Raw genomic sequence first — 72,089 nt, forward strand, 5'->3', positions numbered from 1 at the left:
GTCTCTGAATTCCACGTATGACTGGCGACCACACAAATAGTTGATGACCCAGCGTTTCAGACAAGGCCGGAGGGTAGTATTCCCGATATCCTCGAACAGCCTAGCATGGCTGACCGTATCAAACGCTTTGGTTAGATCCAATGCTACCATCACTGTTCTGTGACATGGTTTGTCCTGGTTGAGTCCTCTTCCAATATATGTGGAAATGGCGTGCAGTGCTATTGTGGTACTGTGCTGCTTCCGGAACCCGTGTTGATGATCTGTAACTGGATAACACGTTCTGATGCTGGGGAGGAGTAATGCCTCGAGTATCTTTGCTACTGGTGATAGAAGTGAAATCGGCCTGTACGACTCACCTTTACTGGCATCTTTGCCATGTTTCAGCAGCGGGACCACCCTGCCCATCTTCCAGGCATCGGGAACTATTAGGGTGGCTAGCGATAGGTTGAGGACCTTACTTAAATACTCGACTCCTGGGTCATCCAGCTGTTTTAGCATCACCATAGAAATTCCGTCAGGTCCAAGCGCTTTGGATGACTTTGCGCCCGGATAACTCTGCAACATCATCCATCGTAAATTGTTGCGCTTCTTCTTCGGCTGGAAGAGATCGCAAACGACGCAAAACACTTTTCTTCGCCCGGTCGCTATCGGGGTGCTCGATAAATTGTCGGCAGAAATAACCAGCGCACCTCTTCGGATCTGTCACAGCCACGCCGTTAAACGTGACAGATGTCCGATCGTCTCTCCTACCAGGGTTCGATAGCGCCTTAACCGTTGTCCACAATTTATTACAGCCGGCTCCAATGTTGCAGCACTTCAGATGTTCTAGCCACTTTTCCGCTTGTGTTCACTGACTAATCTATTAACTTCCATTGTCAGTTCCCTGACTCGGGGGTCGTTAGGGTTCGTACGGCGAACCTCATCACGCTCATTAGCTAATCCCGTCGCCTCCGCTGGGAAATTGGGTCATATTTCAGGTATTCGACCAGCAAGGATAAAGCGAGCGGTTGCAGCAGTGATGATGTCTCGGAACTTCCTCTCTGCTACCCGAACATCAGAGGGACTGGGCAGTTCTCTGAAGCGTTGATTAGTGAACTCTCTGAAACCTTGCCAATCCGCTTTTCCATGATTAATGAAAGTGCGGCGTTCAGAGGTTATGAAGTCTGGTGGTCTGTTTATGGAGATGAGGATTGGGAGATGGTCCGACCCAAGGGAAATGACGGGTTGCCATGTCACGTCATTCGTCAGACCAGGTGACACGATGGATATATCAGGCGAACTGTGGCAGTCTCTTCTAATCCTGGTGGGTGCGTCCTCGTTCGCAGTGCAGAATGTGAAGCTACCTATTTGCTCAGCCAGATCTGTACCTCTCTGGTAATTCCTTAGAGCTGAATGCCATAACTCGTGATGTGCATTAAAATCCCCTAGGACCAGCCGGTTATCGCAACAGAGGCCTGATGTTAGGCAAATAACGCGGGGCACAGCTATTGACCGGCGGGATATACACATTCAGCAGTTCTATCTCGGCGGATCGACACCTTACCGCTACCCCCATACACTCCAAGTATGGGTCCCTAGAGTCTAGCTCAGGCGAGATAGGTCTGTACTGGACAGACTGGTGCAGTAGGAATGCAAGCCCTCCACTTCTCGTACGATCCTGGCGAAGAACGTTGTATCCATCACAACTCCGAAGACTGCTGTTGTTGCTCAGCTTCGTTTCCTGGATCGCCGCGACCATAATATTTCTCCGACTCATAAAGTCCACGATCTCATTGATCTTGGTTCGAAGACCATCGCAGTTAAACTGCAAGAATGTTACATCCTCAGGAACTGGGACAGCAATACGCGGTGTTAATGGCTGCCGCTGATACTGCTGTCTGGGAGATTGCGGGGGAGTTTCATAATCCTATGATGTTGATGATGAAGACTCACTGGGGTTCATATTGGCGCAGCACGAGGCAACATAAACCCTGTCGTAATACTCCCTCAGGTAGGTAAGGCATGGACAATTCCTGAAATGCACTCATCCTTGGCACCCGTTGCATCTCATTGACACCGACCTATGGTGGATGAGACGTTGACAAACGGTGCAGAACCATGGCCCGGGGTTACTCTCAATCCCGGCACGGACCAAAGGAATCCGGAGCAGGCATTCCGGGACATGCCGCTCCCAAAATAAAAATAAAGACGAACACGTCCAAGTAGTTGCTGAGGTGACGGCCCCTGGCCGAGAAGATGGGTCCTCGGGTCAATCCGGTACATAGGACCGGCCGTCGTTGGGATTGAACATTTGTGGGGGAGGTTCCTGTAGGAAAGGACCGATATGGTATATATTCGAACTTAAACTAAGTTTAGACAAAACCGAATCGACAGATCCGTTCGAGAGTTATCTTGCGCCCCAACAACTACACAAGGTGTCATAGGGGTTTTTTTGCACGTTTCAGGCTAATTGGTCAGGAAGTATGGGCTTGCCCCTGATGAAACTTGTACCGTCGTATGGGGGTTGTGACAACAAAAATTAAACCGATTCGTGAGCTGGTCCTAAACTGAACTTTTCCAAAATTTTGTGTGGGAGATACCCGAAGGTGTGGACCATTTGAGTCCATATTGAAACCTCATCTAAGTCTGGTAGAAATTTGCCGATCTCCAAAGTATGGACTAAATCGGTTACTTCCTCTTCAAGAGTTATCGTGCGAACTTTTGTGGGCTGGTACTCGAAGGAGTGGACCGATATGGCCCATCTTCGAACTTAAACTAAGTTTAGGCAAAATTTTACGATACCCAAAATTTGGTTCGAATCGGTTGATCCGTCCGAGAGTTATCGTGAGCACTAGTCAGTCTTCTGGTAGAAGATCAGTAGGTCTTCTCTGTAAAGAATCAGGAGACAGGTGAGTGGGGTTAGCTGGGCAGCAAACAAATGCATGTTGTATTGTCCCAATCCACATTCATGGCATGTGCCATTAATTCGGGTTCAAGATGAAGTGAGGCGCCTGTATCATCCGGATCTTGACGGGGCTAAAACCATTCGTGTTTGCCTTGGCAGTTGGCGTTCTTCTGCTGCAATGGGATTGCGTAGGCAATTCTGCTATTCAAGCCTGTCTGATAGGCTCGTTGATCTAGAGGTTCTTGTTTTTACCCTTGGACCTCTCTCTCCAGATTATGAAGATGTTTCCTGACGTGTCTGCGTGGGGAAAGCCTGTCCCCCTATATCGTGGCAGCGATGCTTACGACGGTAACACACAAGCAGGTATTGCATCGACAACATCTTGTTGTGTTGATATATCGGTAAAATCATCATTTCCAAATGAAGATGGTCCACTAGTGTCAAGAGGTGCCACCCTCTTGCAGTCCTCACGCCGGCATTCTGGTGATTTGGCGTAGCTCTAATATTTGTATACCACATTTGTATACCTGGCGCCTCATAGCTTACCACAAACCGGTCTATTGCTGGATAAGAGGTAACAAAGTCTCTTTGTCAGCACCCCTGCCAGCTAATTGAGAAACTTGTTTTTACTTTTGATCTTTTTGCATATAGCTGAGGCTTGTGCGGACGACTTAAACATGCTGCCGATCGATACACCTAATATCTTGGGGTAGTTGATGGTCGCAAACAGGGCAACATCAATCAATATATTTCAGCCCTTCAGGTGGTGGAGAGTGTGGCAATGGAGTTAGCTACGGATATTTTCATATTCCTCAGATGGGAGAACTGTACTAAGTCAGCTATGTAGATATTTAATCTATCACATATTTCATCGACGATAGGACCCGACGACAAGATTGTACAATCATCCGCACACATTACGATCTCTGTACCGGCTGGAGGAAATAGCATCTCAAAAAGGTAGGGGTTAAACAGTTCCGGAAATATCACCTCGCCTTGGGGAACTCCATGTATCATTCTACGGATTTTGGACTTTTTATTTCTGAATTCTACAAATGACTGGGGGTCCACAGGGCTAGAGGAAGGTCTTCTGTATATCCTCGAAAAGTTTTACATGGTTAACGGTATCAAAAAACTTCAATATGTCAAAAGCCACCGTAACTATCTAGTCGCATGTCTTGTTCTGGTTCAGTCCTCGACTGATATGTATGGATATGTGGTGTAATGTTGTTGTGGTGCAGCGCATTTTACGGAATTCATGCTGATATTGGGCAAAACGAAAGTAGTGCCTCTAGAATCATCTGTTTTACTGGCGACAAGAGGGAAATCGGCCTAAGCGATTCATATTTGTTGGCATCCTTGGCTTCGGTAGCATGACCACCCTGCTAGCGATAGATTGAGGATATTTGTTAAATACTCAAGCCCGGGTTCATCCTGATGCTTAAGCATTACCATTGAGATTCCGTGTGTGCCCATCGCTTTGGATAATTTCGCGTTTTGGGTGACGTCTGCACCATCGTAAATTGTGGTGGAACCTTCACGGCTGGGAGGGCGTAACACACTACTCTTCGATTTATCACTCTCGGGCTGATCTATAAACTGCAGGTTAAAATATCAGCGCACCTTTTTGGGTCAGTTGCTGTCATGCCGTTGAACGTTACATCCGTTCTATCATCCTTCCTCCTCGGATTAGAGAGTGATATAACCATTGCCCACAATTTATTTAATCCTGTACCAATGATGCATTGCTTCAGATGGTTCAGCCACTTTCCCCCTTATGTACGCCCACTAGTCTGGTGACTTCAAGTGTAAGTTCCTCAACTCTTGGGTCTTCGCGATACGTGCGATGAAGCTCATCGCGCTCATTTGCTAGTTCCGTCATCTCAGCTGGGAAATTTGGGCTGATTTCGAGTGTTCGGCTAGCAGGTATGTAGCGAGCTTGTGCAGCTGTGATGATGCCCTGGAAAATTCTCTCAGGTACCTGAACTCTTGGGCCTTCGCGATACGTGCGACGAAGCTCATCACGCTCATTTGCTAGTCCCGTCATCCCAGCTGGGAAATTTGGTCTGATTTCGGGTACTCGGCCAGCAGGTATGTAGCGAGCTGGTGCAGCTGTGATGATGCCCTGGAAAATTCTCTCAGATACCCGAGGATCGGTGGGAGTGCACAGCTATTTGAAGCGGTGATTGGTAAATTCTATGAACCTTTGTTGTTGTTGTTGGCAGGGTATCGTTTTCCGACGACGACGAAGAATCGGACGACAAAGTTGAAGGCACATGCAGAGCATTCTCGGAATTGCACCCATTCTCAACATCGATTACATCTCACCATCGTTGAAATGTGGTGGATGCGGAACTGGCAAACGGAACAGATCCTTTCTGGCCTGGGGTTCATCTCTATCCCGGAACGGACCAAAAGTGCTCGGAGCAGGTATTACGGGATAAATTGCCGTTCCATTAAAATAGATGGACACAAACACATACTTGATGATGGGCCGGCCCCTAGTCGAAGATTCCTCCAAGTCAATTCGGTGCATTTACCATGGGATTGTGTACAGACCTGGGTCTACATTATAGCATTACGGTTTCTTATATTTCAACAAGATCAGAAAACTCTACTCCTAGAAATCCATCAGGTTTTCTCATAGAAGTCCAGTAGGAGATTCCTCAGAAGACCAATATGTCTTCTCATAGAGAACCAATGGATCTTCTCGCAGAAAACAAGTAGGTCTTCCAACAGAAGAGCAGTAGGTCTTCTCATAAAAGACCAATGTGTCTTCTCATAGAAGACATATAGGAGGGAATTAGATCTACTCATAGAAGACAAGGGAGACCTACTGGTCTCCTAGTACGAGACCAGTAGGTCATCTTGTGGTAGACCAGTAGGTCTTCTTGTACAATAAACAGGTCTACTTAGGTTACCAGGAGGACTTTTTGTAGCAGAGCAGGAGGTCTTCTTGTAGGAGACCAGTGGGTCTTCTCATAGAAGACCAGTAGGTCTCCTTGCAGGACTTTTCAGAGAAGACCAGTAGGACTTCTTGTAGGGAACCAAAAGGTCTTCTCATAGAAGACCAGTAGGTCTCCTTGTATGAGACCAGTAGGTTCTCTAGCCTCCTAGTCTAGTAAGTATTATAGAATACCGGTAGGTCTACTCGTTGGAGACCTGTAGGTTCTCTTGTAGAAGGCTAGTAAGTCTTCTTATAGAATACCAGTAAGTCTTCTTGTAGGAGACCGATATGTCTTTTTGCAGGAGACTAGCGGGTCTTTTCATAGAAGAGTATTAGTTCTTCCTGTAGGAGACTAGTAGGTCTTATCATAGAAGACCAGCAGGTTTTATTGTGGGTGACAAGTAGGCCTTCGTACAGGAGACCAGTAGGTGTTCTTGCAGGAAACTAGTAACTCTTTTCATAGATGAGCAGTAGGTCTTCTTGATGGAAACCTGTAGGTCTTCTCATAGAAGACTAATATGTCTTCTTGTGGGAGACCAGTAGGTCTTCCAATGGGTCTTCTTGCAGGAGTCTAGAAGACCAGTAGGTAATTTTGCACGACACCAGTAGGTCTTCTTATAGAAGACCCGTAAGGTTTTTCGTAGAAGACAGATAGGTCTCCTCCTCCCATAGAAGACCCGTAGGTATTTTAATAGAAGACCAGTAGGTCTTCTTGTAAGAGACTAGTATGTTCTCTTGTAGGAGGTTAGTAAGTCTTCTTATAGAATACCAGTAGGTCCTCTTGTAGGAGACTAGTAGGTCTTCTCATAGAAGACCAGTAGGCCTCTTTGCAGGAGACTAGTAGTTTTTCATAGAAGAGCATTAGTTTTTCTTGTCGGATACTAGTAGGTCTTCCAATAGAAGACCCGTAAGGTTTCTCGTATAGAAGACTAGTAGGTCTTCTTGTAGAAGACTAGTATGTTCTCTTGTAGGAGGTTAGTAAGTCTTCTTATAGAATACCAGTAGGAGACCAGTAGGTCTTCTTGCAGAAGTGTAGTAGGTATTCTTGCAAGAGACCAGTAGGTCTTCTCATAGAAGACCAGTTGGCCTCTTTGCAGGAGACTGGTAGATCTTTTCATAGAAGAGCGTTAGTTTTTCTTATCGGAGACTAATAGGTCTTCTTATAAAAGACCCGTAAGGTTTCTTGTAGAAGACCGGTAGGTCTTCTCATGGGAACCACTATGTCTTCCCATAGAAGACCCGTAGATATTCTTATAGGAGACCAATAGGTTATCATGTAGGAGGCCGGTGTCTCTTCTAGCAGGGTACCATTAGGTCTTCTCATTGAAGACCACTAGGTCTTCTGCTAGGAGAACAGTAGGTTTTCAGCTAGGACACCAGTAGGTATTTTGGTAGGAGACTAGTAGGTATTTTTGTAGGCAACTAATAGGTTTTCTTGTAGGAAGCCAGTTGGGCTTCTTGAAGGAGACCAGTAAGTCTTCTCATTGAGACCATTTGGTCTTCGTTTAGGAGACTATAAGGTATTCTGGTAGCAGACCAGTAGGTCTTTTTGTAGGAGACCAGTAGGTCATCCTGAATAGCCCTGTTGGTCTTCCCATAGAGATCAGTAGGCCTTTCGGAAGAGACCAAAAGGTTTTTCTGTAGGAAACCAGTAATTCTTCTCAGTATGACTTCTCATAGAAGACCTATGATTCTCCTCATATAAGACCAGTAGTTCTGTGTTTAGAATAACATCTGGTCTCATCTCATAGTGTCTACACAGGAGACCAGTATGTCTTCTCATAGAAGACCCCTGAGACTTCTCATGTTAGGCCATTTGGTCTTTTCTTAGACGGCTAGAGGTCCTAGAAGAGGTCCTCTCATAGAAGAAATATCTTCTCATAGACGTCTGGAAACGTATGTTTCTCATTGGCCTAGAAACTATTTCAAAGTAGTTAACCGCAAAGTTACAGCAAAAGTTTTGTGCGACTGTTTGTGCGTGTGTGTGTGTGAGCTTAGAAAATACAATTTTACAATTTTGTTTCGAGAGCGCATTGTAGTTGTTGTAGGTTTTCAAATGTTTCTATTCAAATGAATAAGCCTGCCATTGCTGTAGCAGGCTGCAACACAAATTTTAGCCATTTTGTGGATTCTAGTTTTGGTGGGAAAGAGGTGATCGGAAGAAATGAAATAAATAAGATGCACACATGCCTGCACAATAATAGAAATGTAGAGGCTAGGAGGGTAGGCAATAGCACCAATAACAACAAATTCATATATGTATGTATGTAAGTTAAGCAGAAAGTCTAAAAACAACAACATGAACAAGGGTTTTTTTGGGGGGGCTGGTAAGCCAAAACCAGGACAAAGTGGGTCCAGGTCAACATTTTAGAATAAGAGGAAATATGTTTTCTGGGTACTTCGGAAGATGAGGCAATGCCAAGAAGAACTATCGGATGCTCATCTTTATGAAGAAAGTAGTAGTTCTGAATTAAAAAGGCCACATACTTTGCTTTTATGAAAATACCAGTTAGGCCTCTATAGGACAACATATTGACCTTCCATAGGTTGTCATATTCGCATTTTAAAGAAGATTTTTATGGCTTCTATAGGAAGACATACTTGGCTTCTACGGAACGTTGCATTGGTCTTCTGTATTAAGGTCTAAATGGCTTCTACAACAAGGCCTACTTGACTTTATAATGACTCTATAATTGACTCTTCTGCTAGGAGACCAGTAGGCATTTTGATAGGACACTTGTAGGTATTTTTGTACGAAACTAATAGGTCTTCTTGCCAGTTGGGCTTCTTGTAGGAGGCCAGTTGGGCTTATTGAAGACCATTTGGTCTTTTCATAGAGGGCTTCCTAGAATAGGTCCTCTCATAGAAGATAGGAAGTATATATTCTCATAGAAGTCTGGATATAAGAACAGTAGTTCTGTGTTTAGAATAACAGTTGGTCTCATCTCGTAGGGTCTACACAGGAGACCAGTATGTCTTCTCATAGACGACCTGTGAAACTTCTCATGGAAGGCCATTTGGTCTTTTCCTAGACGGCTAGAGGTCCTAGAATAAGTCCTCTCATAGAAAATGAGAAGTATATCTTATCATAGAAGTTTGTAAACGTTTGTTTCTCGTTCGCCTAGAAACTATTTCAAAGTAGTTAACCACAAAGTTAGAGCAAAAGTTTTGTGCGACTGTTTTTGTGTGTGTGAGCTTAGAAAATACAATTTTACAATTTTGTTTCGAGAGCGCATTGTAGTTGTTGTAGGTTTTCAAATGTTTCTATTCAAATGAAAAAGCCTGCCATTGCTGTAGCTGGCTGCAACAAAAATGTTAACAATTTTGTGGATTCTAGATTTGGTGGGAGGAGAGGTGATCGGAAAAAATGAAATAAATAAGATGCACACATGCCTGCACAGTAATAGAAATGTAGAGGCTTGGAGGGTAGGCAATAGCACCAATAACAACAAATTCATATATGTATGTATGTAAGTTAAGCAGAAAGTCTAAAAACAACAATACAAACAAGAGTTTTTTGGGGGGTGGTAAGCCAAAACCAGAACAAAGTGGGTCCAGGTCAACATTTTAGAATAAGAGGAAATATGTTTTGTGTGTACTTTGGAAGATGAGGCAATGCCAAAAAGAACTACCGGATGCTGATCTTTATGAATTAAAAAGGTCACATACTTTGCTTTTATGAAAATACCAGTTGGGCCTCTATAGGACAATATATAGGCTTTCTATAGGTTGTCATATTTGCCTTTTTTAAGAAGATCTACACGGCTTCTATAAGAAGACATACTTGGCTTCTAAGGGACGTTGCATTGGTCTTCTATTTTAAAGTCTTAATGGCTTCTACACAAGGCCTACTTGACTTTATAATGAGACGTACTCTGCCTCCTTAAAAAGGCTTCTGCTCTTCTATATGAAAGCCAACTTATCTTCTGTAAGAAGGCTTACTTGTCCTTTATAAAGAGACGTACTGGTCGACTTAAATAATGTGACAAATTGATGAGTCCGAGGAACAAAAATACAAACACCAATTTTTAATGTGTAGAGGAATGAAAGTTTATTAAGAGACTAACAACAAAATGTGTGTACAATATTTTCTTCAATACACATAAATCAAGACCTACTATGCTAGAAATGTAAACAATGAAAATACAATAGAAATGTATAAAGTATTATTTTGCCATTTACAACACTTCCCCTCAAAAAATACTTAATACATTTAATTATCAATAGTAACTAATCCTAATTTATCAATACATTTATTGTGATTCGGCTTTGCCAAACTTTTGGTTAAAACATCGGCAGGCATCTCTTCAGTAGGTAGATATTTCACTTCAATAACATTCTCCATAACATTCTGCCTAACAAAGTGATGTCTGACGTCCATATGTTTAGTTCTGTTATGAAATACAGGATTCTTGCTTAACATTCCGACACCTTGATTGCCATTGAAAATTATTGTCGTTTGTTGTTCACCAAATACTTCAGTTAAAAATCTTCGAATATGAATGACTTCTTTAGTACAATCTGAGAGAGACATGTATTCTGCCTCAGTGCTTGACATCGCAACAGTTCTTTGCTTTCTTGAGTCCCAACTCACAGCGGAATTAGCCAATTTAAAAGCATAACCCGTATATGATCTTCGGTCATCGATATTTGACCCCCAGTCTGCGTCTGCATATCCTAATAACGACTCATTTGTTCTTTTAAATTTTAATCCGTAATTCTCAGTTCCTTTTAGGTAGCGTAGAACTCGTTTTCCTGCAATCCAATGTTCTTTTCCATAATTTGTGTTATATTGACTGAGAACGCTAACTGCATGAGTGATATCCGGTCTTGTTGATGTTGCAAGATACATTAGCAAACCAACAAGATTTTGGTACGGTAGGTTTTCTACTTCTGCTTTTTCTTCTTCCGTCTTTGGGCACATGTTTAAGGATAATTTTACGCTGCAATTTAGTGGAGTACTTACAGGCTTGCAATCGCTCATATTAAACCGTTTAAGAATTGTCTGCACGTACTTCTTCTGAGACATCGTAATTTCTTTTGTATCTTGATCTTGATGAAATTCTATTCCAAGGCATAAATTCAAACGACCTAAGTCTTTCATCTCAAAAGATTTCGCAAGTTCTTTCTTCAATTCGCGCCATTTACTCATGTTATTCGTTGCCACTATTAAATCGTCCACGTAAATTGCTACAAGTGTGATATTATCTCCATCTTTTGACAAATAAATACAGGGATCTGAATCCAATGGCTTTAGTTTAAACTTCTTCAATTTCTCATCCAGCTTCTTATACCACTGCCGACCAGATTGCTTAAGGCCATACAACGCCTTATTCAACAAAAACACTTTATCGCCTCTATATGTTTTCATTTCAGAATCTTCAAATATGTACTTAAATTCGTCGGGTATTTTCATATAGATTTGCTCATCAATATCACCATTTCAATATGCTGTTACGAAATCCAGTTGGAAAACATCGAACTTCAATTCAGCAGCAATTGCCATCACTAAACGAATAGATGACATCCTGGCAACCGGAGCAAAAGTTTCGTTGAAATCCACGCCGGGTATTTGTGTGAAACCTTTGGCTACGAGACGGGCTTTGTAGCGATCAACATCTCCATTTGACTTATACTTCTTCCTTAATATCCATTTAGCATCAATGATTTTCTTACCATTTGGTCGGTCTACTACTTCCCATGTCTTGTTCTTTCGCAGGGCTTCATACTCCTTTTTCATGGCATTTCTCCATTCTTCTGATTCACAGCTTTGAATCGCTTCTTTTACTCTCACTGGATCATTTTATCAAGTTAGCAATATTTATTTCCTGCTTACTATCAGCTTGCACTTCATTAAAAATCTTTTTCGGTCTTCCCCTGTTCCCTGAAAGTAGTTTCTTCGGTCGTCCAGGACCTCGTTTCGTGGCTATTGGAGTATGAAACTCTTCTATTTCATCATCTTCTTCTGTTATTGCTTCCTCTGGTTTATTTGTGTCGGAAGTTGCATCATCATTTTCAGCTTTTTCAGAATATACTTCATCTTCTGGATCTTCATATTCACTAAGTTCATCTTCTTCAATTTTGTTTTCAATACGGGGTTCTTGTGGAAGTATCAATATGTCATCTCCTTGTTTCAGCTCATCGTCAATAAAATCGCAATAATTGTTTTCTGGTTGGTACGAATTTGTAAACTTCACATCTCGTGAGCAAAATACTTTTCGGCTTTGGGGATCCCACAATCGATATGCCTTCGACTTTACAGAATAACCAATGAATATGCATTTCTTTGATTTGGCTTCAAATTTTCCATGTCGCTTTGACTTTTCTAACATATATGCTGTTTGACAAAACTTTTTGAAAATAACTCACCACAGGCTTTCTGATCGTCCATAATTTGAATGGGATTTCTCCACCTAAGCTTCTTGGAGGACATCTGTTTCGTATATGGTTTGCAGTAAGCACAGCTTCTGCCCAAAAACTAGGAGCTAGACCAGATTGAATCATCATACATCGGACCATCTCGACTAATGTACGATTCTTTCTCTCAGCCACGCCATTTTGCTGAGGTGTATATTCGACAGTGAATTCATGTTTTATACCTTCCTCCTTCAAGTATTTCTTGAATGCATTATTAGTATATTCAGTCCCGTTATCAGATCTTAATGCCCTTATCTTCCGTCCAGTTCGTTTTTCAACCATTTTCTGATATTCCATGAACTTTTCCAACACTTCGGATTTCTTCTTCAAAAAATATATCTCGCACCATTTTGACTTGTCGTCAATGAACGTCAGAAAATAACGACTTCCGCCATGAGAATTCACCTTCATGGGGCCGCATACATCGGTGAGTATAAGCTCCAACAATTCGGACGAGTTTGTTGTTGATCTGGAAAATGGGGCTTGAGCTTGCTTCCCCTTAATGCATGTCTCACACACCTGCAATTTTACATTAGTATTGAAATTTACACCAGTTATCTTTCAAATCGTTTTCATTAAGGTGGCCAAAACTTTCATGCCATTCCTTTAAACATGCCCATTGAACTGATCTGCAATTTTCTTCAGGCTCTTCCGCAACATAATATAAGTTTTGGTTCCTTTTCGCTCTCAACAATGTTTCCTTAGTTTTTGGATTAACAACTAAAGCCTTATCCTTGGAGAAAGTCACTTGAAAACCTCTATCTGTCATTTTTGCAACAGACAACAAATTTGATCTTAAATCCGGCACATACAAAGTATTCTCCAGTCTTGCGATATAACCACCTTTCGAGTTTAATTTGACGATTCCAGCTCCTTCAATTTTTGTTGAATTATTGTTTGCCAAATGCAAAACATCTGTATTGGAATCTCCCATTCTGTAAAATTTACCTTTATCAGAACACATGTGCGATGAGGCACCTGAATCCAAACACCATTGTTCTGCCTCTGCATTAACACCCATCGAAATTTCAGCATTTCCTGAAAATTCCTGTTTCTTTCGGTTTCCACCTGTATCGTTACTTGCATTTCTGATTCTGCAGTCTCTCGCCATGTGGCCAATCCTTCCACACGAAAAACATTTTGACTTGAAATTCGATCCATTTTCCTTCTTTGTCTTTTCATGGGCTTCCAAAATATACTGTTCTTCCATAGGTCCTCTATATAAAGAATATTGTATATTTAATCCTGGACACTTCATTAAACTGTTCTCATCTTGCCATATAAGTTTGCGGCACAAAAATTTTCCCCAATGTGAATTTGTTGTTATTGTTGTCCATGTTCTGTTGCAGTTTGTTACACATTTGTGGTTGAGAAAAACAATTTTCCCAGCAATTTAAAAACAATTTAAATAAACAATAAATTTCATAATTAATGTGTGGTAGTTGGAGGGGACGGTGTTGCATGCATTTTCCTCTGGAAATTGCATAAAAAGTATGGGTTACAGAGATATTGACATGGGTGTGCGAGGTGCGACAAGTAAAACATGTCGTACAATTTAGTTTATGTTAGGGAGGGAATAACAAACTGAAGGAATAACAGTTCACCTCAACCTAAAAATAGCACTGATGTTGGATTAATTCCGTTATCTGTTATCTGTTGCCTTTAATCAATTTGAAATTGAACTCTGCTCCATTCCGTATGCAAAAACTATTTTTTTTCTAGAAATTTAAGTCTTTAAGCCCCTTTTAAGTTTTTAAAAGTTGTTTTTATAAAATTTTCCACGGTAAATGAATAACGCATAAGGCAGCTACAACACCAACCTTGCCAGAAGCACTTACACCGCTAAAGAACAACTTAATGCATCAAGGCTACCATGGAACCATACATAATTTATATTGCATTTGAAACAACACAGCAAAAATATAGACGCTTTTCACACAACGCTGCGTTCCAACAAAGTCCAGTGAATTTTTTTTAAAAGGTTAGTTTTTTTCTTATGTGCGTAAGCTTTCCTGGGGGTGTTCAGAAGGCGGAGAGGGGAGAATTAAAATGAAATTATTTTGTAATAAAAACAATTTAGAGAAAAAGGGTGAAACGTTTTTAATGACGGGATATGGAAGGCCGGAAAGTCTTCTTATAGAAGAAGTCTTTTTTCTACAACGAAAATAGTCCTGAGGTTCTCAGGATTTTTTTCTATAGAAAAAAATAGTCCTGAGGCTCTCAGGAGTTTTTTCTATAGAAAAAAATAGTCCTGAGGTTCTCTGGAGTTTTTTTTTTCTGTAAAAAAATAGTCCTGATGTTCTTACGAATTTTTTTCTATAGAAAAAAATAGTCCTGAGGTTCTCAGGAATTTTTTTATAGAAAAAAAGTCCTGGGGATATCAGGAATTTATTTCTATAGCAAAAACTAGTCCTGAGGTTCTCAGGAATTTTTTCTCTATAGAAAAAACTATTCCTGAGGTGCTCAGGAATTTTTTCTTATAGAAAAAAAGAACTAAGGATCTCAGGATTTTTTTTTATAGAAAAAATAGCCCTTGGGTTCTCAGGATTTTTTCTATAGAAAAAATTGTCGTGAGGCTCTAATCCTGAGGTTCTGAGTTTATCAGGAATTTCAATAAAGATAAATAAAAAGAAAATATCCACGAAATAATAACACACTCGGCTATTTCCCAGAAACTCCCAGGTTAGGTCAATTTCCGAAGCAGAGCAGATTTGAAAATAAAATTTTAATGATGGGATGGATACAACACCAAGTTGTTCGAAGGTTATTTGACGAAAAGTTAACATATCATCTCCTACGATCTCCTAAGATCAGCTAAACTGCTATCACCCCAAAACTTGTTTACCCATTTCTCTAGCCAAGCATTGCATTAACGTTAACCAGATAAACAGATACATGCGAAGAATGCTTCCATGCTTTTAATGTTGCAATATATTTTTAACAAAAACAACAGTAACAACAACCTTATTTAATATTTTATACATTTAAGTGCATAGTTTTTAGAGAAAATCTGTTATTTAAAATTGCCGAGAGAATAAAATTGAGAGAGGTGAGGGATGGACCGACTGCAATACATTCCGTAAAAATAGTAAATATTTAAAAATAAAACGAAGATCTGTTGCGTTTTTATCATACGGTACCTTATATTACAAACAATTTTATTTGAAGATAATTTTAAAATTTAAATAGAAAATATGGGAAAACTGGAAATAAGTTTTCAGGCTGACCACAATTAAAGGCCGGGAGGCATTGGCATATCGGGTGCTGGCATTCCAGGTGGTAATTGGCGACGGACCTGTGGGTGATAAAACAAAAATTTAACAAAATAAAAATTAAAATGAAACTACTTGGAACGGTCTTCTATGAAAACGGAAGACCTTAAAGATGCCTTCTATAAAAGAAGATTATTGAAGGGCCTTCTAAAGCTTAAAACTTTTATAAGGTCTTTTAAAGAGAGAAAGCCATAGGAACTAGACCTTTGAAATGCCAATCACCTACCTGTGGAATGACTTTCAAGGCATTTCATGAACAGAATATATTTGAAAACCCTTCTGTACACAGAAGGTATTTGAAAGGTCTTCATTAAGCAGACCTTTGAAAGGTTTTTTCATGGATAGAAGAATTTTTGGAAGGTCTTCTATAGACAGTACACATTTGAAAGGTGTTCTATAGACAGAAGACCTTTGAAAGGTCTTCTATAGACAGAAACCTTTGAAAGGTCTTCTATAGACAGAAGTCCTACGTTTCTAAAATTTATAGAAAAAAACTAGTCCTGAGGCTCTCAGGAATTTTTTTCTATAGAAAAAACTAGTCCTGAGGTACTAAGGAAATTTTTTCTATAGAAAAAACTAGTCATGATGTTCTCAGGAAATTTTTTCTATACAAAAAACTAGTCCTGAGGTTCTCAGGAAATTTTTTCTATAGAAAAAACTAGTCCTGGGGTTCTCAGGAAATTTTTTCTATAGAAAAAACTAGTCCTGAGGTTCTCAGGAAATTTTTTCTATAGAAAAAACTAGTCCTGAGGTTCTCAGGAAATTTTTTCTATAGAAAAAACTAGTCCTGAGGTTCTCAGGAAATTTTTTCTATAGAAAAAACTAGTCCTGAGGTTCTCAGGAAATTTTTTCTATAGAAGAAACTAGTCTTGAGGTTCTCAGGAAATTTTTTCTATAGAAAAAACTAGTCCTGCGGTTCTCAGGAAATTTTTTCTATAGAAAAAACTAGTCCTGAGGTTCTCAGGATTTTTTTTCTATAGAAAGAACTAGTCCTGAGGTTCTCAGGAAATTTTTTCTATAGAAAAAAAAATAGTCCTGAGGTTCTCAGGAAATTTTTTCTATAGAAAAAAAAAAATAGTCCTTAGGTTCTCAGGAAATTTTTTCTATAGAAAAAACTAGTCCTGAGGTTCTCAGGAAAAAACTAGTCCTGAGGTTCTCAGGAATTTTTTTCTATAGAAAAAAGTAGTCCTGAGGTTCTCAGGAATTTTTTTCTACAGAAAAAACTAGTCCTGAGGAAATTTTTTCTATAGAAAAAACTAGTCCTGAGGTTCTCAGGAAATTTTTTCTATAGAAGAAACTAGTCTTGAGGTTCTCAGGAAATTTTTTCTATAGAAAAAACTAGTCCTGAGGTTCTCAGGAAATTTTTTCTATAGAAAAAACTAGTCCTGAGGTTCTCAGGAAATTTTTTCTATAGAAAAAACTAGTCCTGAGGTTCTCAGGAAATTTTTTCTATAGAAAAAACTAGTCCTGAGGTTCTCAGGAAATTTTTTCTATAGAAAAAACTAGTCCTGAGGTTCTCAGGAAATTTTTTCTATAGAAAAAACTAGTCCTGAGGTTCTCAGGAAATTTTTGCTATAGAAAATAATAGTCCTGAGGTTCTCAGGAAGTTTTTTCTATAGAAAAAACTAGTCCTGAGGTTCTCAGCAATTTTTTCTATAGAAAAAACTAGTCCTGAGTTTCCCAGGAATTTTTTTTCTATAGAAAATAAAATAGTTCTGAGGTTCTCAGGAATTTTTGCTATAGAAAATAATAGTCCTGAGGTTCTCAGGAAGTTTTTTCTATAGAAAATACTAGTCCTGAGGTTCTCAGGATTTTTTTTATAGAAAAAATAGTCCTGAGTTTCCCAGGAATTTTTTTTCTATAGAAAATAAAATAGTTCTGAGGTTCTCAGGAATTTTTGCTATAGAAAATAATAGTCCTGAGGTTCTCAGGAAGTTTTTTCTATAGAAAAAACTAGTCCTGAGGTTCTCAGCAATTTTTTCTATAGAAAAAACTAGTCCTGAGTTTCCCAGGAATTTTTTTTCTATAGAAAATAAAATAGTTCTGAGGTTCTCAGGAATTTTTGCTATAGAAAATAATAGTCCTGAGGTTCTCAGGAAGTTTTTTCTATAGAAAATAATAGTCCTGAGGTTCTCAGGAAGTTTTTTCTATAGAAAAAACTAGTCCTGAGGTTCTCAGGAAGTTTTTTCTATAGAAAAAACTAGTCCTGAGGTTCTCAGGAAGTTTTTTCTATAGAAAAAACTAGTCCTGAGGTTCTCAGGAAGTTTTTTCTATAGAAAAAACTAGTCCTGAGGTTCTCAGGAATTTTTTTTATAGAAAAAATAGTCCTGAGTTTCTCAGGATTTTTTTTTTCTATAGAAAAAAATAGTCCTGAGGTTCTCAGGATTTCTTCTATAGAAAAAAGAAAAGAAAGAAAGAAAGTAGTCCTGAGCATCTAAGGAATTTTTTCTATAGAAAAAATAGTCTTGCGATTCTCAAGATTTTTTTTTTTATAGAAAAAAATAGTCCTGAGATTCTCAGGGATTTTTTCTATAAAAAATAGTCCTGCGGTTCTCAGGAATTTTTCTATAGAAAACTGATGTTCCTGAGGTATTCATGATTTTTTCTATAGAATTTTTCTAGAATTTCCTGAGGTTCTCAGGAATTTGTTTGTATATATGCTTTTACTTACTCGAAGATTATCCTTCATGTCGTTGATACCAAAAATTTTTGCAGCCAGATCCGAAGACTGTAAAAGGGTATATACTTTCCTTTTATAATAATTCATATCTAAACAACAATAATAAGATTACATACCTTCATGGTTGACTTGGCCTCGCCATATCCTGTGCCCATAAGGGCTATGAAGACCACCAAAAAGCAGATAAATAAAATTCGCATGTTTTGTGTTTAATTTTGTCTTCTGAACTTGTGAAATAAATTGAAATCATTCCTATTTATATGCATATCAAAAAGCGTGGAAATTGGCGATAATTGTTTTTGTCATGCAAGCACGTGGACGTGTTGGGTATAATTTCATTAGCTTGTTCTGAATCGATGGCTTGCATGTCGAACCACACTTAACACTTTACAACGTTGAAACGTTTAGCTTTGGTTAAATCGTCAACTGTAATCAAGAGATTGGGATCCATGTAACTGTTGCAAAAATTAGGAAGTAACATATATAATTTGGTTAATAGGTGTATGTTTGAGAGTCATTAAAAGTTACTAATAACAGTTTTTTTAGAGCGTTTGGAGTTTCGGTATAATTATTGTAACCACCATAATATAGAAAACACGAATATACTGGAACAAATCCATTACATACATGTACACATGTTTCCACAAACATCCCCGAAAAGATAGGGGAGATTTCTGACATGACATCACTTGTAGAGAAAGTTTACATGATTTAAATACTCAGGAAATGTCAACTACAAGGCATCTTCAGACCATAGCATCACAGTGGTATCCGAAACACAACCTTTAAAGTAGGAAAAAAATCAACACTCAATCAGTTTCCAACAATCTTACGACAGAATTTCAGCCATTACTTTTGTAAGAATTATATTTCTTTGGAGGAACTACAGAGAGGTTAATGCAGAATTGATAAGAATACTTGATTTATTTATCTTATCTTTTGAGAGTCATTCTTATGCCCATTTTCCCTACTATAATATGAAAAATAAAACATCATAGCTATACGACTAGAAGCAGTTTTAGTTTGCTTGTAAAGAACTTATACTTAGATAGTTACTTTATTATTCAAATATTCCGCCTAAAAGTATACTCATCATCTTATCTTTCTCATACAACTCATTCAATATAATATTAAAATTGACATCTAGATGGGGTTATGTTATAATATTTAGAACCTGTTTACCAATGTTCTAGATCGGGTGATGTTATAAGGTACAATATGTAGAACCTGTTGGCACTTCTACAGATAACAGGACCCCTGTTGGGATCTGTTATAGGCAACAGACGCCCTCGTATGGACTTCTATACAGAACAGAAGACCTCCTTAAGTTGTCTATAGGCAACAGAAGACCCCTTGAGATCTTCAACAGGCAATATAAACCCCCTAGAGATGCTCTATAGACAACGGAAGTCCTCTCAAGGTCTTCTATAGGCAACATATGATCTGCTAAGGTCTTTTATAGGCAAAAGAAGTCACCGTAGTGCAATAGTATGCCCAACCGTCTTGCACGCTGAAGGTCCTGGGTTCAATTCCCCGGCCAGGTAACATCAAACATTTTTCAACGGTGCTTTCCTGAGTTTTTTGGCCATGTAAAACAAGTGGTGTCTTAGACACGCCGTTCGGACTCGGCGATAAACAGTAGGTCCCATATCATTGAGCTAATATGAATCGGGGTGCACTCATTGATATGACAGAAGTCTCCCTTATCCCTTCTGGGATGTTTGTCGAACAAAAAATACATTTTTGAGTCTCCAATAGGCACCAGAAGATCTCTTGAGATTTTCTATAGGCTACATAAGACGTCTTGACATCTTCTAAAGGTAATAGAAGACATACTGAGGTCATCAATAGGTAGCCGGGGAGTTCTTGAGTTTTCTATAAGCAACATAATACTGTTCATTAATATATTCAACATAAAAACCTTTTAAGATCTTCAATAGACAACAGAAGACTTCATAAGGACCTTTAGAGGCAACAGATTACCTCTTAAAGTCTTCAAGAGGAAACAGAAGATCTTTTAAGGTCTTTTATAGGCAACAGAAAACCTCTTGAGGTTCTCTTTAGACTACAGAAGTCCTCTTAAGGATTTGTATAGAAAAAAAAAACATTTTGAGGTATAGGCAAAAGAAGACTCCTAAAGGCCCTCTTTAGGTAATATGTGTCGTTTTGAGATCTTTTTTTAGGCAACGGAAGTCCTCTTGAGGACTCCCATAGGCAACAAAAGTCCCATGGTTGTCTCATTTAAGCAACAGAAGAACTCCTGAAGTCTTTTGTAGGTAACAGAAATTCTTTTGAGGTGTTCTATACCCAACAGAGGTCTTTTTAAGGCAACAGGAAATCTTTTGAGGTCATCTTAAGGCAAAGGAAGTACACTTGAGGTCTATTTGCAACAGACGTCCTTTAGAAGTCTTCATTAGCTCTCAAAAGACCTCTTGAGGACTACTAAAGGCCCCGAAATACTTCCTGAGGTCTTTTAAAGGCAACAGAAGACCACTTTAGGTCTTCTAGAGGTAACAGAAGACCTCTTAATTTCCTTTAGAGGCAACTGAAGATCGTTTTAAGTCTTCTAGAAGCAACAGACCTCTTAAGATTCTTTAAAGGCATTCGAAGATTTTAGGGTCTTCAGTAGGCAACAGAAGACATATTGTGGACTTTTATAGGCAAAAGAATAACTCTTGAAGTTTTCTTTAGGCAACAAAAGGCTTTTTAAGGTACTCTTCTAGAGGCAAAAATGACTTCCTGAGGTATTTTTACAGGAAATATAAGACGTTTCGAGGCCCTCTATGGGTAACAAAAGGTGCTTTGGAGTCTTCTATAGGCATAGTCAAAAGCAAAAATATTGAGGTTTTCTATAGACAAAAGTCCTCCTAAGGCCCTCTGCATGCAACTGAAGACCTGTAAAGTTCTTCTAAAAGCAACAGAAGATCTCTTGAGGTCTTCTGTATGACCTCTTGAATTATTCTCTTAGTAAATGAAGACCATTAGAAGTCTGCATTAGGATACAAAAGACTTCATTATATTTACTATAGCACCAGAAGACCTCTTGAGGTTTTCCTCTTAAGGTCATCTAGAGAGTACAGAAAACGATTTATGGTCTATAGGGACAACGAAAGACTTTTGTAGGCCTTCTAGAGGCAACAGAAGACCTCTTCAGGTTTTCTCGAGGAAAAAGAAGACATTTTAAGGTCTTTAATTGGCAACAGAAGAGCTTCAGAGACCTCCTATAGGCTATGGAATACATTTTGAGGAGTCTTATACGCAAAATAAAACTTTAAAAAGTAATCGAGACCCATGAAAAGACCTCTTAAAGTTCTCTATAGGCAACAGAGGGCCTTTTGAGGTCTTCAATAAGCAACAGAAGAGTCGAAGCTTTCTAAAGGCAAAAGAAAACATCTTGAGGACTTTCATAGGCAAAAGAAAAACGGTTGATAGATAAGTCCTTTCGTCATTTCTCTAGGCAACAGAAGACCTCTTGAGGTTTTCCTCTTAAGGTCATATATAGAGTACAGAAAACCATTTATGGCCTACAGGGACAACGAAAGACCTTGGTAGGCCTTCTAGAGGCAACAGAAGATCTCTTGAGGTTTTCTCGAGGAAAAAGAAGACATTTTAAGGTCTTTAATAGGCAAAGAAGACCTTCTATAGGCTATGGAATACATTTTGAGGAGTCTTATACGCAAAATAAAACTTTAAAAAGTCTTCGAGACCCAAGAAAAGACCTCTTAAAATTCTCTATAGGCAACAGAGGGCCTTTTGAGGTCTTCAATAAGCAACAGAAGACCTCTTTAGGCAACAGAAGGAGTCGAAGCTTTCTATAGGCAAAAGAAAACATCTTGAGGACTTTCATAGGCAAAAGAAAAGGGTTGATAGATAAGTCCTTTCGTCATTTCTCTAGGCAACAGAAAACCTCTTTAAGTCTTCTATAGATAACATATGACGTCTTAATAGTTTCCTTAGGCAGAAGACCCTTAGAGCCAACTGAAAACCTTCTAAGTTCTCTTCGAGGCAACAAAAGACTTCTTAAGGTCCTCAAGAGGTCTTCTTAAGCGCCGAAAAACCAGTTGTTGTGTTCTAGTTAACAGAAGACCTCTTGGGGTCTTCTGGTCAACAGATCTCTTGAGGTCTTCCATAGGCAAAAGGAGTCTTCCTGAGGTCTTCTGCAGGCAAAAATATACCTCTCGATGCTTTTTATAGGCAACAGAAGAGCCTTTGATGTCGGCTTGAAGATTTCTATGGGCAACAACAGGTCTTCTATAGGCAAGAATACAGATCTGCTATAGCACGTTGCGCCTTAACTAACTTTAAATGAAAGGTGCTTACACGCGGATTCTGAAACTACAATGTTCATAGATAAGAAAAATCAAAAAAAAAAAAAAAACGCCGATTTATTTAAAAATCCATCCGTCGATTTTTTTCCCTTTATGCATTTTATCAGCTGAAGACATAGAAGATCGTTTGAGATCTTCTATAGGCAACATTAGATATATCGATGTCTATAAGCAACAGAAGACCTCCTCAAGTTTTCTATAGACAACAGAAGATCTCTTGAATTCATAGATAGGCATCATACGAAATCTTCAAGTCTGCCATAGTAAACAGATGTCATCTTTAGGCAACAAAAGACCTCTTGTGGTCTTTTCTTTTTGAGGCTTTGGAACTTTCTATAGAAAAATTTAAGCCTCCTCTGATGCTTTGGAATTTTCTACAGAATATTTTAAGCCTACTCTTAGGCTTTAGATTTTTTTCAGAGAAAATTAAAGTCTCCCCTGAGGTTTGGAATTTTCTATAGGAACATTTATGCCTCCTCTTTTGAATTGGAATTTTCTATACAAAATTGTAAGCCTCCTCTGAGGCTTTGGAATTTTCTATAGAAAATTTTAAGCCTCCTCTGAGGCTTTGCAATATTCTATAGAATATTTTGAGCCCCCTCTGAGGCTTTGGAGTTTTCTATAGAATATTTTAAGCCCCCTTCTGAGGCTTTGGAATTTTTTTAGAGAAAAATTTAAATCTCCTCTGAGGCTAATTAATATTATATAAGATATATTAAGCCTCCTAATTTTATATAAGAAATATTAAGCTTTCTCTAAGGTTTTGGTATTTCCTTTAGAAAATGGTTGGCCGTGGTATTTTCTGTAGAAAATTGTTAACGTCTACTACGGTCTTGCATCATCTTATAGAAATTGTTTCAGCATCCTCAGAGTCTTTGGAATTTACTTCAATAAATTGGAAGTTTTCTTAGGATTTTCGTATAGAACATACTTTTTAGCCTTAAAGAAAGTCTTCATCCTTCCCAATTGCTACCAATTCCCCGTTTCAATAAAAACTACTTGACATCCTCTAAATCCCTTTTTTATTAAGTGTCAAAAGTGTAAATATTTATTAGCGAACAAAACAATTATTATAAACAAACGAAAAACAAAGCACTAGTATAAAAAATAGCCATGTTCGTTACTTTTTCAATCGACTTTATATCGCCGTGCAAAATCTTAAAAGTCGCTTGCCTATAATAAATCTTTAGTCGATTTGTATTCCTTTGGTGCGAATTTCTTGTAAACTCACCGTTCTTTACTTCATCGCATCAGTATTGATAAGCCACTAAAATGTTAAGATTCCTCTTTTTTGTCCGATGCTTAAATGAGCAGTCAGAATTTGATAGACCTATTTCAAGTCTCCCGTATGATTTTTTTAATATTTATTAATTCCGCCAATAAGTATGCTCATTAATTAATTTTGTTCCTAAAAATAAATATACCCCTAATAACAATGCTTAACTTGAAGTATAGATGTCGTTGCAGCAAAAGTGAAATATTAGGCAAAGTCTTTGCTATTTTCGCACACTTTCGGGACGAATATTGAAAAAAACTTACCTTTTTTCTTTCTTGAACCAATATTGATCTTCCCGCAGTCTTTATATGCTGGGCGCTCATGGTATAACAGTCACTCCTAATATTATTTTATACATAAATGTTTACAGTTATGAAATCAGCCCTGTGCGACTGAGTCCATCTACAGAATGCTACCAAATTCTTCACAAATACAAATTCCCCCGTTGAGCCTTCACTTGACGTAAACGCTCCATGGCAATTTGACGATTATCTTGAAATTCATGAGAACGCCATGGTAGAAAATTGCAAATTTGACGAACATGTGCCGGCATATAGGCAAATATGGTATTGTTGGGTGATGAATTGCCACACAGCAGGGGACGCATTGCAAAATAAACGATACGGGATTGTTCCATCATAGCCTTATTTATATCTCGGTAATATTGTTTTCGTATAAAATCAGACTGGAATGAAGGGAAAAAAATATTCGAATTTTCATAGGAATTTTTCCCCATTGACTTTTCCATAGAAAAAAATCATGCAAACTTCACAATTATTTTTTTCACTAGTTTTTTCTATAGAAAGAAATTCCTAAGAACTTCAGGACTAGGTTTTTGTGTAGAAAAAATTTCTATAGAAAAAAATTGCTGACAACCTCTGGACTAGTTTTTTCTATAGAAAAAATTTGCTGACAACCTCAGCACTACTCTTTTCTATAGAAAAAAAATTGCTGACAACCTCAGCACTAGTTTTTTTCTATAGAAAAAAATTTGCTGAAAACCTCAGCACTAGTTTTTTCTATAGAAAAAAATTTGGTGACAACCTCCGACAACAAACAAAGCCAGAGAGTAAGGCCAGAGCTGTTTTTTCTATAGCAAAAAATTCCTGAGAAACACAGGTCTAGTTTTTTTCTATAGAAAAAATTTCCCGAGAACCTCAAGACTAGTTCTTTCTATAGAAAAAAATTCTATAGAAAAAAAATTTGCTGACAACCTCAGCACTAGTTTTTTCTATAGAAAAAAATTTGGTGACAACCTCCGACAACAAACAAAGCCAGAGAGTAAGGCCAGAGCTGTTTTTTCTATAGCAAAAAATTCCTGAGAAACACAGGTCTAGTTTTTTTCTATAGAAAAAATTTCCCGAGAACCTCAAGACTAGTTTTTTCTATAGAAAAAAAATCCTGAGAAGCTCAGGACTAGTTTTTTTCTATAGAAAAAATTTCCGGAAAACATCAAGACTAGTTTTTTCTATAGAAAAAATTCCTGAGAATCTCAGGACTAGTTTTTTCTATAGAAAAAATTTCCTGAGAAACTCAGGACAAGTTTTTTTCTACAGAAAAAAATTTCCTGAGAACCTCAGGACTAGTTTTTTCTGTAGAGAAAAATTCCTGAGAATCTCAGCACTGGTTTTTTTTATAGAGAAAAATTCCTGAGAATCTCAGGACTAAAGAAAAAATGTCCTGAGAACCTCAGGACTAGTTTTTTCTATAGAAAAAAGTTCCTGAGAACCTCAGGACTAGTTTTTTCTAAAGAAAAAAGTTCCTGAGAACCTCAGGACTAGTTTTTTCTATAGAAAAAAGTTCCTGAGAACCTCAGGACTAGTTTTTTCTATAGAAAAAAGTTCCTGAGAACCTCAGGACTAGTTTTTTCTATAAAAAAAAGTTCCTGAGAACCTCAGGACTGGTTTTTTTTTATAGAAAAAAGTTCCTGAGATCCTCAGGACTAGTTTTTTCTATAGAAAAAAGTTCCTGAGAACCTCAGGACTAGTTTTTTCTATAGAAAAAAGTTCCTGAGAACCTCAGGACTAGTTTTTTCCATAGAAAAAAGTTCCTGAGAACCTCAGGACTAGTTTTTTCTATAGAAAAAAGTTCCTGAGAACCTCAGGACTAGTTTTTTCTATAGAAAAAAGTTCCTGAGAACCTCAGGACTGGTTTTTTTTATAGAAAAAAGTTCCTGAGATCCTCAGGACTAGTTTTTTCTATAGAAAAAAGTTCCTGAGAACCTCAGGACTAGTTTTTTCCATAGAAAATATTTCCTGATAACCTCAGGACTAGTTTTTTCTATAGAAAAAATTTCTTGAGAACCTCAGGACTAGTTCTTCCAACAGAAAAAAATTCCTGAGAACCTCAGGACTGGTTTCTTCTATAGAAAAAATTTCCTGAGAACCTCAGGACTGGTATCTTCTTTAGAAAAATTTTCCTTAGAACCTCAGGACTGCTTTCTTTTATAGAAAAAATTTCCTGAGAACCTCAGGACTGTTTTTTTTTCTGTAGAAAAAATAGTCCTGAGGTTCTCATGAATTTTTTTCTATAGAACAAAATAGTCCTGAGGTTCTCAGGAACTTTTTTCTATAGAAAAAACTAGTCCTGAGGTTCTCAGGACATTTTTTCTTTAGTCCTGAGATTCTCAGGAATTTTTCTCTATAAAAAAACCAGTGCTGAGATTCTCAGGAATTTTTCTCTACAGAAAAAACTAGTTTTTCTACAGAAAAAAATTTCCTGAGAACCTCAGGACTATTTTTTTCTATAGAAAAAAATTCCTGAGAACCTCAGGACTATTTTTTCTACAGAAAAAAATTCCTGAGAACCTCAGGACAAGTTTTTCTACAGAAAAAATTCCTGAGAACATCAGGACTAGTTTTTTCTATACAAAACATTTCTAAGAACCTCTATAGAAAAAAGTTCCTGAGAACCTCAGGACTAGTTTTTTCTATAGAAAAAATTTCCTAAGAACCTCAGGACTAGTTTTTTCTATAGAAAAATTTTCTTGAGAACCTCAGGACTGCTTTCTTTTATAGAAAAAATTTCCTGAGAAACTCAGGACTAGTTTTTTTCTATAGAAAAAAATTCCTGAGAACCTCAGGACTGTTTTTTTTTCTATAGAAAAAATTTCCTGAGAACCTCAGGACTAGTTTTTTCCATAGCAAAAAGTTCCTGAGAACCTCAGGACTAGTTTTTTTCCATAGCAAAAAGTTCCTGAGAACCTCAGGACTAGTTTTTTCCATAGCAAAAAGTTCCTGAGAACCTCAGGACTAGTTTTTTCCATAGCAAAAAGTTCCTGAGAACCTCAGGACTAGTTTTTTCTATAGAAAAAAGTTCCTGAGATCCTCAGGACTAGTTTTTTCTATAGAAAAAAAATTCCTGAGAACCTCAGGACTAGTTTTTTCTATAGAAAAAATTTCTTGAGAACCTCAGGACTAGTTTTTTCTATAGAAAAAAGTTCCTGAGAACCTCAGGACTAGTTTTTTGTATAGAAAAAAGTTCCTGAGGTTCTCAGGACTAGTTTTTTCTATAGAAAAAAGTTCCTGAGAACTTCAGGACTAGTTTTTTCTATAGAAAAAAGTTCCTGAGAAGCTCACGACTAGTTTTTTCTATAGAAAAAAGTTCCTGAGAACCTCTGGACTAGTTTTTTCTATAGAAAAAAATTTCCTGAGAACCTCAGGACTAGTTTTTTCTATAGAAAAAATTTCCTGAGAACCTCAGGACTAGTTTTTCTGAGGTTCTCAGGAATTTTTTTCTATAGAAAAAAATAGTCATGAGGTTCTCAGGAATTTTTTTCTACAGAAAAAAATAGTCCTGAGGTTCTCAGAAATTTTTTTCTATAGACAAAAAATAGTGAGTTTCTCAGGAATTTTTTTCTATAGAAAAAACTAGTCCTGAGGTTCTTAGAAATGTTTTGTATAGAAAAAACTAGTCCTGAGGTTCTCAGGAATTTTTTTCTATAGAAAAAAAATAGTCCTGTGGTTCTCAGGAATTTTTTTCTATAGAAAAAATAGTCCTGAGGTTCTCAGGAATTTTTTTCTATAGAAAAAAATAGTCCTGAGTTTTTCAGGAATTTTTTTCTATAGAAAAAAATAGTCCTGAGGTTCTCAGGAAATTTTTTCTATAGAAAAAATTTCCTGAGAACCTCAGGACTAGTTTTTTCTATAGAAAAAAAATCCTGGGAACCTCACGACCATTTTTTTCTATAGAAAAAAATTCCTGAGAACCTCAGGACTATTTTTTTCTATAGAAAAAAATTCCTGAGAACCTCAGGACTATTTTTTTCTATAGAAAAAAATTCCTGAGAACCTCAGGACTATTTTTTTCTATAGAAAAAAATTCCTGAGAACCTCATGACTATTTTTTTCTATAGAAAAAAATTCCTGAAAAACTCAGGACTATTTTTTTCTATAGAAAAAAATTCCTGAGAACCTCAGGACTATTTTTTCTATAGAAAAAAATTCCTGAGAACCACAGGACTATTTTTTTTCTATAGAAAAAAATTCCTGAGAACCTCAGGACTAGTTTTTTCTATACAAAACATTTCTAAGAACCTCAGGACTAGTTTTTTCTATAGAAAAAAATTCCTGAGAAACTCACTATTTTTTGTCTATAGAAAAAAATTTCTGAGAACCTCAGGACTATTTTTTTCTGTAGAAAAAAATTCCTGAGAACCTCATGACTATTTTTTTCTATAGAAAAAAATTCCTGAGAACCTCAGGACTATTTTTTCTACAGAAAAAAATTCCTGAGAACCTCAGGACAAGTTTTTCTACAGAAAAAATTCCTGAGAACCTCAGGACAAGTTTTTCTATAGAAAAAAATTCCTGAGAACCTCAGGACTAGTTTTTTCTATACAAAACATTTCTAAGAACCTCAGGACTAGTTTTTTCTATAGAAAAAATTCCTGAGAACCTCAGGACTAGTTTTTTTTATAGAAAAAAATGCTGAGAAGTTCAGGACTATTTTTTTCTATAGAAAAAAATTCCTGAGAACCTCAGGACTATTTTTTTCTATAGAAAAAAATTCCTGAGAACCTCAGGACTATTTTTTTCTATAGAAAAAAATTCCTGAGAACCTCAGGACTATTTTTTTCTATAGAAAAAAATTCCTGAGAACCTCAGGACTATTTTTTTCTATAGAAAAAATTCCTGAGAACCTCAGGACTATTTTGCCTAAAATTCCTGAGAACCTAAGGACTATTTTTTTCTATAGAAAAAAATTCCTGAGAACCTCAGGACTATTTTTTTCTATAGAAACAATTGGCTGAGAATGTCGATACTAATTTTGTTCTATAGAGAAAATTTCCTGAGAACCTCTGGACTAGTTTTTTTCTGTAGAAAAGAATTCCTGATAACCTCAGGACTAGTTGTTTTTATCGAAAAAAATCCTTAGAAGGTCAGGACTAGTTTTTCTATTGAAAAAATTTCCTGAGAGCTTCAGGACTATTTATTTTTTCTATAGAAAAAATCCCTGAGAACGTTAAAACTAGTTTTTTTATAGAAAAAATTCCCTTAAAACCTCTGGATTAGTTTTTTCTAGTTTTTGGAATAGAAAAGCTTTCCTGGGAACGTCAGGACTAGTTTTATCTTTAGAAAAAAATCCTGAGAAGTTTAGGACTAGTTTTTTCTACTGACAAATTTTCCTGAAAACCTCAGGACCCGGTTCTTCTATAGAAAAAATCCTGAGAACTTCAGTAATGGAATTCTTTAACTCATTTTTTTTGAGTTACCGACAAAAATCGGTAAAATTAAAATGCCTATAATTTCGGTATTTAACAACATTTGTTAACAACCAAAATAATGTTGTCGCTAAGTGTTATCGATAGCAACAGTGTTGTCAACTATTGTTGATACTTTTTGTTCATAATTTTGCATTTAAATTTTACCGATTTTTGTCAATAACTCAAAAAATTATTTACAGAATTCCACTACAAGACTAGTTTTTTTCTGTAGAAAAAATCTATACTATTTATTCCCCTTACCTTCTTCAGCAAATAATCCCGACAGGAATAGTCCACCAATGAGCTTATACCCAAATCGCTGGTGGGTGGTACTGGCACCGATATGTCCGAATCTATTATTGCCCGGAATATTGTTTGATCCTCATCCGACAATTGTGTTAAATATTTTCGTGAATAACGCTTGCCATAACGTAAGCGTATCCATTCACGAAGATAGGGTAAATTATGAACTTCTGGAAGGGAAGCTAAAACGAACTTTGGATCCTTTTTCATACTCTCCAGAGCATCTTTTAGCATACGATCCATAAGTTCATCATTATTGGGGTCATAATATGTGGACTCTTTAGATTTGTTAAATTTATCACGATTCTCTTGTTCCTCTAAGCCTTTTTTGAAACATTTTTGATAACATTTGTTAATGGCTTCATTAAGTTTCTCTTGAGAATTTTCATATAAATATTGTTGTTTTTGTAATCCATTAAGTAGGCCAATATCACTATCAATGGCCTCTATAAAGGCTCTTTGGAGTTGCGTTGTTTGCGAGTTGTTGTGTTTGAATTCAAAAATTTTGCGATAATCAAAGCGATAAACATTATTGTTTGAACTAGTTTCAAAATATGATGGTGGAGGTGGCAGGGAAGTTATGGAATTCTGTGTAATAAAACTTGAAAAGGACTGCGAGGGAAACTTAAGGTATTGTGTCGACTTTCTTAAACATGTCTGCGTTAAATATTTTTCCTTAAAATCCTCTAAACTTGAAGAGGATCCTTTCAATTTCATCTTCTGACAACAACTGCAATGTTGTTCACAACTATCACCTTGACCAATAAGGCAACCACAACTTTCGGTAGGCTTATGGCTATCGGTTTCACTGACATTATCTTTATTGTCTTGGTTATCCTGACAAGACATTAGCACATCCATTTTAGGTAAGAGATAATGGCTGGAAGTCAAGGATTTCATGTCATGTTTAACTAACTGCCCTATGACACAACCACAGGATTGATTGGATGCTTGCCATGGCCCATCATTGTTGTCGGAATGTTGACCACAACATATAAGGGTGGTGAAATTGCCATCACTTTCACTTTTAACAGGTTTTAAGAGACTGTGGAGATCTTTTGTGGAATTAAGGCCATTTGCTAGGATTTCAAGGGTATAGTGTTTTCGATGATTTTCCAACATGGTTTGAAACTCTTGACGATGTTTTTTAATATCGCGTCGCAGGCGCTGCATTGTGTGGCTATAACGTAGCTGCAACAAATGGAAAATATTTTAAAGTTTTTCTGAAATGTCCAGTTTTTATTGAGGGTCTCTAATTTTTTTCTAACTAGTCCTGATTCTCCGTATTTTTTCTATAAAAAACTTGTCCTTAGGTTAACAGGATTTTTTCTAAAGAACAAAAAAAAAAATAGTCCTGACGTTCTCAGAAATTTCTTTGAATAAAAAAACTAGGCCTGACATTGTCAGTTTTTTTCTACAGAACAAAATAGTCCTGAGCTTATCAGGAATTCTTTTCTATAGCATAAATAGTACAAAGCTTGTCAGGCATTTTGTTTCAAAAAAGAAAAGAAAAAAATAGTCCTTGGCTTGCCATGAATTTTTTCTATAGAAAAATTAGTCTTGAGCTTGTCAGGATTTTTTTCTATAGAAGAAAATAGTCCTGAGCTTGAAAGGATTTATTCAATAGTTCTGAGCTTGTCAGGAATTATTTCTACAAAAATTCTATCGAAGAAATAGCCTTGAGCTTGGCAGGGATTTTTTGTAGGCAAAATAGTCCAGAGTTTGTCAGGAATGTTTGTTCTATAGAAATAAATATTCCTGGCCTTGTAAGGATTTTTATACCCTACACCACACAGTGGTAAGGGGTATTATGTCTTTGTGCATTTGTATGTAACATACAAAAGGAAACGAAATAGACCCACAGTTCCTTTTGGGGATATACATATAATCACTTTCTGAGTCGATTTATGCATGTCCGTCCGTCTGTCCATGTATTATTGTTCGCAACGTACAAGTCGCATTTTTTGTCCGATTCAGCTGAAAAGTGGAGAATACAACTTTTTTAGCCATAGGAAGAACGCTATTGCTTTCGGTGAAAATCGGTTCAGATTTGGATATAGCTCCCATATATATTTTCGGCCGATTTCACTGTACCACACACGCTATATATGCCCGATTTCGATGAAATTTGGAAAGTGTGACTGAATTTGGTCTAAAAATAAATGTGCCAAATTATATCGAAATCGGTTTAGATTTGGATATAGCTCCCATATATATGTTCGCCCGATTTCACGTATTTTCTGTACCAAACACGCTATATATTTCCGATTTCGATGAAAGTTAGAATGTGTGACTGAATTCAGTGTAAAAATAAATGTGCCAAATTATATCGAAATCGGTCCAGATTTGGATATAGCACCCATATATATTTTCGGCCGATTTCGCGTATTTGCGGCTCCAAACACGCTATATAAATGCGATTTCAATGATATTTGGAATGTGTGACTTAATTCGGTCTGGAAATAAATGTGCCAAATTATATCAAAATCGGTTAAGATCAGGATATAGCTCCGATTTATATTTTACATATTCACAGTGGTGTAGGGTATCATATAGTCGGCCCCGCCCGACTTTGATCCTTTCCTTACTGGTTTCTGTAGAAAGCAACAGTCCTGAGCTTGTCAGAAATTTTTTCCATAGAAAAAAAAATAATCCTAAGCATGTCAGGAATTTTTTTTATAGTATAGGACTAGCTTGTCGGGAATTTTTTTCTATAGAAAAAAATTGTCTTGAGCCTGTAAGGAATTTGTTCTATAGAAAAAATAGTCCTGAGCTTGTGAGGATTTTTTTTCTATAGAAAAAATAGTCCTGAGCTTTTCAGTAATTTTTTTCAATAGAAAAAAAATTGTCCTAAGCTTGTCAGGAATTTTTTTCTATGGAATAAAATAGTTCTGAGCTTGTCAGGATTTTTTTCTATATCAAAAAATAGTCCTGAGCTTGTCAGGATGTTTTTCTATAGAAAAAAATAGTCCTGAACTTGTCAGGATTTCTTTTTTTCTATGGAAGAAAATAGTCCTGAGCTTGTAAGTAATTTTTTTCTATCGTCCTGACGTTGTCAGAATTTTTTTCTGTAAAAATTTTTTAGGAAAAATAATCTTAAGCTGGTCAGGGATTTTTTTATAGACAATAGTACTTGTCAGGAATTTTTTCTATAGAAAACAAAATAGTCCTGAGCCTGTCAGGATTTTTTCCATAGAAAAGTCATGATCTTGTCAGTAATTTTGTTGTGGAAACGAAGCAATCCACTACTTATATGAAACAAAGAAGGCTTTGGTTTTTGTATGAATATGTTGTAGAAAGAAAAATTTGTCATTGTATACTTTTTCCTTTGCACGATACACACATAATTTTGTAATACACATTTTTCAATTAATTTATCAATAAACTTCAATTCAAGAATCCTCGCGTTTTAATAGGTTATGGGCCCAGAAGAGGCAAAATAACCGCGAATTAACGAATAGTCAATAAGCGGCGATAATTTTTGAGAGGAAAAATTAAGAATTTGAAGGCAAAACGGAAAATTTGGTGTCGAATTGAAAAATGGCTGGTGTGGTACGTATTGAACCGCTAAACGCGGAGAACTATGACACATGGAAACTGCAAATGCGTGCTATTTTGGTGAAAAATGATTTGTGGGCATATGTCGACGGAACTGATGTATGTCCGACGGATGCAAATGCAGCAGCAGCTTGGAAAAAGCAAGACCAAAAGGCAGCGGCCGACATAATGTTGGCAATGAGTCCCTCAGAATTGGGTTTGATTGCAGAATGTGAAAGTGCAAGGAATATTTGGCTGAGATTGGAATCTACGTATCAATCGAAAGGGCCTGCGCGGAAGGCTACACTATTAAAAAGAGTTGCTTTATCGCGAATGCGTGAAAGTGATAAAGTCCGTGAACATTTAAATGATTTTTTCGATGCCGTGGCAAAACTAAAAGAAATCGGTGTTCAAATCGGTGATGAGCTATTAGCGATTTTACTGTTGTATAGTCTCCCAGATTCGTTCGAAACTTTTCGGTGTGCTTTAGAAACCCGCGATGAACTACCAAAACCGGAAATTTTGCGTGTTAAAATTTTGGAAGAATCTGAATCAAGAAAATCTAAAGAAAATAGTGACACAACAAATGCGCTATATGCTAAAAAACATCAACCAAAAGAAAAACAAATGAAAAATAAACAAAACAGTGGTTGTTTTAAGTGCGGTAAAATCGGACATTTCGCGAGGAATTGTAGATCTAAAAACAGTAAACATTTTCAAAGTACACAAAAAGTGGAAGAAAATAAAAAGTCGAATGTGTCATTAATGACAAAAGAAACAGTTTATTTGTGTCCCGATGTTAAATCTAAATGGTGTTTAGATAGTGGTTGTACGTCACATATGAGTGCCAGTAAAGAAAATTTTAGAAATATGTCGCCATTGGATCAGATATTAAACTTGGCAAACAATAATTGTACAAAAATTAATGGAATCGGAAAAGTGGATGTCTCAGTGAATAAACGGGGTTTTGAGACAAATTTGGAACTAAAAGACGTTCTTTATGTGCCGGATCTAAGAACAAATTTACTGTCAGTGTCGAAAATAACGGATAACGGTTATGAAGTAAAATTTCGTAAGAACGACGCAGTTATAATTGATAAAAACAAAAAGGTGATTTTAACTGCTAAAAGAATCGGTAATCTATATTATATTGAAAAACTTGAAAAATCTGTAAATATTGTAGAACCTAAAAATGAAATTGATGCATGGCATTTTAAAATGGGTCACTTAAATGAAAAAGATTTGAAGAAAATGGCAAATAGTGACAAAGTGTACGGTTTAAAATTTAAAAACGATTCCAAACTTTCAACATGCGAGGTGTGCATCAGTGAAAAACAAACTCGGGGAAAATTTCCAAAGAAAGAACACAATACATGCAAAGATTTACTTGAAATAGTTCACAGTGACGTATGTGGGCCAATGAGATGCCAATCAAATGGCGGTGCAAGATACTTCGTAACTTTTATTGATGAAAAATCTCGGTGGTGTGAAGTATACTTTTTAAAACACAAGTCGGAAGTATTCTCAGCTTTTCAGAAATATAAAACATATGCTGAAAACTTGACAGGTCGTAAAATAAAAAACCTTCAATCAGACAACGGAAAAGAATACTGTAATCGGGAATTCGACAAATATTTAGAGAAAAGTGGTATAAAACGTCGGCTAACTACTCCATATACGCCACAGCAAAATTGTATGGCAGAACGTAAAAATAGAACACTTGTAGAAATGGCAAGATGTATGATGAAACATGCCGGTTCGCCACCATCTTTTTGGGCTGAAGCTATAAATACAGCGTGTTATATTCGAAATCGATGTGTAACGTCAGCAACGGATGAGATACCACACAAAACGTGGACAAATATGAAACCTTCTGTGGTACATATGCAAATATTTGGTACCAAAGGTTACGTTTTAAACAAGAAGCCTAAATCTAAATTTGAGTCCAGATCAGAATTGTGTGTTTTTGTGGGATATTCTTCTGAATCGAAAGCATACCGTATGTGGTGTCCGCGGAAAAGAGAAATCTTAATAAGTAGAGACGTAAAATTTATTAACGAACGTGGATTTGAAAAATCCTACGACGACTTTTATGAATCCGAAATACACAATGAAATAGAGATTGAATGTCAAGATAAGTCACCTGAGCGAGAAGCGGAAACATTAAATGAGGGTATATCAAATAGTGATGCTGAAAATGAAACGTTAGTTGAAAATTTGGTTGAACATTCAGAAAATGAGACAACTCAAAAAAGAGGTAGAGGGCGTCCGAAACTTGAAAGACTTGGAAACCGGGGAAGACCCAGAAAAATATTCCATACAGTTCAAGATGTTAGCAGCGATCAATCTGAAAATACCGAAGAGGAAAACTTCGAAGAATGTGAGTACGCATACTTATCTACTATAAATGATCCGAAGACAATAGATGAAGCTTTGAAAAGTCAAGATGCAAAAGAATGGAAGAAAGCTATAGAGGATGAATATTTGTCCCAAATTAAAAATAATACTTGGGAAATAGTTGAAAAGCCTCCTGAAAGGGCTACTGTGGGTAGTCGAATGGTGTTCCGAACCAAAGAAAATGGGAAGAAGAAAGCTCGATTAGTAGCAAAAGGATATGCGCAGAGACCTGGTGAAGATTTTCACGAAACATATTCCCCTGTTGCGAGATCATCGTCGATTAGACTTTTGGCAGCTTTGGCTGCAGAATTCGATCTGGTGATACATCAAATGGATGTTGTGACGGCGTATCTAAATGGCGATTTAGATGAAAATGTTTTTATGCAAGTTCCAGATGAATTAGAGTCAATACTTGCGAGCATCAAATTAGGACAATCGACCAAAAAGAGCGGGAAATACAGCAAAGAGGTCAAAGATACTGCTAGTAAATGGCTAAAGGATTTAAGAATTAATAAAACCCCTGTGTGCAAACTCAATAAAGCCTTATATGGTTTACGTCAATCTGGTCTTATGTGGTACTACAAACTAACCGAGAAATTAAAGGAATTAGGCCTGAAACCAACTGCTCAAGATCCATGTTTATTCTCGAAGAGGGAAGGCAATAAACTTTTGTTGATATCTATATATGTTGACGACTTATTGTTGGCATCAAACGAACCAGAATGGATAAACTCCATTAAGATGTCACTATCGAAATCGTTTGATATGAAGGATATTGGTGAAGTTAAGCAGTGTCTGGGTATACACTTTGAACAAAATCTCGAAGCACATGAAGTATTTTTATCTCAACGTAAGTACGCTGAATTGGTACTTGACCGTTTTAGAATGAAAGATTGTAAACCCTCCTCAACACCTATTGAAGCAAATTGTAAGCTAGCAGTACCATCTGAAAAAGATGAAGAAGCAATGTCCAGATATCCATATCAAAAATTAATAGGTGCATTAATGTACTTAGCAGTCACAACGCGTCCCGATATTGCATATGCTGTAAATTTCATGAGCCAGTTCAATTCCAACTATAACGAAGAACACTGGAAAGCAGTAAAAAGAATTCTGAGATATTTGAAAGGAACGCTCGATTACGGTTTACTGTTTAAGAAAACCAATGAAAATTTATTTGGCGTTGTTGATGCTGATTGGGGTGGAAACATTTCAGATCGTCGTTCGTATTCTGGTTATGCATTTATATTGGCTGGAGGAGCGATAAGTTGGGAAGCTCGTAAACAAAGAACGGTTTCACTCTCCAGTACCGAAGCAGAATATATTGCAATAGCTGAAGCAAATAAAGAAGCAATTTATCTGAAAGGAATTTTGAATAGCATTGGTTTAAATACCGAAAACATAACTTTGTATAATGATAGTCAAAGCGCGCAAAAACTTATACAAAACTTTGGATACAGTGCCCGTACGAAACATATTGATATCCGTCATCATTTTGTACGCGACTGTGTTCGAAATGGCAATATATCCCTTGAATATCTATCAACTGAAGATATGCCTGCTGATGTGCTGACCAAAGGACTCAATAGAAATAAACACAACTTTTGTTCAACTAATTTGGGTTTGATGAACCAGCAATATCAACAGTAGTGTATTTACTTCGAGGGGAGGTGTTGTGGAAACGAAGCAATCCACTACTTATATGAAACAAAGAAGGCTTTGGTTTTTGTATGAATATGTTGTAGAAAGAAAAATTTGTCATTGTATACTTTTTCCTTTGCACGATACACACATAATTTTGTAATACACATTTTTCAATTAATTTATCAATAAACTTCAATTCAAGAATCCTCGCGTTTTAATAAATTTTGTCATGATTTTTTTTTCTATAGAAAAAAATAGTCCTGAGCTTGCCGAGAATTTTTTCGTAATAAAAAACCACAGGATTTTTTTCTATAGCAAAAATAACTATATTTTTCTCTAGAAAAAAAATCTGAGAAACTCAAGGCTATTTTTTCTACAGAAAAAAAATCCTGAGCAACTAAGGGCTACTTTTTTATAGAAAAAAAATCGTGAGGCACTCAGGACTATTTTTTGTTGAAAAATATATTGAGCTTTGAGCGACGTTCTCAGGAATTTTGTTCTATAGAAAAGAATAGTCCTAAGCTTGTCAAGAATTTTTTCTATAGAATAAAATAGTCTTGAGCTTGTCAGTAATTTTTATACCCTCAGCCTTTAGGCTAAGGAGGGTATATACACTTTGATACGATGAAAATGTGCCTCATCGAAATAATGGTTTTAGACCCCAAGTATGTTTGGACGAAATGTGTTTCAGACAATTTGGAATCGATCTAGCCATGTCCGTCCGTCTGTCTGTCTGTCTGTCTGTCCTGCTGGCTGGAGCGCACGATAACTTTCGAACGGATGAACCGATTCAGTTCTAATTTTGGCTTTCGTAATATTTTGCCCAAACTTACTTTAAGTTCGAAGATGAGTTACATCGGTCCACTCCTTCCGGTACCTCCCCCACATAAGTTCGAAAATGTTCGGAAAGTTTGTGCGTACGATAACTCTTGAAGGGAGTTACCGATTTGGTCCATACTTTGTCTAGCGTAAACTTTCTATTAGAGTAATATGAGGTTCCAATATGGTCTTAATAGGTCCACTCCTTTGGGTACCTCCCACACAAAATTTCGGAAAAGTTCAGTTTAGGGCCATCTCGCGAATCGCTTTGATTTTTGTTTTAGCAACTTGTATTCACTGCCCTCCATACGACGGTACAAGTTTCAGCAGGGGCAAGTCCATATTTCCTGAGAAAATAGCATGAAAGTTGCAAAAAAACCCTATGACACCGTGTGAGGTGGTTGGAGCGCAAGATAACTCTCGAACGGATCTGCCGATTCGGTCCAAAATAGGGCCTTAGTAACATTTTGTTCAAACATAGTTTAAGTTTCAGGTTCAAATATGGACTATAATTGTCCACTTCATCCGGTACCTCCCACACAAAATTTCGGACATGTTCACCTTAAGGCCTGATATCGAATCACTTTGATTTTTGTTGAAGCAACTTGCATTCGCTGCCTCAATTACGATGGGAAAAGTTTTTTTAGGGGCAAGTCCATACTTCTAGAGCAAACAGCCCGAAGAGTGTAAAAACCAGCTATGGCACCATATGTTGTGGCTGGAGATCCACCTCCATAACGGTCAATGTTGATCCATTCCTTTTAGTATCTCTTCCGCAAAACTTTTGATCTTTAACCTAATCAACATTTTTGTCGTTTCAAACGCCCAAAATTTTTAAACGTATTTTGGGAAAATTTTTTTTCAATATACATAGGCTGAGGATATATCTCTGTCGGCAAAGCCGACTGATGCTTTTTTACTTGTTTTCTAAAAAAATTCTACAGAAAAAATAGTCATGAGCTTATCTGGGATTTTTTATAGACACTAGTACATGTCAGGAATTTTTTATAGAAAAAAAAACTCCTGAGAAAAATTCTCAGGAATTTTTTCTATAGAAAAAAATAGTCCTGAGGTTCTCAGGAATTTTTTTCTATAGAAAAAAAATAGTCCTGAGGTTCTCACGAATTTTTTTCTATAGAAAAAAATAGTCCTGATGTTCTCAGGAATTTTTTCCTGAGGATCTCAGGAATTTTTTCTATAGAAAAAAATAGTGCTGAGGTTCTCAGGAATTTTTTTCTAAAAAAAATAGTCCTGATGTTCTCAGGAATTTTTTTCTATAGAAAAAATAGTCCTGAGGTTCACACGAATTTTTTTTTCCATGGAAAAAAATAGTCCTGAGGTTCTCAGGAATTTTTTTCTATAGAAAAAAATAGTCCTGAGGTTCTCAGGAAGTTTTTTCTATAGAAAAAAATAGTCCTGAGGTTCTCAGGAATTTTTTTCTATAGAAAAAAATAGTCCTGATGTTCTCAGGATTTTTTTTCCTGAAGTTCTCAGGAATTGTTTTCTATAGAAAAAATAGTCCTGAGGTTCTCAGGAATTTTTTTCTATACAAAAAAATAGTCCTGCGGTTCTCAGGAATTTTTTCTATAGAAAAAATTGTCCTGAGGAAATCAGCAATAATTTTTTCTATAGAAAAAAATAGTTCTGATGTTCTCAGCAATTTTTTTCTATAGTTCTGATATTCTCAGCAATTTTTTTCTATAGAAAAAACTAGTCCTGAGGTTCTCAGGAATTTGTTTCTATAGAAAAAAATAGTCCTGAGGTTCTCAGCAATTTTTTTCTATAGAAAAAAATAGTCCCGAGGTTCTCAGGAATTTTTTTCTAAAAAAAAATATTCCTGAGGTTCTCAGGAATTTTTTTCTATAGAAAAAATAGTCCTGAGGTTCACAGGAATTTTTTTCTATGGAAAAAAATAGTCCTGGGGTTCTCAGGAATTTTTTTCTATAGAAAAAAATAGTCCTGATGTTCTCAGGAATTTGTTTCTATAGAAAAAAATAGTCCTGAGGTTCTCAGCAATTTTTTTCTATAGAAAAAAATAGTCCCGAGGTTCTCAGGAATATTTTTCTAAAAAAAAATATTCCTGATGTTCTCAGGAATTTTTTTCTATAGAAAAAATAGTCCTGAGGTTCACAGGAATTTTTTTCTATGGAAAAAAAATGGTCCTGAGGTTCTCAGGAATTTTTTTCTATAGAAAAAAATAGTCCTGAGGTTCTCAGGAATTTTTTTCTATAGAAAAAAATAGTCCTGAGGTTCTCAGGAATTTTTTTCTATAGAAAAAATAGTCCTGAGGTTCTCAGGATTTTTTTTCTATAGAAAAAAATAGTCCTGAGGTTCTCAGGAATTTTTTTCTAGTCCTGAGGTTCTCAGGATTTTTTTTCTATAGAAAAAAATAGTTCTGATGTTCTCAGGAATTTTTTTCTATAGAAAAAAATAGTCCTGATGTTCTCAGGAATTTTTTTCGACAATTGTCGGTAACTCAAAAAATGAGTTAGAGAATCGCACTACAGGAGTTTTTTTGTTTTCCGAGGAAGAAATAGAAAAACATTTTGTAAAAATTTGTAAACATACATAATTTTCTTTTCCCTTCTCCTCAATTTCCTCGGCTAGTCTGTTGAAAATAATATCCATTTCACTATTAAATGATTGCTTGAGGATTTCCGTTTCTTCATGTTGTTGTGATAGTTGTTGTATCTTAGAATCCTCAATCATAAATGTGGCAAAATTATTTTGTAACTGGGAAATCTCTTCTTCACATTTCTCTTTTACTGGATAAGTTTGAAACCAAGGTGGATCTTCAGTGGGCATTTTAGAGCCACAACTTTCTAAATGGGCCTTATATGCCGGTGGCGGAATGGTGTATTGGGTCTTTCTTTGTTTTAAAGGCTTCACTGTTTCAAAATAGGGTGCAAATTTTTGATTATTTTGCACTATGTCTCCCTGAGACTTTGTCATGAATTTCTTTGACGTTTTCCACATTTTTCTTTCCTTTTTTGGATTTCTGGGTAAAATTCTATCCAATTCTTTAAGGGTATTTGACATATCCAATTGAGCTATACAGGAAAATATAATTTGTTCATTGAGAGAATAGGAAGCGGTTGGGTTGGACTCTGGACCATTGTATAACCACTCCTTTAGAAACCACAACATGGCTATAACATTTCCTCGGCTAGCTCGTAATAATTTCTTAATTTGTGTCTGAGTTGGCAATGGTTGTAGACCCATGGTTAGCAGGCAGTTGAAGGTACGATGTGTAGTTTTCTGTCCCAAATCATCACGCATGGAACTTTGTAATGACTCGGCCGCTTTCTTTTGAAACACTGATAGACCACGAAACCATGGAGGAACATTCAAGGATTTAATGTAATTTTTTATTAGTTTTTTATTTTTCTCCACCAAACTTTCTTGCATTTTTATGGTGAAATTTTGAATGACCAAAAGAAGATAATTGACCTGCTGGGTACTTTTTCAATAAATAATTTTGAATCTACAAAGACCAAATATGTATACAAATAAAAATAAATTTTTAATAATTTTTATAGACTTTTCTTGACAATAGAGAAGTTCTGAAAATAGGATTGGCAACAATTTGTTTGTGTTGGCAACACCGCTCAACTATGCCTTTACAGGGGTGAGTTACATGTAAAGGCAATTTATATTAGGCAATTTTTCTTGCGCAAATTGATGGAGAGAGTGGTGAGGCGTATGGTAAACCTATGCCTCTCAACAGCCTCTATCACCGACAAACTTAAAATTGCCGCAACGAAATTTGCCTGTGCTTGTCAGGAAGTTTTTTTTCTAATAAAAAATCACAGGATTTTTTTCTATAGCAAGAAATAATCCTGAGAAACTCAGCACTATTTTTTCCGTAGAAAAAATTCCTAAGAGACTCAGGGCTATTTTTCCTACAGAAAAAAAAATGTTTTTCTATACAAATTCTCTAGGTAAAATAATCTTGAGCTGGTCAGGGATTTTTTATAGACAATAGTATTTATCAGGAATTTTTTCTATAAAAAAAACAGTCCTGATATTGTCAGGATTTTTTCCATAGAAAAAAATCGTCATGATCTTGTCAGGATTTTTTTCTATCGAAAAAATAGTCCTGAACTTGTCAGGAATTTTTTCCTAATAAAAAATCACAGGATTTTTTTCTACACCAAAAATATTCCTGGGGAACTCAGGACTATTTTTTTCTGTAGAAAAAATTCCTGAGAAACTCAGGGCTATTTTTTATAGAAAAAAAATACCTGAGAAACTCAGGGCTATTTTTTTTGTAGAAAAAAATTCCTGAGAAACTCAGGACTATTTTTTTTGTTTTTTTTTTTTGAAAAATATCTTAAGCTTGTCAGGGAGGTTCTCAGGAATTTTTTCTAAAAAAAGAATAGTCCTGAGCTTGTCAGGAATTTCTTTCTATAAAAGAAAAAAGTCCTGACCTTGCTAGTAATTTTGTTTCTATCGTCCTGACAAACTTACAATTGCCGCAACGAAATTTGCCTGAGCTTGTCAGGATTTTTTTTCTGGGCTATTTTTTCTAAAGAAAAAATTCCTGAGAATATCAGGACTTTTTTTAAATTTTGAGCTTGTCAGAAATTGTTTTCTATAGAAGAAAATAGTCGTGGCCTTGTAAGGAATTTTGTTTCTATCGTCCTGAGCTTGTTAGGATTTTAGTTCTATAAAAAGTCTATAGAAGACTGAAGACTATTTTCTTCAGTTTATCAGGAATTTTTTATAGACAGTAGAACTTTTCAGGAATTTTTTTCCACAGAAAAAAATAGTTCTGAGCTTGTCAGGATTTTTTTCCATAGAAAAAAATAGTCCTAAGATTGTCAGGAATTTTTTCTATAGAATAAAATAGTCATGAGCTTGTCAGGATTCTTTTCTATTGAAGAAAATAGTTCTAAGCTTGTAAGGATTTTTTTCTATACAAATTCTCTAGGTAAAATAATCTTGAGCTGGTCAGGGATTTTTTATAGACAATAGTATTTATCAGGAATTTTTTCTATAGAAAAAAAACAGTCCTGAGCTTGTCAGGATTTTTTCCATAGAACAAATTCGTCATGACCTTGTCAGGATTTTTTTTCTATAGAAAAAAAAATAGTCCTTAGCTTGTCAGGAATTTTTTCCTAATAAAAAAATCGTAGGATTTTTTTCTACACCAAAAATATTCCTGGGAAAATCAGGACTATTTTTATCTGTAGAAAAAATTCCTGAGAAACTCAGGGCTATTTTTTCTATAGAAAAAAAATCCTGAGAAACTCACGGCTACTTTTTTATAGAAAAAATACCTGAGAAACTCAGGGCTATTTCCTGAGAAACTCAGGACTATTTTTTTTGAAAAATATCTTAAGCTTATCAGGAAGGTTCTCAGGATTTTTTTCCAAAGAAAAGAATAGTCCTGAGCTGGTCAGGAATTTTTTTCTATAGAATAAAATTGTCTTGAGCTTGTCAGAAATTTCTTTCTATAAAAGAAAAAAGTCCTGACCTTGCTAGGAATTTTGTTTCTATCGTCCTGACAATCTTAAAATTGCCGCAACGAAATTTGCCTGAGCTTGTCAGAAATTTTATTTTCTTTTTATTTCTTGATTTTAGTTTGGCTTTAGGTCAGAAAATAAAAACAATAGAGTTTGTTTTTTATTTTATTTTTATTGTTCCAATATTTCGATCTTCTCCGAAGATCATCATCAGGGAATTTTTCTTTAAAAAAGAACAATTGACAATCATTATATAAAAATTAAACAAATATTTTCAACAATAATTACATTTTGTTTTCCTTTCCTTAACAACAGTCAATTATGCACATCCTATTTTCCAAACGAGTATTTTGCAACTAAAGCTTTTTGTGTTTTTCTATTGCATTTCTGTAGATCTGTGCACAGTGTTCCGTATCCATTTTGTAGTTTATTCTATTTTCTACTGGCACATTTATAATGTGTAGCATTTCAAGCATGAATCTGCGCTTGTAATTACTTTCCTGTGCCAAGATTTCTACTTCCTTGAAGTTCGGTGTGTGTCCTGTGGTTGCACAGTGTGCCGCAAGCGCAGTTTTTTGTTCAAGGGGTTTACTTTTGTTCTTTTGGTCTGATTTATGACCACTTATTCTCGTTTTTAGCTTGTTTTTTGTTGTGCCAACATATACCTGAGGGCATACGTTGGACGAGTCACCGCTGCATTTTATCTTATATACGACGTTCGATTTGTCGTCGTTAGGAATTTTCGATTTCGTCCTACTGAAAAAGTTGTTATTAGTGTTATTGCTTTTTAACGCTAACTGGTACTGTTTGTTGTTATATAGGTTTGAGTGTGAAACCCTTTCTGAAAACCTAGGAACGTAAGTAAATCGTTTGTATATCTTGTCTTCTTTTTGTTCCTTGTTGACGGTTCTTGTGTTTGTTACGTGTTTGATTAATTCGTTTATCGTGTTAGTTGGAAAATCATTCTTCTTTAGAATATTTTTGATTTTATATTTATTTTTGGCGTGGAATTTTTGATCACTGATGTTCAAGACTCTTTTTATAAAGTTCGTTGCCGTATTTATTTTGATTCCTCGGGGGTGTTTGGAATGATAATTGATCAATCTTCCTGACGCCGTGGGTTTTTGATACCAATCTAAATAGATCTTGTTACCTTGTCTATGTACAATAGAATCTAGGTATGGTAAACGATTGTCGGCTTCACACTCCATGGTGAACTGTAGTTGCTTGTTATAATTATTTAACATATTTAGTGTGTTGTCAACTTGGTCTTTGTGTATTATGCAAAATATATCATCGACATATTTAGTCAGCATTCTTGGTTTTACCTCCAGTTTTTCCAAAGTTTCTTCTAGTATCTTTTCCATAACGATGTCGGCTATGATTGGGGAGATAGGGGAGCCCATTGGCATTCCTTTTAACTGCTCGAATATTTTGTCATCGTGAGCAAAATACCTTGAATCCTTAATGCATAAATTTAAAATGTCTATAAAAATGTGTTGTGGGATATTTGTGTGTTGTCCTAGAATGTTCCATTTCTCCTTTATTGTTTTTATAGCCAGGTTTACTGGGACGCTGGGGAACAAGGACACTACGTCAAAAGATATCAACATTTCAGAGTCATCAATCTTTTGATTGTTGATTCTGGATCTGAACTCTACAGCGTCTTTTATATTGTATTTTGATTCCAATGTCAATACTTTTAGTATTGATGCCACATATTTTGATAATTCATAAGTTGGCGAATTAACAAAGGAGCATATTGGTCTTAAAGGAATGCCTTCCTTATGGATCTTAGGGAGTCCATATATTTTTGGCGATACCGATGTTCTGTTCATTAACTTGTTCTTCTCCATATCATTGATTATATTTAATTTGAAACAATTTTGTAATTAATTTATTGCACTTTTCTTGTAGTGCCATTGTAGGATCTTTTCTCAAACGCCTGTAGGTGCACATATCCATAAGGATTTTATGCATTTTAGATTCATAATCCTGTTTCATCATAGCCACCGTCTTTCCACCTTTGTCCGAATTGAGTATAAGCATATGTTTGTTTTCCTTTAGGAATTTGTTAGTTTGGCCCACTGTGTCCAAAATTAAGCGATCTCTTTTACTCAACACATTATTTCTCATATAATCATTTATGAGAGTTATTAAATTAACCCGTGAGATCTCTTGTTGTTCTTTGCTCTCCAAAGTCTGTATACAGTCCTCTCCCTCTGAGATGACGTTAAATAGTGGAAACGTTGTCCTTGTTGTTGGTAATGCAAATTTCGGTCCAAGTGAGAGCAACCATTCAACGTTTGTGGGTACGTCAGTGTTTGTGGTGTTGACAAACCACTCTTTATTATGTTGTAAGTTGAGTTCTTGCTGTTGTTGTCTTTTTAGTGCGTTCAGTTCACTACAGTTCACCATGGAGTGTGAAGCCGACAATCGTTTACCATACCTAGATTCTATTGTACATAGACAAGGTAACAAGCTCTATTTAGATTGGTATCAAAAACCCACGGCGTCAGGAAGATTGATCAATTATCATTCCAAACACCCCCGAGGAATCAAAATAAATACGGCAACGAACTTTATAAAAAGAGTCTTGAACATGAGTGATCAAAAATTCCACGCCAAAAATAAATATAAAATCAAAAATATTCTAAAGAAGAATGATTTTCCAACTAACACGATAAACGAATTAATCAAACACGTAACAAACACAAGAACCGTCAACAAGGAACAAAAAGAAGACAAGAGATACAAACGATTTACTTACGTTCCTGGGTTTTCAGAAAGGGTTTCACACTCAAACCTATATAACAACAAACAGTACCAGTTAGCGTTAAAAAGCAATAACACTAATAACAACTTTTTCAGTAGGACGAAATCGAAAATTCCTAACGACGACAAATCGAACGTCGTATATAAGATAAAATGCAGCGGTGACTCGTCCAACGTATGCCCTCAGGTATATGTTGGCACAACAAAAAACAAGCTAAAAACGAGAATAAGTGGTCATAAATCAGACCAAAAGAACAAAAGTAAACCCCTTGAACAAAAAACTGCGCTTGCGGCACACTGTGCAACCACAGGACACACACCGAACTTCAAGGAAGTAGAAATCTTGGCACAGGAAAGTAATTACAAGCGCAGATTCATGCTTGAAATGCTACACATTATAAATGTGCCAGTAGAAAATAGAATAAACTACAAAATGGATACGGAACACTGTGCACAGATCTACAGAAATGCAATAGAAAAACACAAAAAGCTTTAGTTGCAAAATACTCGTTTGGAAAATAGGATGTGCATAATTGACTGTTGTTAAGGAAAGGAAAACAAAATGTAATTATTGTTGAAAATATTTGTTTAATTTTTATATAATGATTGTCAATTGTTCTTTTTTAAAGAAAAATTCCCTGATGATGATCTTCGGAGAAGATCGAAATATTGGAACAATAAAAATAAAATAAAAAACAAACTCTATTGTTTTTATTTTCTGACCTAAAGCCAAACTAAAATCAAGAAATAAATTCAGTCCAAAGGTCAACAATAATTCCCACAAAATTTTATTTTCTAATAAAAAATCCCTGAGAAACTCTGGGCTATTTTTCTAAAGAAAAAATTCCTGAGAATATCAGGACTTTTTTTTAAATCTTGAGCTTGTCGGAATTTTTTTTCTATAGAACAAAATAGTCCTTACCTTGTAAGGAATTTTGTTTCTATCGTCCTGAACTTGCCAGGATTTTTGTTCTATAAAAAGTCTATAGAAAAATAGTCTTCAGTTTATCAGGGATTTTTTATAGACAGTAGAACTTGTCAGGAATTTTTTTCCATAGATAAAAATAGTCCTGAGCTTGTCAGGAATTTTCCCATAGAAGAAAATAGTCATAAGCTTGTCAGGAATTTTTTCTATAGAATAAAATAGTCTTGAGCTTGTCAGGATTTTTTCTATAAAAATCCTATAGGAAAAATAATCTTGTGCGGGTCAGGGATTTTTTATAGACAATAGTACTTGTCAGGATTTTTTTTCTATAGAAAAAATAGTCCTGAGCTTGTCAGGGTTTTTTTCATAGAGAAAATAGTCACGATCTTGTCAGGAATTTTTTTCTATAGAAAAAAATAGTCCTGAGCTTGTCAGGATTTTTTTCCTAATAAAAAATCAAAGGATTTTCTTCTATAGCAAGAAACAAACCTGAGAAACGTAGGACTATTTTTGCTGTAGAAAAAATTCGTAAGAAACTAAGGGCTATTTTTTTCTTACTTACTTAACTAGCTGGCCCATTACAGAACATTTGTTTCATAGGCCGAACTAAGAAAAGATCTCCATTTCTCTCTATTAGTTGCTTAGCACTCTGGAATAACGCGCCTTTTCATCTCATCATCCACTTGTTTGCGCCATCTATTCCTTGGCCTGCCAATTCTGAGTGCACCGCCAAGCGGTCCGTGTTTATACGCCTTTTTAGAGGGTTCATCATCGCTCATTCGTATGATATGGCCTAGCCAACGCAATCGTTGCATCTCGATACGTTTAACAATATTGATGTCGTTGTATAGCTGATATAGCTCGTGGTTCATACGACGTCGATATTCACCGTCAACGCAAATCGGCCCGTAGATCTTTCGAAGAATTTTTCTCTCAAACACACCAAGCACTGCCATGTCTGCTTGCGCAAGTACCCAGGCTTCGGAGCCATACATCAGCACGGGTAGTATCAGTGTTTTGTAAAGCGGTTTTTTTGTTTGACGAGATGTGGCTTTGTTTTTAAACTGCTTACCTAAACCAAAGTAGCATCTGTTGGTCAATATTTTTCTTTTTGGCCAATTCTTCTTTTTATTTCACAACTGATGTCGTTTGTTGTGTTTACGGAGGTGCCGAGGTAGACGAAGTCTTTTACTACCTCAAAATTATAGCAACCAACTTCCACAGCCGGTCCGAGCTCAATGGACGCATTGCGCGTCGACACCATCAACTTGGTTTTCTCACCGTTTACCGCCAGACCCATTTTAGCAGATTCTCCTTCGACCTTCATAATGGTATTATTTACTTCTTTTACTGATCGGCCCATGATGTCTACATCATCAGCATATGCAAGTAACATGTGACTATTGGTGTAGATTGTGCCACTTCTTTTGACGTTTGCCTCTCGTATAACCTTTTCCAGCAGGATGTTGAAGAGATCACGCGAAAGGCTGGCTCCTTGTCTGAAACCTCTTTTAGTACCAACTCTTCGGAGAGGTTAAAGTCATTTTACAAAGCCGGATGAGCTTTGCGGGGATACCCAATTCAGACATAGCTTGGAATACCTTTGAACGCAGCGGGCTGTCGAAGGCTGATTTATAATCGACAAAAAGGTGGTAGGTGTCGATCTGCATCTCTTGGGTCTTCTCAAGGATTTGCCGCAGGGTAAATATCTGGTCAATGGTGGACTTGCCAGGTCTAAAGCTGCATTGGTATGGTCCAATTATCTCGTTGACCATTGGCTTTAGTCGTTCGCACAATATCCCTGTAGTGTAGACTTATGCCCCTATAGTTGGAGCATAAAGTCTTATCTCCTTTCTTATGGACGGGACACAGGATGCTCAGGTTCCAATCGTCGGGTACGCGTTCGTCCTGCCAGATGGAGCTAACTAGCTGATGCATACATCTTATCAGCGTATCGCCTCTGGTTTTAAACAGCTCGGCTGGTAGGCCAACAGCTCCTGCTGCCTTATTATTCTTTAGCCGATTTATTGCTCATCTTGGCCGGGTGGTATACTTTCAATACCATCTTCTGGGATTGGATCTGTGGTATCTTTGTCGACTTCGCTACTATTGGATACCAACAGTTTTGAAAAATGTTCTTTCCATATCCTAAGCACACTATCTGTATCAGTTACCAGATTACCTTGCTGGTCTCTACAGGAGGATGTGCCTGTACCAAAGCCATCTGTTTGATGTTTCACTCTTTGGTAGAATTGTCGGACTTCATTCTGGCTCCTGTACATCTCGATTTGTTGACACTCCCGATTTTCCATCTCTCTTTTTTTTTCCTGTGTTTCTCTTCTCTACTTTTCTCCCGATACCTCTCTCGTGCGCTACGCGTTGCTACGGATTGTAAAGTAGCTCTATATGCCGCAATTTTCTCTTCGGTAGCAGCACGACACTCCTGGTCATACCATGAATTCCTTTGTGGGGGTCTCTGATGTACAAGTACTGATTTTGCGGCTGTTTGCATGGAGTGGGCAATGTTTTGTCATTGTCCTGATATGTTATCGGGACGAGGAGTGCTTTGATTAACCAGTTGGGCCAGTTGAGTGGAATATGCTGTGGCTATCTGTTGTGATTGCAGCTTACCGATGTCCAACATCCGTGTTGTGTCTGTTCGCACTTTGTTGTCAACGTTTAATATGGTACGTACCTTTGCTGCAAGAAGGTAGTGGTCCGAGTCTATGTTTGCTCCTCGGAACGATCGTACATCCAACAAGCTTCATGCATGTCTTCCATCTATCACAACGTGATCAATTTGATTTCTTGTTCTTTGATCTGGCGACAGCCAGGTGCCCTTATGAATATCGAGATGCTTAAATCTGGTACTGCTAACAGCCATGTTTCTTGCAGCTCCAAAGTCTATCAGCCTCATAACATTGTCAGATGTTTCACTGTGGAGACTGAATTTCCCGACTGTTGGGCCAAAGATATTCTCCTTTCCAATTTTGGCATTAAAATCGCTTAGAATGATTTTAATGTCATGGGCAGGGCAACGGTCATATGTTTCTTCTAAGCGCTCGTAAGATATATCTTTGGTCTATTCGTCCTTTTCTTAAGTGGGAGCATGAGCGCAAATAAAGCTGTATTCCTGTATGGCAGTAATGTCGGCCTTGTACTTTTTAAGTACATCTAACAATGCGTAAACTACACCTTCTCTATAAAGAGTGCGAACATTCCAGGTGCAGATTCGCAAACCATGGTCCTTAAAACGTATGCGGGGTTCGTCAACTTTAGAGGGGTTTGTTTTTCTTTTCTTTCGTTTTTTCATAGTAGGCTGTTTTTTCTAGGGGAGGGTTACTAACCCGACGCCCAAACCCAAGTTTTTAACGTTCTTAAAGGCAGTTCCCTAGGTGACATCACGGGGAGGTCAGTGTCCACTTGAGATGAAAGAGGGACCAAGATAAATCCTGGGCTTTGCCATGTTAAAACCGGTCTGGACCGTTCCTTGGTATCTTCCATCCCCTGCTCATCCTTAAACCTATCCTAAACTAACCCACAACAGAGGTGATAAGATCCCTCCCTGTGGCGTTCCCTGTCCAACTTTGTCTCTTATAAGGCCCACTTCCCTTTGTAGTAGAGCAGTGAAGATCTGGTCTGGTCCAGCTGCTTTATATGGTTAAAAGCTCAAGATGGCTTGTTTGACCATTAAACTGTCAATTTTTGATGCTTCTTCCGATGAGTAAACACATTCCGTCGATGCCTCAGTGTACCTACCTTTTCGCAAAACAACTTCCAGGAGTTTCGTTTAGCGTTTCTTATTATTTTGTTGTATTCCTTTAATTTCGCCTGGTAGTTGTCCCAGAATGCAGCTACTTTTTTACATTTGGCCCTATTATAAAGTCTGCAGGGTTTTTCGTAGGCAAATTTCCTTTCTCGAAGGGGACAATTTTCTTCGAAAGACCTTTCTAGTGACTCGGTGGACATTTCTGTCTATGCTCTCCTTACTTAGGCATTCCTGATCTTCTTGCCCAAGTCTTTCTTTTACTCCTTTTTCGAACTTAACCCATTATCGGGTCAGGTGATGGCCTAGCTATTTTAAATCTAATATACTTATGGTCTGAGAAGGAGTGTGCCTCCAAAACCCTCCACTCATGTACCTCGTTTATTAAATTATCTGAACATATCGTTATATCTAGTACTTCCTCCCTAATTCTATTAACAAATGTTGGTGTGTTCCCAGTGTTAAGTGTAATTAGGTCGTTAGTATTTAAGTAGTCTATAAGGGCTTGGCCCCTTTTGTTGGCGAGATGTGGTGTGAGTTAGCATCGCTACCTACTAGTACTTCGTTACCTGTTTGCTTGATTTTCCTAACCAGTTGCTGCAGCTCCGACGAAAGTGGTAATGTCGGCGAGTCGAACGGCAGATAAATTGATGCTAGGTATATATTACCATTCCCTTGCTTCAACACTGTGGCGTCCGAGGTTGACAACTCAGGGGAGATGGCATATAATACAGGTCCTCTGTCGGTTTCCTATATTAGTGTAAAAGAGTTGGTAATTAATGTGGTTTAGTCCGGAAACCTTGTTCCTTATGGTCCAAGGTTACTGGATTAAACCGATGTGTATATTACCTTTGTTTATTTTATCTATCAGGGCTTGAGTAGCTGTTTCGCTCCGATGGAGGTTTATCTGGATGGCCTCAATCATGAGTCATCCAGAAAGCGGGCTTCTTGGGAGTCGCTGATGGCTTCGACCCCCTCTTCGGTGTTGCTCGGTGGTTTGTCCTTCTTGCTGGGTTGGTGGCCATCCTCTTCTTCTTCCCCGACTCGTGCCCTTCCACCTTTAAAGGTGACTGCATTACAAATATAATACGCCTTGCCCTTTGTCTTTGTAAGACTGGCTAGTGAGAGGTCGTCAATTCCAACCACAAGGAGAGTGCCATCCTCTTTCTCCTCCTTGTGGAAGACTTCCCACCTCTTCACTTCCAAGGTCTCATTTTGCTTGCCAAAGACCTCGAGCATGCGTTCTGTCTCGAACTTGCAGTCATATTCTTTGAGGTAAACTGTCGCTTTAATCTCGTCCTTCCTCACCAGCTTCAATTTGCCGCCTTCCCAAGGAGTTGTCACGCTGTTGATCACTTCCTCGAGAGCGGCCGGGTTCGCGTGCGGTCCCAAGTGGTATACTAAGAGGTCCCCTTTGAGCTCGCTGCTGACAATTTTTATTGGCCCACTCTTTAAAATGTGTTCCAGTATTTTATCGCTGACCATATTTTCGATGGCCTGCTGGTGTTCTTTAGGTAATCTGCCGGACACTGTACTGGTATCGATCACTGCATAACACCTCTCGTCCCTGTAGTTCTTTCTGGCCACCTTGTCGTAAGTAGATGGCATCTCCGAACCAGTCTCTGCGCCCATCTTCCTCTTCTGGAAGGCCTTTTCGCCCTCCGTCGAAGGGTTCTTTGGGCAGTCTCCTTCGCGTGGGTTTTGAGAGGATTTGCTTAGGGCATTTGATGGTGGGAAGCTCATTTTCCTCTTACTTGGTTTGGCGGTATTTTCTTCCTCTCATCTGATCTGATCCTCTTCGCCGCTTCCGAAGAAGTGGGCGGATTGTTGATCTCTTTTGGGGCGGCCCGCTGTTCTTTATTTAGCTGTGCCTCCAGTCGGTATTTTGAAGGTTAGTATTATTGTTTTACCGAAACAAAAAGGAAATTAATTGTTCCATCTTACTTCAATACAACTCGCGGTGGAGGGTATAACAAGTTCGGCCTGGCCGAACTTAACGCCGTTCTTACTTGTTAGACATAAAATGGGACTATGAGGTGGTATCCTGGTGTATATGTGAATTTTGAAAAATACCTAACGTGGACTCTAGCGAACATTTCGAGCATTATTTTTGTTGAAATTATTATGTCCTTGCAATCTCTGTCACCACAATTTTTCTATTAAATTAAATTTTCGCTATATTTCTTTAAATGAAAACTAAAAAAATTTTGAAATTTGTTTGTGTGTTTTTTTATCTCTCTCCACACTGATGCTGGTATTTCAATTTCAACAAAATATTGGAATACTTCCAATCACAGACGAGATGTTCGCTTTAGAATGTTTTTTTTTTGTTTTACACTTGGCTTTTTTCTGTTTGTGGTTATTCCGGTTGTTTGGCATATTCTTTTGCTGCTGCCTGTTTTTTTTTTGGTGTGAACATTTTAGTCAAACTTTGTGACTCTCTGGTTGGTGTCAAATAGTTTCACAAAACCAACACTTTAGTGGAACAACACTAAAGCCGAGCAAAAACACAAAAAAAGGAACGCAAATGAAAAAATCCGCTTCCATTGCATGCATCCGCAAACAAATACCGTGGTGATGCCAAAGACTTACATTTCGAACAGATAAAACTTTCAAAGTGAGAAAATAACCAGCAAACGAACGGCAACAAGGACAACAACAACAAATATTAGAGAACATGAAATAAAACCAACAGAACAAAAAGAAGAAGAAAAAAACCGAAACTTATTTAAATAAAGAATAACAAGATAAAATGTTGTATAGGGCAAGCAGAGGCTATTGAGGGCTGTACAAATGCAGCCTTTGGTGCCTTAGCAATATTCACCTTTAACACTGTAGGAGATAAAGGTTTTTCTTTTGGAGGATTTTCACAGCTATATTGCGACAAGGGCATCACTAAAATCCTTATAGAAAGGATTGGTGTGTTGTTGCATCGACGAAAAAGGTCTGTTAATGTAGGATTTCAAGCAATTTGCTGCCTGAATTATTTGAATGGACTAGAACTTCTTAAACAACAGAAATTGTTATACGAGAATGGTTGAGGGCCTATGCTTAAATTGGAGAGTAGAAGAGAGTCTGCATTTTGAAACCACACTTTCCCTTGGGAGCCAATAGCATCCGATTTTATGGCCTTAAACATTTTCTTGTAGCTCCACTTTCATGTCTGCCATTGCCCATTTTTCTTATCCCAAAACAAAAGTTTTGATACCACAAAACTTTGTATTATTTTTTGGTTGCTTGTCCTGTTTGTATGTGCTCGCTCCGCTCTCTCTCCCTCTGTCCCACCTCCTCTTATCACACTATTCTTCTGCATTGCAGCATAACAGCAGAGAAAACCCGACTTTGCCGCTTTTGTATTCTGATATGAAATAACACCATTTTGTTTGGCGTCAAAATTTCTTCATATCTTTGATTTTAAGTTACGGAAGAGCCAAACAATTGATGAACAAATTCCAATATTCTAACACAATTGCGGTTCCGCTCAGTATCGCTGTGTGTGTCTCTCTACTCTCCTTCCCACACCCCTGTCATTTCCTGTTTCCTTCGCACAGCCCAAGATGAGATGTTTGCATAAAACTGATTAAAATCTAAACTCGTTTCTAAATGATAAACGAGTCAATTTTTTTATTAAGAATCACTGCAAAGAAAAGTTCGGAAATTAATGGCTTAAGGCTAACAACGACAGATGTCAATGATGTTCGACAAAGAGAAAAAATAAAAACGAAACTAAAATTATTTCCCCCCAAAAATAAAAGTTCAAATATTTTGTGTTAAAAAAAATAAAAAAATAATAATAAATTCGTGTCACGTTGAACATTTTTATTATTATTGCTTGAAATTAATATAGGTTTTTGTGGGAGTTTTACGAAGAAGCTATGGGGCAGGGGCGTACGAACAAAATGCGCCGGAAGAGTAAAATACTTGTTTTCAACGGATTTCAAGTTTTGTATAAAAGTACCGATTTTAGATCAGTGAATCCATTTAAAGGCCAAATTTTGGTCTTTAAAAAGCGTTCAAACAAATAGTTCGGATAACAACTTGATCGTTCAGAAAGTTCTGATAATTTCTTTAAATAGATACTTAAATCTTGAAAGATCATCAAGGTCTACGTTTAGCACGAGGCCTTTGAAGCAAATTTAAATGGAAGGTGTTTGTACCTGGGAAGTTTTTCTGAAACTGCAATGTTCATAGATGAGAAAAATCAAAAACCAAAAAAAAATCTCCAGTTTTAAGGGTTTTTTAGGTTTTCACGATTTTGGTTAGAAACCACAAATGCTATTAAAAGGTAACAAAAGAAAATATTGTAGATATGAAAATTCTCTACTTGATCGACTTTTATGGTATTCTCGCCTGTTTTGTCGTTTTTGAGATATAGAAGTTCCAATTGGGACAATTCAAATTCAATTCTTTATCGCCCCCTTATAAAACAATGTCGTGACTGCAAATTCCCAACTTAGACTTATATATCTAAAAAATGGTATAACCTAGGAAAGTTACATAAGCCAGTCTTGTAGAGAACTTTCACAGCTTTAAGATTTTCTCAGGTCCCACATCGATAAGACATGCCGCATTCAAGAAAAATCGCGAAAAAATAACACAAAACCTTAAAATGTAACCTGAGCTTCTTTATCTCAAAAAGGGTACAACCTGGGAACAAATCATAAAGGTCATTCCTCTAGAGAATTTTCACAGCTACAACATTTTCCCTAGCACCATTTCGATAGGACTTGCGGTTTCCAAGCGAAATCGTGAAAACCTAAAAAACACCTAAAAATGTGAATTTTTACCGCTATTTTTTTAAAAATCCCTACAGCGATTTGTTCTTCTTTCTATGAATGTTTCTATGTATGTTTCAGTATTTATAAAAACTTTCCCTGTGTAACCGGTTTTCATTAAAAGTTAGTTAAGGCGCACCCTTCATGACATTGTTTTGTAAGGGGGCGGGCGATACAATCCAATGTGAACTTCTATATCTCAAAAATGGTAAAACCTACGAAAATACCATAAAGGTCAATCTAGTAGGGAATTTTCATAGCTACAACATTTTCTATAGTCCCATTTTGATAGGACTTGCAAAATCGTGAAAACCTTAACAACCCCTAAAAATGACAACTTGAATCGCGATTTATTTAAAAAGCGCTCTGGCGATTTTTTTTGTTTTTTGATTTTTCTCATCTATGAATATTGTAGTTTCAGAATCCGCAAAAACTTCCTATGTCCAAGCACCTTCCATTTAAATTTGCTTCAAGAGCACCGCGTTAGGTATGACAAGCTCTTCAAAGTAAAATTTTACGTCTGCAATGCTCTTCAATGCTCACGTTTACGTCTAGCTTTATGACCCACTTTTGATCAAAAAAGGGTCCAAAACTTTAAAGTTCAATAAGTTTTCAAACTAGAACAGCTCAAAGTATAGATTTATACCTTCAAAGCTTTTTATTATGTCCACTCTTGGGTTGAGCACTTTCGAAATCCTAACGGGTTTTCAGAGCGATACGTTCTATTTCGATTGTCTAAAAAATTGAAGATCATAAACATAAACTTGGACTTTGAAAAAGCTTGTTGACCTACACGTGACGTTTAAATAGTTTTTCAGGGGGAAACATATATTTTAAATAGACTTTGGGCTTTGAAGAGCTTTCAAAACCTAAAGGCATTTTAAACCTAAACTAACTGTGAACTTTGAATTGATTATAAAGCTATAGTATATCTTTTAAAAGCTTCTTTAAACTTAAGAGTGCACTTTGAACAACTTTTTATACCTTAAAGTGTAATTTTAAGATATTTTCAGTCAAAGCATACACTTCAAAAAATTTTACTTTGGTTACGTAGGTCTTAAAAGCTTTTGAAATTCCAACTTTAAGTCTGTAAAGCCTTTCAAAGCCCAATTTTATATTAAAGCCCCTTCAATGACCAAATTTTGAACCATTCATAGTGCACATATAGAACACCGAAGCTTTGTAAAGTCGGATTCTGCGTCGAAAAAGCCCTTCAGATTTGGACATCTTTCCACATTTAGGCCTGGAAAAGTTTTCATGGTCCAAAAGTAAACGTACTTTTGGAAAGCTTTGCAAATTTTAAGTTTATCTGATGTCTGAAAAGTTGTTGACTGTTCACGTTTGTGTCTGAAAAGACCTGTATATAAAAGACTTTTGTACATGGGCGTGTAGGAACGCTTAAGAAACTCTCCTGCTTTGGAGGAATTTTTTCCGAAACTAAACTAAACTTAAATTGCTCTCCAAATCTTATGAAAGAATTTAGACAGCTTTAAAGTTCGACGGGGGTTCAGTATTTTATTGAACTCTTAGAAGGCTTAACAAAAGCTTTTGAGCTTAACAAGAGCTTTTCAGACAATAACGTCGACTTTCCGAACTGTATAGTTATTTAAGGCCTTACGACTTCTAAAGCGAAGCGTGCACTGAGAATAACTTTGATGAGCTTTGAAAAGTAAAAAAACTTGACTTAGAAAATCTTTCAATGATAGGTGTGGACTGAGAGGGGTTTGAAAAAAAGACCTTTGAAAAGCTTACTGTGGTCTGAGAGGGCTTCGCAAAGCTAAATGTTGACTAAGAAGGACTTTGAAAAGCAAAATTTATACTTGCAAGAGTTTTGAAAAGCTTAGTGTGGACTAAGAAGAGCTTCGAAAATGGGTTTAGAAGAGCTTTAATTAGCTAAGCTTGAACTGAGGAATAAAAAGCTAAACATAGGCTTAAATAAGCTTTGAAAAGCTAAGGTAGAACTTAATATAGCTTTGAAAAGCTAAACATGGACTGAAAGATTTTTGAAACAACTAAACGTCGACTGTGACGAACTTGAAAAGCTAAACAAGCTATATGTTGAGTTAGAAGAACTTTGGAAAGCTATACGTTGACTAGAAGAGCTTCGAAAAGTTATATGTGGGCTGAAAAGAGGTTCGGAAAGCTATACATGAACTAAGAAGAGCTTCTAAAAGCTAAGTGTGGACTAAAAAGAGCTCTAAAACGCCAAGCATGGACTTAGAAGAGCTTTGATGAGCTACGTTTGGACTGAGAAAATATTTCAAAAGTTAAGCGGATTGGATTGAGAAATGCTTCGAAAAACTAAATGTTGAGTTCGACGAACTTGAAAAGCTAAACAAGCTATATGTTGACTTAGAAGAACTTTGGAAAGCTTTACGTTGACTAGAAGAGCTTCGAAAAGCTATATGTGGGCTGAAAAGAGGTTCGAAATGCTATACATGGACTTAGAAGAGCTTCTAAAAGCTAAGTGTGGACTGAAAAGAACTCTAAAAAGCCAAACATGGACTTAAAAGAGCTAAGCTATGTGTAGCCTTTGAAGATCTTCAAAAGGCTAAATGTGGACATAAAGCAGCTTTGATAGGCTAAGCGTGGACTTAGAAAAGCTTTGAATGACCAAATGTGGAAAAAGAAGCACTTTGAGAAGCTAAGCGTGTAATAGGAAGAGTTTAATAGCGCTAAATGTGGACTGAAAAATGTTTCGAACGAAATGTTGACTTAGAAGAGCTTTGGGAAGTAAAACGTAACCTTATAAGTGATTTAAAAAGCTATAAGTGGACTGAAATGTGCTTCGAAAAGCAAAACATGGACTGGGAATATCTTGAAAAAGTCTAGTGGGAATTTAGAGAAGCGTTGGCCCAGAAAAGCATTAAAAATCCAAATATGAACTTAGAGGAGCAGCATTTTCAAGAAGAAAAATATTCACTATATACGAGCTTTTTAAGCATAAACAGTGATTTAAAACTTGGTTTCAACACAAAATTGAGCTGAAAAGCTTTCTAGTGCAAAGCTCGGGTTTAAATAGCTTTTTAGATAAAAATTTAAAAACGTTATGAGCTAACATGGGCTTGAAGTAGACTGAAAGATTTTTTGGATTTTTTTGGCAGCCATATATAATTGTTTTCGTTAAATTTAAAAACAGTTTTGGCCTAAAATGTGCTTGGTGAGATTTTAACTTATATCGAAACCCTCTTTTTTCAAGACTGTTCTATGGTGAAACACTTCTCTTGAACGGAGAAAATTTTTGTCTGTTTAGAAATGTTTTTTTTTCACAAAAAACGAAGGATTTTGATCTTCCAAGGAGAAAGTTTTTAAAGAGACCTTCTGGACTTCTATAAGAAAATTGTTTGGTATTAAATAGGAAGCCATTCAGATCTACTGTAAGTAGAGCTTTTAATCTTAAATAAGGATAGTCTCTAGTATTTTATAAGAAGGTCTTCTGACCTTCTTTTAAAAGAGGTTTTGGGTTGTATGCATTTTTTGCTTTTCTGTTAGAAGAAAATCTGGTCTTCTATGAGAAAATTGGGTTCCTACTAGAGACCCTGGACCCCTTCTGAAAGAAAGGGTGCTTCTATAGACCCCTTCTGAAAGATATGGTGCTTGTATAGACCCCTTCTGAAGGAAAGTTTGCTTCTAAACACCCCTTTTGAAAGAAAGCGTGATTAAATAGACCCCTTCTGAAAGAAAGGGTGCTTCTATAGATGCCTTCTGAAAGAAATGGTGCTTCTATAGACCATTTCTCAAAGAAAGGTTCCATAGACCCCTTCTGATAGAAAGGGAGCTTTTATAGACCCTTTCTGAAAGAAATGGTGCTTCTATAGACTCTTTCTTAAATAAAGGGTGCTTTAATGGACCCCTTTTGAAAGAAAGGGTGCTTCTATAGACCCCTTTTGAAAGAAATGGAGCTTTTTTAGACCCCTTCTGAAAGGAAGGTTGATTCTATAGACCCCTTCTGAAAGAAAGGGTGCTTCTATAGACCCCTTCTTAAAGAAAGGGTGCTTCTATAGACCCTTCTGAAAGAAACGTTGCTTCTATATGGACACTTTCTGATAGAAAGGGTGCTTCTATACATCCCTCGTGCTTCTATATGGACACCATCTGATAGAAATGGAGCTTCTATACATCCGTTCCGAAAGAAAGGGTTTTTCTATAGACCCCTTCTGAAAGAAATATTGCTTCTATAGACCCCTTCTGAAAGAAAGGGTTCTTCTATAGACCGCTTCTTAAATAAAGGATGCTTCTATAGACCCCTTCTGAAAGAAAGGGTGCTTCTATAGACCCCATCTTAAGGAAAGGGTGCTTGTATAGACCCCTTCTGAAAGAAAGGGTGCTTGTATAGACCACTTCTGAAAGAAATGGTGCTTCTATAGACCATTTCTCAGAGAAAGGTTCCATAGACCCCTTCTGAAAAAAAGGGTGCTTCTGTAGACCGCTTCTGAAAGGAATGGTGCTTCTATACACCCATTCTGAAAGAACTGGTGCTCCTATAGACCTCTTCTGAAAGAAAGGGTGCTTGAATAGATCCCTTCTGTAAGAAAGGGTGCTTCTATAGACCCCTTCTGAAAGAAAGGATGCTTCTATAAACCCCTTCTGAAAGAAAGGGTGCTTCTATAGACCCCTATGAGGGAAGGGTTCTTTTATAGACCCCTTCTGAAAGAAATGGTGCTTCTATAGACCTCTTCTGATAGAAATGGTGATTCTATAGTCTCCTCTGTAAAGAAAGGGTGCTTTTATAGACACCTTCTGAATGAAAGGTTGCTTCTATTGTACCCTTCTAAAAGAAAGGTTGCTTCTATAGACCCCTTTTTTTGTGGCCTCAGGAGAAGGCCTTCTTGTCTTTTGTGTAAAGAGCTTCAGGTCTCACCTAACTAATGAAATCTGACATTAAACCTTGCTCTCTTTTGAACCACTCTTGCATAGAGTTACGCCACTGCATCATCTTCTCGCTCTCCCTGTTACTTTCTTTTAAAGTTGTTCCATTGTTTTCATACTTTTTCGTTGTTTTCCTATTTTGTTCTCAACCAAATGATAAGTTTTGGCCATTTTTGCCGTATACATATATGGCCTATACATAGACCAATACAACGTTTGGCGCAAGAAAAAAGAAACAGCAGCAACTTGGCCAAAACAAATGCCACTGTCAATAAATATTATGCTGCCAATTTGTTTAGAAATGAAACACTTTTCAGATAGCCGTAGGTTATTTGTGCTAATGGTAGTAGCCACATTTCATCTGTGCGAGACAAGAGTATGGCAACAAAACAATTTGATAGACCACCAATAACATCAATATAGCCTCCTCCACACGTAATAGGCAGATAGGCAGACAGACAGACAGACAGCCAAGCAGACACCCACAATAACTAAGGTGGCTTCGTTCCATTTATTATCGTCATCAATATGGATTTTTTTTTGCTTTGGGAAAATATTGATCACCAACATGAATGGATGGATGTTAGAGAGCGAGCGTTATTCCTAGCATGTCATGTCTATCGCTGCTGGTGGCTTTGGCAACAAAGCTTCTTCTCAATGTCCACATTGCCTGATGACTGAACAACAACCAGACATGACTAGCACAACGGGTATCAGTGGCATTGCTAAACGCCAATGTGCCTCTTCTTCGCAATATGACACGGTAGCGGTTCTATTTGATGAACGTGTTTTTTGTGCTTTTTGTGGCCACCATCGAACAGCAAAAAAAAAAAAAAACGCGTGGCGATTCATGTCTGCAAAGAAACGCTGAAGTTTGAAATCACAAAACGTTTTATTGTCATTTTTGTTTGTTAGTTCGGGTGATGGTAGAATGGATGGATGGTGATGTCCACGTCCGAGGCAAACCAACAATGAATGGCTTCATTTACGATTTGCCACATCCGTGACCCTTTGTATTTTTGCTCCCCTGTCCTGTCCCCAAATTTTCGTTGGTGTCATTTTGTTTTCAAAGTTGTTTCCTCTCTTTTGTGGTGTATTTTGCTTTGTGGTATCAGCGCTGTTGTTGTTCCTTTCAGACCAGTCATGTGGTGTAACTTTCCGTTATAATACTAGGTGATAGATTCCATCTCCTTTCTTCCTTCCATCGATACATGATGATGAACTGAAGTGAGAGAGCTATCTTTTTTTTGCAGTGAAATAAATTGCCTCAAATAAATACAAATGAATTTTAGAAATGTTATAAATGAGCCGGAAAGAGTAGACGATTTTTTTTCTAGTGGAGAAGAAAAAAAAAATAGGAAAGGAGAAAAAAAGCAGGAAAATTGCACCAAAGGGGCTATGGTATTGTTTTCAATGGAGCAGTATTAGCGAAAGAAGATCTTTTAGACTTCTATGGACTTTCTTGTATTTTATTCTGGTACTCAAAGGAAACTACATTTTATCGTTCTAGAGGAAAAATACATACATGAGTTCATCAATTCTATAAGACCCTGCTATAGAAGATCTGGGTTTTTAATACCAGAGGTTTTCCTTAAGAATACCATAGGTCTTCATGTAAAAATCCAGAGGTCTTCATATTAAAGAACTGAGGTCTTCCCATAGAAAGCCAGAGGTCTTCCTATAGGAGATAAGGGGACCTCCAATAGAGTACCTGAGTGTTCATAGAGAAGAGTAAACGTCTTCATTTTGAATATCAACGGAATATCAGTGGACTATCTGTAGAAAATCAAGCGTCTTCCTATCTATAGGACCGCAGGTTTCCTATAGAATTCCAGATAGATTATAAGAGGTATTCTTATAGGTTACAAGAGGTCTGAATATAGACGACCAGAGAGGTCTTCCTATGGGTGATCGGAGGTGTTCCTTTAAAATACCAGAGGTCTTCCTATAGAAGACCATAGGTCTTTCTATAGAAAAGCAGTGGTCTTACTATAGCTGACCTGAGGTCTTCCTATAGGTGACCAAAGATCTTCCAATAGAAGACCAGGGGTCTTCCTATAGAAGACCAGGGGTTTTCCTATAGAAGACCAGAGGTTTTACTATAGATGACCAGAGGTCTTACTATAGATAACCAGAGATCTGCGTATAGAAGACCAAAGATCTTCCTATAGACGACCATAGGTCTTCCTATAGAAGAATGGAGGTCCTCTTATAGAAGACCGGAGGTCTTCCTATAGAAGACCGGAGGTCTTACTATAGATAACCAGAGATCTTCCTATAGAAGACCAAAGATCTTCCCATATATGACCAGAGGTCTTACTATAGATAACCAGAGATCTTCCTATAGAAGACCAAAGATCTTCCTATAGATGACCAGAGGTCTTCCTAGAAGACCGGAGGTCCTCTTATAGAAGACCAGAGTTCTTCCTATAGAAGAACAGAGGTCTTCCTATAGAAGACCAGAGGTCTTCCTATAGAAGACCAGAGGTCTTCCTATAGAAGACCAGAGGTCTTCCTATAGAAGACCAGAGGTCTTCCTATAGAAGACCAGAGGTCTTCCTATAGAAGACCAGAGGTCTTCCTATAGAAGACCAGAGGTCTTCCTATAGAAGACCAGAGGTCTTCCTATAGAAGACCAGAGGTCTTCCTATAGAAGACCAGAGGTCTTCCTATAGAAGACCAGAGGTCTTCCTATAGAAGACCAGAGGTCTTCCTATAGAAGACCAGAGGTCTTCCTATAGAAGACCAGAGGTCTTCCTATAGAAGACCAGAGGTCTTCCTATAGAAGACCAGAGGTCTTCCTATAGAAGACCAGAGGTCTTCCTATAGAAGATCAGAGGTCTTCCAATAGAAAACCAAGAGGTCTTCCTATAGAAGACCATAGGTCTTCCTATAGAAGACCAGAGGTCTTCCTATAGAAGACCAGAGGTTTTCCTATAGAATACCAGAGGTCTTCCTATAGAATACCAGAGGTCTTCCTATAGAAGACCAGAGGTCATCCTATAGAAGACCAGAGGTCTTCCTGTAGGAGACCAGATGTCTTCCTATTGAAGACCAGAGGTCTTCCTATAGAAGACCAGAGGTCTTTCTATAGAAGACCAGAGGTATTCCTATAGAAGATCAGAAGTCTACCTATCTATAGGACCACAGGTTTCCTATAGAATTCCAGAATATACGACCAGAGAAAGGTCTTCCTACAGATGGTCAGAGGTCTTCCTTTAAAATATTAGAGGTCTTCCTATAGAAGACCAGAAGTCTTCCTATAGAAGACCAGAGGTTTTCCTATAGAATACCAGAGGTCCTTCTATAGAATACCAGAGGTCTTCCTATAGAAGACCAGAGGTCTTCCTGTAGGAGACCAGATGTCTTCCTATTGAAGACCAGAGGTCTTCCTAAAGAAGACCAGAGGTCTTCCTATAAAAGAACAGAGGTCTTTCTATAGAACACCAGAGGTCTTCCTATTGAAGACCAGAGGTATTCCTATAGAAGATCAGAAGTCTACCTATCTATAGGACCACAGGTTTCCTATAGAATTTTTTTTTATGACCACCGGTCAGAATAATCACTAATACCCATACTCATATTCTTTTTGTCACACAATTAATATAAGTTTTACACTTAATATTAACTGTACAATCATTTTGTTTTCTTTTAACTCTATATATATATATATATATATTAACTCCGTATTAAATCTATACCATCGAACGAATGGTTTTCATTTTGTTTTCAATCAACATTGTATCTGCTAATCATATTATTTTCGCGATCAAAAATACTTGTTAACACCATTGCAACTTACTTTTTGTTATTTTATTGTTAAAAATATAATTGATTATGAATTTTAACTAAACTAATTCGCTTTTTCGCACGAAAGATGAAAGGGAATTCATAAGGGAATTTCTATAACTGGGTCTAAAGAGTTATGAACTTCTTTAGAATGGTTGGGTGGGCGGTGGAACCGCTAGTGGCTGACTGATACCTTAGGCCACGTCTTTTCTTACGTCACTCCTCTTACTCCTTTTCTTACTCTTCCCCAACTTCATTTATTTCTGGGGATATACTCCCCTAATAAGAGCTACCTTATTAGAATGTTACTTTATGTAAGCGGACCCGAATGCTATTATCCGAGGAAAAAAACCCCCCATGACTGAGCACGGCTGGGGCGAGAAGGTAGCCACATCCTCCGGAAATAGAACCAGGTAGGGTGGGTCGTTACATAATTAAATGGCGCCCAACGTGGGGCCTCAGCAGAAATACTTTACCACTGAACATCTTATAAATTGCTGAGGTGCCACAAAAATTTTCTTTCCATTTTTCTTGACTGCGTTTTTTCTTTACTACTTTCCTGTCCTTCCTTTTTCTTTCTTTACTAGTGATCCTAACTTCTTTCCCTTACTATCCTTTGAAAGCTTTGTGGAGTTATACAATCATTCGAAATCGAGTAGGTAGCCCAAGGTATTCAAAGGATCCTCCAATCCCATTCTAGAAAGAATCTGAATCGGATTTCTATTGATTTGGAACTTTTCGGATCTATACCATTCATGATTGTTTCTAGATGTCTTCCCTCTATCACTATGTTGCCAATCATCAAGTACGCGTAAGGATTTAGATTTTGGATTATATGTCGATTTCATACCTTAGTTTCTGATATTGGTGTTTCTTTCTTGAATGCAGAGTTATTAGTCTAGGAAGAGTTTGGATATTGAATCGAATTTCGGTATTCTACTTCAGAGACACGATTTCTCTGCAAATTTCCTCTGGGTGACGTTAAGAAAATGATTATATAGATTGCTTTATCGATTAACCTTTCATTGAGTAGTGCGAGTTTTAATATTGAGTATTTTTATAGATTTATAGATAATTTTTACATATTTATTCCAATTTTTTGCATACTAGGGATTTATTATATTATTGTATTATGCCAGTAAGTCACAGTAGAGACAATTTGTCGAGCATCGACACCGAGTCAAATGCTCCGCAAGGCGCAGGAAATTCTCGGAACAGTGGTAGAATAAGGACAAGATCGGAATCCAGAAGGATTCGGGATGACAGGGAATCAGGTAACGCACAATTCGATGATGAACGTATTCGTCGAATTGTATCATCGTCATTAGATGAATTTCGAAATGAAATTATATCCTCTATTTCGAATGAGCCAAGTAGTGGTGCAAGAGCTCCTAGTACAGGTATAGGGCCACATAATATTGATTTACCTCCTGCAGAGCCCGTGGTTCAGAGAAATAATGTGGATGTCCGTTCAGATAAAACTGTTAACATTATACGCAATTGGCGTTTAACATTTTCAGGATCAAGCAAAGATATGCCTGTAGAAGAATTTGTTTATAGGGTTGTTCATATTACCAATACGACGCTTGGTGGTAATTTGGTTATGCTGGCAAGCCATGCCCATATGCTTTTCGAAGGGAAAGCTTTAGAGTGGTTTTGGCGACATCACCGAAACTATGATACCGTAGAATGGTCAACGCTTTCAAGTGCACTAATAAAACAGTATAAAGATTGCTATAACGATTCTGACATTAAAGACGAAATCCGACGAAGGAAACAAAGGACGAATGAGGACTTCGACGATTTTTACGACGCGGTCATGGCTCTAACTGATAAGTTGAGAGTTCCCCTGTCTGATGAAGAGCTTTGCGAAACCATGATGAGGAATTTACGTACAGAGATACGTCATGAATTGTTACATATGGAAATTACCCATGTTTCGGAATTGCGTAAGGCGGTGAAGAGGCATGAGAAATTTATGCGAGATATGAGTCGGAGTAAACGATTTAACACCGTCAGGGAAAAACCGCAGATAGCCGAAATTGAAGATAGCGTATCCGAAGATGGTACCAGTAGTGTTGATGTTGATATATGTGGCATCAAACCCATTGCTTGCTGGAACTGTGAAGGGCTTGGTCACGGATATAAGGAGTGTCTGAAGCCAAGGAGAGTGTTTTGCTATGGTTGTGGCATGAAGGATGAATATAAACCGACTTGTTCGCGATGTAACAAACTGGGAAACTCCGTGGGGGATGTCCCTCGACAGAAGAGAGGACATCCAACATTTTCGAAGAACCATTAAACCATACCCTTGACGTAAATAAAGAACCGGACAAGACGAATTATCACGGACTTTCGAATAATTCAACTTGTACTCATGTTCAACCAAAAAGGAAATTACGTAGTGCTATGAGAATGAGAACTTTCTGGAATCGTTTAAAAATGTTTAGGAAATATACTATTTCCTCGATCACAAGTAAAATTTCGGACAATAGGCCTTATGTACCCCTTAACATAAATAACAAGTTGTATTTTGCATTGTTGGACAGCGGAGCCAACAAAAGTGTAATTGGTGGGTCACTAGCCAACGACGTGCAAAAATTAGCAGGTTTTTCGAAGTGTCGTGGTAGGGTAAAGACTGCTGACGGGAAACAACAACCCGTATCTGGAGTCATAACTGTCGAATTCAAATTTCAGAACCAAATTTCCAAATTTGAGTTTCTTGTAATTCCAACCATTACACAAGATATTATTTGTGGGATGGATTTTTGGAAAGAGTTTGGGATTTCCATCTCAATTTCTCCAGAAATCTGTGAAATAGCAGAAAACGATCGAAATTCGGATGAAATTATTCTTTCTGTCGAAGAACGACGAAAACTTGACTCAATAATTGAGTTATTTCCAAATTCTGAGAGAGACGGTTTGGGGTGTACCTCGTTAGTGGAACATGTAATTGATACGGGTGATAGTAAACCCATAAAGCAAAGGTACTACCCCATATCACCAGCAAGAGAAAAGATTTTGTGTGAAGAGATTGATCGTATGCTAACGTTAGGGGTGATTGAGGAGTGCCCAAATTCAGCATGGTCATCACCAGGAGTTTTGATTGTGAAACCAGACAAAGTGCGATTTTGTGTCGACAGCCGCAAGTTGAACTCGGTAACCGTGAAGGATTCATACCCCATTCCGAATATCGAGGGTATCTTGTCGCGACTTCCAGCGGTGCATTACATTTCGAAGGGGGATTTGAAAGACGCATTCTGGCAAATTAAATTGTCTGAGGATTCGAAGTCGAAAACGGCCTTTACCGTCCCCAATCGACCTCTGTATCAATTTGTCAGAATGCCATTCGGATTATGCAATGCACCGCAAACCATGTGTCGTCTAATGGATATGGTAATTCCATATAACATGAAGACCCATGTCTTCGTTTACTTGGATGATCTTCTGATCGTTTCGAGTACCTTTGACGAACATTTGGAACATCTCCAAGAGGTTGCCTTGCGCTTTCGCCAAGCTGGATTAACAATCAATGTAAAGAAGAGCTCTTTCGCAATACGACAAGTTGGCTATTTAGGATACATTGTGGGGGAAGGATCACTGAAAGTCGATCCAGAAAAAGTCAGAGCTATCGCAGATTTTCCAGTACCAACCTCAGTACGACAGCTGAGACAATTCCTCGGAATGATTGGGTGGTATAGAAGATTTATTGAGGATTTCTCAACGTGCACCTTTGCGCTGACGGAACTTCTGTCGAAGAAGAAATCCTTTAAGTGGTCTGAGGAAGCCCAACGCTCGTTCGAGTTATTGAAGCAAAAGCTGTGTAGCGCCCCAATACTCATGAATCCTGACTTTTCGAAACCTTTTGTTCTACAATGTGACGCAAGTTCTGTTGGTGTGGGAGCAGTTTTGGCTCAAGTTTATGACAATGGAATAGAGCGCCCAATAGCTTATATGTCCCAAAAACTAAATAAGTCACAACGAAACTATACCGTGACAGAGTTAGAATGTCTTGCAGTTGTACTTGCTGTGAAGAAATTTCGAGCCTATATTGAAGGACAAGAATTTAAAGTCGTGACCGATCATGCGAGCCTAAAGTGGCTAATGAAGCAGAATGATTTATCTGGTCGACTTGCTAGATGGGCTCTGAAATTACAGGCATTCGACTTTACCATAGAACACAGGCGTGGTAGAGATAATGTAGTCCCGGATACTTTGTCGAGGGCATTCGATGAAGGTAAACATATTTCTGAATTAGAAATAGATGTCCTACCAAGTATTGATATGGACTCCGAAGCATTCGACAGTGTTGAGTACTCAAAATGGAGGGTAGAATTTCAAAAATTAGAATTTCCCGATTATTGTGTGGTTGGCAAACACATATACAGACGGGTCAGTGTAGAACCCGATTTCGAAGGCAATACCAGTAGTTGGAGATTGCTCGTTCCGACTGAATTACGGGATAAGGTAATGTTTGCAGCTCACAATCAAGCCAATGCAGCCCATGGCGGAATAGCCAAAACAATTGAGAGGATTCGAAGGATATTCTACTGGCCTAGACTCGTATCTGACGTTAGGGAATATATTCAAAGATGTGATATATGCAAAACATCTAAATTTCCTACAACCATTTTGAGGCCACCAATGGGACAAATGCCTATAAGTGAAAGACCCTTTCAGCGGTTATATGTTGACCTGATCGGGCCTTTTCCTAGAACAAGTAAGGGTCATATTGGGATAGTGATAGTTTTAGATCACTTTTCCAAATTCACATTTCTGAAGCCCTTAAAGAAATTTGTGACATCTCCTATAGTGGCATTTCTTAAAGACGAAATCTTCATTTGCTACGGTGTTCCAGAAGTTATCGTTTCTGATAACGGAACCCAATTTAGAAGCAAGGAATTTGAATGTCTACTTAAGAAATTTGGAATTAAACACCAATTTACAGCGGTGCATAGCCCACAAGCTAATGCAAGTGAAAGGGTGAATCGCTCAATCAATGCTGCTCTTCGATCGTTTGTTAAAGAAGATCAAAAGAAATGGGATAATTATCTCAGCTCTATAAATTGTGCCTTGAGAAATAGCCGACATCAAACATTAGATAAAACCCCATATGAAATAGTGTTCGGACAAGTAATGATCACACATGGTGATGATTATTCGATTTTACGGAATTTGAAGATGTTAGAAGATAATGGTCTTCGAATTCAGAGGCATGATCAATTTGTTATTTTGAGAGATTCTGTACAAGCAAAGATGAGGGAGGCTTATGAAAAGAATGAAAGATTGTATAATTTGAAATGTAGAAACCGTGAGCTGAGTATCGGACAACAAGTGGTAAGGAGAAATTTTCCGCAAAGCTCATTGGCAAATAAATTTAGTGCAAAATTAGCACCTACAGGAATAAAGGCAATAGTACTTAGGAAAGTAGGTAATGTAAACTATGAACTAAAGGATGTTGACACCGGTCGATGTGGTATTTATCACTTAAAGGACATTTGGGAATAATTAAAATTGTTTTTGTTTTTTTTTTTTTTTTAAGCGTGGTGTGATTGTGATTTTCGTTTGCACTAGTTTGCCTTTCCTTAAATTCTTCAACCTGATATTCCACTTTGTACATTTTACATGTTTCAATCGCCCACTCGATTGTTAGGAAATAAACAAATTGAAAACAGACTTTTTGAAAAGAAAAAAAATATTGTCGAACATTCGATTTTTGGCTTTTGCCCTGACAAGAACACATAAAATAAATATTAAATAAAAATATTATATTCCTCTAAAGGAAATTGTGAAAATCCCTTGAGAAGGAAATCCTTGTATATTCAAATTGTGTTCTAAGGATTGGCAATTTTAATATCCTTTGAATGGGACTCCTGCTTATTAATTTGTAAATGGAAATCGGAACAACTCATTTAAAACGCTCATAGAACGAATTCTTCAGTCACTCAAAATTTGTAGAAGATTTTTCAAGAAATTATATACGAATTTTGCAATTTATCAGTGAAGGCAGGACGAATCCTTAAAAATAAGTTAAAGATTTGGAATTTTGTGTGATTTTGCGATTTTTCAATGTTGGCTACCCTACAATTGTTGAAATATTAATATTCCTAATATCGTGAAGATCGAACATTTGAAGAACATCCAGTTTCAGGACTAAACCAAACCAAAAGCTCTATAAAAACAACAATTTGATTTAATTTGGATATCAGATCATAACATCCTTTCTGTACTGGTCATATCATCCTCTGCCCTTCGAGGCATAATTTTGGAACCCATGAATTAAATCTTTGTATGGAGAACGCAGTTTTTATTACACGTTAAGAATCAACACACAGTTTTACATTTGTGTTATCCCAAATACTTGAATTTCATCTAAACGGGCGATGCAATTTGAATATTAATTAACTTTTCCATCCCGCAATTTCGACCAAAGAACCATTATCCTCAGGCCTGATGACAACGGTAATCTTTATATCGACAACATAAATCAATATATTTTCTCATTGTATTTGCTCGTTCACCCTGCAAGACACTTTATTACATACATTATTTATTTTTTTATGACCACCGGTCAGAATAATCACTAATACCCATACTCATATTCTTTTTGTCACACAATTAATATAAGTTTTACACTTAATATTAACTGTACAATCATTTTGTTTTCTTTTAACTCTATATATATATATATTAACTCCGTATTAAATCTATACCATCGAACGAATGGTTTTCATTTTGTTTTCAATCAACATTGTATCTGCTAATCATATTATTTTCGCGATCAAAAATACTTGTTAACACCATTGCAACTTACTTTTTGTTATTTTATTGTTAAAAATATAATTGATTATGAATTTTAACTAAACTAATTCGCTTTTTCGCACGAAAGATGAAAGGGGATTCATAAGGGAATTTCTATAACTGGGTCTAAAGAGTTATGAACTTCTTTAGAATGGTTGGGTGGGCGGTGGAACCGCTAGTGGCTGACTGATACCTTAGGCCACGTCTTTTCTTACGTCACTCCTCTTACTCCTTTTCTTACTCTTCCCCAACTTCATTTATTTCTGGGGATATACTCCCCTAATAAGAGCTACCTTATTAGAATGTTACTTTATGTAAGCGGACCCGAATGCTATTATCCGAGGAAAAAAACCCCCCATGACTGAGCACGGCTGGGGCGAGAAGGTAGCCACATCCTCCGGAAATAGAACCAGGTAGGGTGGGTCGTTACAAATTCCAGAATATACGACCAGAGAAAGGTCTTCCTATAGATGATCAGAGGTCTTCCTTTAAAATATTAGAGGTCTTCCTGTAGATGACCAGAGGTCTTCCTACAGAAGACCAGAGGTCTTCCTATAGAAGACCAGAGGTCTTCCTATAGAAGACCAGAGGTCTTCCTATAGAAGACCAGAGGTCATCCTATAGAAGACCAGATGTCTTCCTATTGAAGACCAGAGGTCTTCTTATAGATGACCAGATGTATTCCTATTGAATGCCAGAGTTCTTCCTATAGA

General features: G+C 37.1%; 1 protein-coding gene across 2 annotated transcripts; it reads right to left on the reverse strand.

The window, feature by feature from the left end:
* Positions 1-15,366: 15,366 nt before the first annotated feature.
* Positions 15,367-41,755, reverse strand: LOC141406410 (uncharacterized). 2 transcript variants are annotated; one of them, XM_073991771.1, is made up of 6 exons: positions 40,777-41,755; positions 29,770-31,002; positions 24,068-24,489; positions 18,317-18,626; positions 18,192-18,248; positions 15,367-15,543 (listed from the first exon to the last, which is right to left on the reverse strand). In XM_073991771.1, the coding sequence occupies exons 1-3, from the start codon at positions 41,614-41,616 to the stop codon at positions 24,229-24,231; spliced, it is 2,334 nt and encodes a 777-aa protein (XP_073847872.1). In that variant the 5' UTR covers positions 41,617-41,755; the 3' UTR covers positions 15,367-15,543; positions 18,192-18,248; positions 18,317-18,626; positions 24,068-24,228. The 2 variants fall into 2 exon arrangements, with proteins under 2 accessions (XP_073847872.1, XP_073847871.1); XM_073991770.1 differs by having other exon boundaries at positions 18,317-18,655.
* Positions 41,756-72,089: the final 30,334 nt, after the last annotated feature.

This window comes from Musca autumnalis, unplaced genomic scaffold, assembly GCF_047663935.1.
Source record: "Musca autumnalis isolate F117 unplaced genomic scaffold, ASM4766393v1 scaffold_5, whole genome shotgun sequence".
NCBI classification, from domain to species: Eukaryota; Metazoa; Arthropoda; class Insecta; order Diptera; family Muscidae; genus Musca; species Musca autumnalis.

Bases quoted from the DNA above. Each gene is read 5' to 3' on its own strand.
- LOC141406410 (XM_073991771.1), bottom strand. From the start codon at position 41,616: ATGCAAGAAAGTTTGGTGGAGAAAAATAAAAAACTAATAAAAAATTAC. The intron at 31,003-40,776 runs GTATGTTTACAA...CATTTGTTGCAG, and splicing joins AGAAGGGAAAAGAAAATTAT to CTACGTTATAGCCACACAAT. The intron at 24,490-29,769 runs GTAAGGGGAATA...CCTTCATTCCAG, and splicing joins GGGATTATTTGCTGAAGAAG to TCTGATTTTATACGAAAACA.